The sequence below is a fragment of the Rhinopithecus roxellana genome, chromosome 2 (assembly GCF_007565055.1).
Source record: "Rhinopithecus roxellana isolate Shanxi Qingling chromosome 2, ASM756505v1, whole genome shotgun sequence".
NCBI classification, from domain to species: domain Eukaryota; kingdom Metazoa; phylum Chordata; class Mammalia; order Primates; family Cercopithecidae; genus Rhinopithecus; species Rhinopithecus roxellana.
The window spans coordinates 93,384,694-93,456,782 of record NC_044550.1 but is presented as its reverse complement, the minus strand read 5'-3'; the positions used below and the strand labels follow the sequence as shown (position 1 = coordinate 93,456,782).

At 37.8% G+C, this 72,089-nt stretch overlaps 1 protein-coding gene across 2 annotated transcripts; it reads left to right on the top strand.

The window, feature by feature from the left end:
* Positions 1-19,918: 19,918 nt before the first annotated feature.
* On the top strand, positions 19,919-60,316 carry NAF1 (nuclear assembly factor 1 ribonucleoprotein). 2 transcript variants are annotated; one of them, XM_010375947.2, is made up of 8 exons: positions 19,919-20,480; positions 22,439-22,613; positions 36,314-36,407; positions 38,854-38,936; positions 44,338-44,498; positions 47,444-47,495; positions 51,370-51,472; positions 55,568-60,316. In XM_010375947.2, exons 1-8 carry the CDS (start codon positions 20,113-20,115, stop codon positions 56,014-56,016), a joined length of 1,485 nt encoding a protein of 494 aa, XP_010374249.1. In that variant the 5' UTR covers positions 19,919-20,112; the 3' UTR covers positions 56,017-60,316. The 2 variants fall into 2 exon arrangements, with proteins under 2 accessions (XP_010374249.1, XP_010374250.1); XM_010375948.2 differs by having other exon boundaries at positions 19,926-20,480; positions 51,370-51,476; positions 57,791-60,316.
* Positions 60,317-72,089: the final 11,773 nt, after the last annotated feature.

Below are 72,089 nucleotides of genomic sequence, written 5' to 3'. Positions count from 1 at the left end.
AGCCCTTTTAACCTACAGCCCAGAGCCTCCAGGAGACTGGCTTGCCAGGAAGGACACAATCGCTCTCTTGCCCTTGCTCTCTCCACCATAATGTGACTGATCTTGAGTGTGTCTGAGGAGGGAAGCAGGCCCTTGTCATGTTCCTCAAGCCCATAATCTAGCCAGGCACTGAAGTTGTATGTCCATTACAGAACATAGGCGCTGGTATCCAAAACAGGATAACAGTGAAGAAAAACAAGGTTAACATACAAAGTAGGTGAATTTAGGCAAGAAAGTGATGAGATCAATAATACCACACATTTGGTGTAGATCATGAACGTGGTCTTCTACTGTGTAGCACTTTGTGCCTTTGCCTGAATTATCTTCTGCTCTCAGAGAGGCATGTTTTTCTGTGAGGCTTTATTGGATGCTGGGTTTTTGCCTAGAGTGTGCTGCAGCAGGGAACTTGGCAAGGTCTGACAGGAAGGTGTCTGGGAAAGCCTGGGGACTATGACTATATAATATAATATACCATATAATCTAAAAAACAGCTTTACTTTGGTCTTCTGCTGTCCTATTAAATCAGCCCAGTGGGAGTAATCCTACCCCTGTCTGTAGAAATTTAATTATTCTTACTTACTTTGGCAAGCAAAACATAATGCTGTTTTGAAAATAAAATTAAAGCCAGTGAAATATTAAAAGGAAAAGATAAATTGGTGATTTGGCCATTGGGTTTCCAATGAATCTGCCATTTTGTAAATTCACCGACTTCCACAAGACATATGCCCAAAACAGACTGACTATAAAATTTATTGTCCAACATGACATACTCTTGAGAATGAAAGGCAGAGCTATCCTTGATTGTACTGAGACCACAGACATAGTAATTGTACACCACAGAACTGTCCACAGCTGACTCTGAAGGGCACTTACCTTAATGGAAACATTTGACAGTGTTTGGATGAAACCCAGGTTTCATGACACCATCTGTCTCGTTACTCTTCTAAAAGAAAAATCTTCACATCTTTTATCTTATTTTATTTTTAAGTTTTAGCCCTTTAATTTTCTTTTCTTTTTTTCTATTTAAAAATGTGGGTCTCACAATGTTGACCAGGCTGGCCTCAAACTCCTGGGCTCACTTGATCCTCCCATCTCGGCCTCTCTAAGTGTTAAGATTACAGGCATGAGCCACTGTGCCTGGGCAGTTCTCTGACCTTTTAAAGTGGCAAACAAATTCTTAAGCCAGTCATGTAATATGCCTTAGATAATAATCTCAGCTCGAAATTTGACTTCAACATAGAATCATCTCACCTCCATCAGTGGAAGCCTTCATCTAGCTGGCTACTGACGGAGGGAAGGGGAATGTGGGCTTCCTTTTCCTTTGCCCTGTTGTTTCCTGCTTTTCCAGCTTGTTATCATTCTGCGGTTTTCAGTCTTTCCTGTGTGCAGGGGAGAGGGCAGAGAAAGAGGTAAGGGAGATTGAGGGTAGGTGTGTGGGTCACCACAATCCACCAAATTGTCTCCCAAGAACTTCTTCACAAAATCCTCTGACTCTCCATTCTTCTACTTGTTCATAACCCTGATGTGAGTGTGGGAGTTTGAGGTTTTTATAAATGAGTTTTGGCTGTTTTCTATGCAATTCTGCATATGGTCTAGAACTTCCTTCACTGTAGCACCTCATGTATTCTGTTGCTTTGTTCAAAAGTTTCCATTTAATATCCTGCTACAACCATGCCCATGAGGTGTTGGTCATATATAAATTCTGGCCCCAGAGAAAGAAATAACTCTGTAATACTCCCTGGAGGATTTGTTTTCATGGACATATTCTTCAAGGATCTGGTTCATATGATGTATCTGGTTTTTGCTCTAGTAATTGTGGGGCAGTGGAAATAAATATCTGCCCTAAAAGAGCATTGAAGACTCCCTGAAAGACTGACACCAACTAGCTGACCACTTAATTCAGACTCGATGTGGCTAGAGGCTCCTTAAAATACCTGCCATAAAAACAGATTCTACCGGTAGGAACAGAGGATGATCTAAAACAATGGATAGATCTTAATGTTTAAGGGTCAGCATAACGTACATGGAGTTTTCGGGTCATTTTAAGATAAAGTCTATGACTCTACCCCTCAAGAGCCCACAGTATTAGATAACATCCCACATATTTGTTTTTTAACAAAAGCCCATAGTATTAGATAACATCCCATATATATGCATCTTAGCATACCTGAGAACAGTATGTTGAATGTAGAAATCACAATATTTCCAGCCCCAAAAAAGACAAATTAGCCCAACATTTTCCTGTCTCTATCCTTTGGCTAAAATCTTCTCTAACACAGAGATGAGAGAGAGAAGAAAATATGAGGAAGGTCTCTGAGAAGGCACAAAAAAATGAAATCCATAGCACAGCTGAAAAATTAGATTTAGACTAGAAAAGATCCCTCAGTTTTTGAGATCAAAGTGATGGTAGTAAAAATGGGTATGAATGAGGTTTATCAATCTCTAGGAAAAAAGATGAGGGAATTCTAATCTAATGTGTATTTGATGAGAGTAAAAGGATTATCAAAAGTAGTTTGAGAAATATGATGAAGGTACAAAATGGCACTGTTCAAATATAGTAGCACTGCAGCAAAATGAACTTTTGGGTCTAGACAGACTTGTTTATCCAGTCACTGTATTAGCTGGTATCTTCAGGCCCCTTCAGGAGGAACATTCACATTTAAAGTAATTAACATTGAATTGAAGTAAAAATTAGCTTCTCAATTGCCTTAACAACATTTTATGTGCTCAGTAGCTAAACGTGGCTAGTGGCTGCTGCATTAGACAGCACAGATGTAGAACATGTCTATTACTGCAGATATTTCAATGGGACATAACTGGTTTAAAATGTCCTCTTCGGAAAGTGAAACATTTCTGTGGGTCTTTTGTTTCTGGAGGGGTGAGGTGTTGCTACTCAGCACTGAAAACTCATTTTCTATGTGTGTTGCTCTTCCTGAGCTCTGGCCTCTAAATGTTTGACTTGGGTGGTCAATAAGCCTGGCTTATTGTGGCTCTGTACTTCCGAGTATAGAACAATTTAGGCATAAGTCTCAAGAGACAATTATTTGGAAAATAACAATATTGCTTTAGTGAGTGATAAAACCGATTAGACAACATATTAATAGTTTTAGATCTACAGCAAAATGGACTTTTAAAATGAGACAGACTTGACCACCCAGTCACTATGTTAGCTAGAATCTTCAGCCCTCCCCTGAAGGAGCATTTGGAAACATTTGTCAACTGTTTGACCTCAGGGAATTCACTAAATCTCTTTGAGTCTCAGTTTTCTTATCTGTAAAATGGGAATAATTATATCTACCTCAAGGTTTTGTGGAAAGAAGTAAATTTATGTATATGGTGCTTAGAACAGTCCCAGGGACACAGTAAATTCTACTTATATGTTTGGATTTATCATTATTATTGCATAATGGAAAATAGCTCAAAGTGCATCTTCTCTGCTGATAGGTAGAGCTTAAGGAGAACTCAAATAAAATGGCTTTGTTGTCTGGGAATAAATACCAAGGTTCTTGGCCTCACAGCTGAGGAAATCAAGGAAGTGGATCCACACACATGCTGAGATTGGAGTGGGAGTTTAATAGGCAAAAGGAAAGAACAGCTATCTGTCACGAAAGAGGTCCTGAATGGGTTGCCAAGTTGTAGTAAACGAATGTGCTTATTAGGGCCCACTCTTTTTACTGGGGCCCATTGTACATATGTGAATTTTGGTGATTACCCAGAAAACCCCGCTCTGTGCCCGAATTGCTTATCTGTGTTTTATAGCCTGATCGTCTAGGCTGTTCTGTGTTAGAAGAGAAGTGATTTCTTTGAACTGCTTGAGGTTAGAAAGGGAGCTATTTCTGACCTGCTTTTTGTTAGGAGGAAAGTTTTCTGCTGGGAACTCTCTCTACCCTATCTATCTGCCTAAATCATTTCTTTCTATCTCCTATAACATATTCCCTCCCCTCAGGAATGAAATCCCTAACTGCTGTTAGGGGGAATTGGGTGATGACTTCTTCTGGCTACTTCCTGCTGGAGAGGGGCATTGTATGGCAACAGCAGCCAGGGCTCCTTCTGGGTGGATCTAAGTGTTCCCTGTAGAAGGGTGGTTTCATTTTTGGCTCCATTTGCAGCACCATCTGAAACTTGATGGTTTCTAGGCAAGAAGAGATAAACTTTACAAGGAGGTTTAGAAGATAGGGTCCGAATATGAGTATTAAGACTACCATTATCAGTGGGGGCACTATAGGACATAACCTTGACAGCAGAGTTTGTCTGATACCTGTGAGCCATTTAGATGGGTTGTACTGCTGCAAATGGGTGATAATATTGGTTGCTTCTGCTAGATGTTGCTGTACTTTACCAGAAGCATTAATATAGAAGCAATACTCTTTCTTAAGAAAAATACTTTCATCCCTGACTTGCCATTAGGAGGTCCAGTCCTCTTCAATTTTGCAAGGTGACACCTGTGAGTGAGTCTATTTTCCGTTGTTGTTTCTGAGTGGCAGCCATAATTTCAACTAGCACCTTGGTTTGCTGAGAGGTTAAATGTAGAGAGATGGACCTGAGGGTGGTTCCCAGGAGTCCAGTCACAATGGTGCTAAAGGGAGTAGAATTACATGAGCTGCCCTTTTTGCTACAGCGTGGGTATGTTTTATAAGGAATGGGAATTATGTAGAGGCATTGGCATAGGATACTTTTGGAAGTATTACTGCAACACCACAGGCTCCCTCCATTGACTTAGCAAGCTCACATATCCCACGTTTCTTCATATGAAGTATAGTTCCTGTTTCGGATCTAAGGACACTTGATATCCCCAGAAGGCCAGCTCTAATTTCCGGGGAGGTTGGGGGTGTCCCATGCACTTAGGTAGTTTTCAGTGAGGTCCTCCCATATGGAGGCAAATTCTGCCCGAATGTTGGAGATGAACACATGATTGGGGTGGAATTTTAGTAACATTCTTTGTATTCCCCAGGCTAACTGTTTGGGCTAAGGATAAAGGTGAGTTATCGATTAACACTAGTACCAAACCGTAGAAATGCAGGAAGTGTTGGTGTTACAGTAAACTGAGGTCACCTTGAAATTGGGTATATAAGGAGAAGGAACTAGTGTTGCTTTCTTACTTTAAGATATCATTTGCTTCTCTTTTTTGAAGAGCGGCATTACCTTTCCTGAGTTGTCCAACTAAGAAAGACTTCATATGAGCAGTTGGACAAGGTTCCCAGGTAAGTTCCTTTTGTTCTCAAGGACGTGAAACAAATGGGTAATGTGTGCCTCGGAAGTACAGTGCAAAAGACTCTTACAAGAGGTGCAGTTTCTGTAAAATTCAGGTCTGGGCCATCCTGTATAACTTGTGATATGATTGGGAGACATACATTTTTTACTTGCTCATCAGGATAAGTTGCATTGGACTGAGTGACTAGGGTAACTTCAGTGTTAACGTTGGCTAAATCTTCTAATGATAGTGGTAATACTTCAACTGATGGCGAATCTGAAGTACAGCTATAACATGAAGTTAGATTGACTGCTAAGGCTAGGCGCTAGATCTGTTGGGCTATCAGGTTCAGGAGATTAACCTGCACTATTAGGAGGAGGAAGAAAAGTTTGAGCAACTAGGCCCTCATATTTGTCTTTTTCCTGTAATTATTAGGCCTGCTATAAAGGTGATAATCAGGCACAATATTAGAGCAACTAGAATTATTTGTCTAGAATTCCATTGTGCAGGTGCCACAGTATATAGTCCCACTGCAAACCGTTGAGTGAGCATAGCAGTTCCTGCAATTGTAATACAGTAAATTATTTACAATTTTATTCACCAGGATATAGAATTTCCCCGTGAGTCTATGAAGCTACAAATGTAACCCCACAGATATTCTAAATCCCCCTGCAAGTATGCGTCAAAGAGGAGTTCTAATATCTGGTGGCAAATCTCAAAGGGAAAGGTGGATATAACTGAGAGTATCTGGTAGGATGAAGGTGGGACTAAGTAGAATGAGTAGTCGTCACTCATTTACTTATATTTCGTGATTCTCAGCTTGAGATTCTCTGTTTCTTCACAGTGATATTGAGGGTGTTCTGAGCTGTCAGGGACTTCTCCTTCAGTTCTCCAAACCTTGACTCGATTGTGATGTATCCAGGAGTCGATTCCTGTAACTTTTACTGCCAAGGAGGTAGAGACAAGAACAGTGTGAGGTGCCTCCCAACTTGGGCTTAAAAATGGAGAGAGGAATTAGCCTTCACCAGTACTGAATCTCCTGGGTTAAATAAAGGTGGTCCTCTTTCCTGGTGCTGGGCCACCTGCACTAGTTGATTAATTCCTGTTGGAAGTGAGCTAGGGAGGTTACATGCTTAACCAATTCAGAGGTTTTATTGGTCTAAAAGGAAGTCATTTGTAAGGAAAGGCCGTCCATACAGCATTTCAAAAGGGCTCAAGCCTAACTTTGAAGGGATATTGCTTACCTGTAGTAAAGTTATGGGAAGAAGAGTGACTCAAGGAAGGGGAATTTCCTGGGACAGTTTTCTGAGTTATCTTTTGATAATTTTTTCTCTACCTTCCCTGAGGACTGGGGCATCCAAGCACTGTACTGTATGTACCAGTATACACTGATACTGTATGCCTAGAGCCTTTGGCCCCTCTGGGTGACAGCTGTTTTAAATGAGGGGTCGTTGTCAGTTTGGAGATGCTTAGGTAGGCCAAAGCAGGGAGTTATTTCATTAACTAGACCTTTTACTAACTCAGAGGTTTTTTCTGTACAGCATGGAAATGCTTCTACCCAATTAGTGAAAGAATAATTTACCCACACCAGGAGGTATCAGATGCCCTTTGCCTTTGGCATATGGGTGAAGTCTGTTTACCAGCCCTGTCCTTGATACTTTTCTATTCTTTGGGTTTCAGGAGGGAGGACCCGTTTCTTAATGGAGTTATTTTCAAGCCACACTATTTGACTGTTTTTAGTTAGTTGTTACCCTGTCCAGAATTGGTCGGTTCTTGGTCTCACTGACTTCAAAAATGAAGCCGTGGACCCTCGCAGTGAGTGTTACAGTTCTGAAAGATGGTATGTCCAGAGTTTATTCTTTCAGATGTTCAGACACATCTGGAGTTTCTTCCTTCTGGTGGGTTTGTGGTCTGGCTGACTTGAGGAGTGAAGCTACAGACCTTCGCAGTGAGTGTTACAGCTCTCAAAGGCAGTATGTCAGGAGTTGCTCGTCTCTTCCAGTGGGTTTGTGGTCTCGCTGGCTTCACAAGTGAAGCTGCAGACCTTTGTGGTGAGTGTTACAGCTCTTAAAGGCAGCACAGACCCACAGAGTGAAAAAGATTACAAAGAATGAAAGAACAAAGCTTCCACAGCATATAAGTGCACCCAAGCTGCTTGCCACTGCTGGCTGGGGCAGCGTGCTTTTATTCCCTTATCTGACTCCACCCACATCCTGCTGGCTGGTCCATTTCACAGAGAGCTGATTGGTCCGTTTTATAGAGAGCTGATTGGTCCGTTTTGACAGAGTGCTGATTGGTGTGTTTACAATCCCTGAGCTAGACACAGAGTGCTGACTGGTGCATTAACAATCCTCTGGCTAGACATAAAAGTTCTCCAAGTCCCCTCCAGATTAGCTAGATACAGAGTGCTGATTGGTGCATCCACAAACACTGAGCTAGACACAGAGCGCTGATTGGTGCATATACAATCCTCCAGCTAGACATAAAAGTTCTCGAAGTCCCCACGGGACTCAGTAGCCCAGCTGGCTTCACCTAGTAGATCCTGCCCCAGGACTGCAGGTGGAACTGCCCATCAGTCCTGTGCTGCACCCCGGCACTTCTCAGCACTTGGACAGTTGATGGGACTGGGCGCTGCAGAGCAGGGCAAGGGGTGTTCGGGCATGGCGGGCTGGAGGTCCTGAGCCCTGCCTCGCGGGAGGCAGCTGAGGCCTGGGGAGAACTGGAGCACAGGACAGGCGGCTGGCAGTGCTGGGGGACCCAGCGCACCCTCTGCAGCTGCAGGCCTGGGTGCTAAGCCCCTCACTGCCTGGGGCTGGCGATGCTGGCTGGCCACTCCAAGTGCAGGGCTCCCCCACCAGCCCGCACCCACCTGGAACTCACACTGGCCCAGGAGCGCAGCAGGCAGCCCTGGTTCCCGCCCACACCTCTCCCTGCACACCTCCCGGCAAGCAGAGGGAGTCAGCTCCAGGTCTCGGCCAGCCCAGAGAGAGGCTCCCACAGTGCAGTGGCGGGCTGAAGGGCTCCTGAAGTGCATCCAGAGTGGACGCCAAGGCTGAGGAGGCACTGAGAGCGAGCGAGGGCTGCTAGCACGTTGTCACCTCTCATTATCTCCTGAAAGCAATCTCTGGGCACACTGATAAGTTTTATCCTTTACCAAGTGAAAAGTTTGGTGAAGAATTTTAAGGACTTTCCATTGTCTAGGAGGTGACACGTGGAGTTTGCCATTCTCTTGCTGTAGCCATCCTGAAGGCTGGAAAATGTACCTCCCAGAAGTGGCCCACTCTGTCTCTTCAGAGGAGTACTGAGGCTTAATTGCTGTTATGGAGCCTTCTCAGACTAGGGGGCTTTAAGAGTGTTGATGCACTGAGGCTTTCTTGCTGCTGACTTGGCTGCCTGATCAGCTAACTTGTTTCCTTCAGCTGTTTCATCAGTTTCCTGCTAATGGCCTTTACAATGCATCACTGCTACCTCTGGAGAAAGGAAAACCGAGGATAATAACCTGTTAACTTCCTGATTGTATTTTATAGGGTACCTATTAGCAGTTAGAAAGTGCCTGTCCTTCCAGATGGCAGCATGAGCATGGAGAACTAAGAAAGGATACTTAGAATCAGTGTAAATCTTAGTTACATTTCCCTTGTTTAATTCAAGTGTTCTTGTAAGAGCTGTCAGCTCAGCTAGTTGAGCGCTTGTGCCTGGAGAGAGAGGTACACTTTCAATAACATTATTCAGAGTGACTACTGCATTTCCTGCAAGTCTCCTTGTTCCACAAAGAAACTCTCATCCATGAAGAGGGTCCAGTCTGGATTTTCTAGGGGAGTCTCCGTGAGATCCTCACTGGCTGCATAGGTCTGTACCATAATTTGTTCACCATCATGTTCAGATTCCCCAGTTTCCTCGGGGAGGAAAATGGCTGGATTTAGGTGACAGCAGGTTCTTAGCTGAACTGCTGACCCTGCTAACAGCAGAGCCTGATATTTAAGGAGCCGGCTGTCCGTTACGCAAAGGTTTCCCCTAGAGGACAGCAATCCTTCTACAGTATGTGGGGTGTAAACTGTTAAGCCATTTCCCAGGGTTAATTTGGTGGCTTCTGCTACCAGTAGGGCCACTGCTGTGTCTGCTCAAAGACATGCTGGCCATCCCTTGGCTATCAAATCAAGCTCCTTACTCAGGTAGTCCACTGGCTATTGCGCTGGTGGTCCCGGGCTGGAGTTAAATCTCCCAGGGTCATTCCCTTCCTCTCTGATACGTAAAGATTGAGGGCCCTCCTCAGGGAAGGCTGAGGGCTGGTGCCTTAAGTAGAGCTTGCTTCAATTGGTTAAAGCCCTTTGGGGCTTCCGTTTCCAAGGTCAGGAAGTGAGTTTTAGCTGCTTGAGTTTCTTTCATGAGCTGACATAGAGGTCGGGCTATCTCACCATACCCAGGTATCCATAGTCTGCAATATCATGTAATGCCTAAAAATCCCCTTAGTTGCCTGAGGGTCTTGGGGAGGGGAAAGGAAGGAATGGGTTTAACCCTTTCTTTCTCTAATGCCCTGGTTTCCTCAGACAGCACTAAACTCAGGTACTTTACTAAAGTCTGGCAAAGCTGGGCCTTAGATTTTGAAATCTTGTATCCTCTGTCAGCTAAGAAATTAAGGAGCGCTCCAGTGCCTTCCTGGGAATCTTCCTCACTTGGGGCAGAGAGCAGAAGGCCATCTACATATTACAAGACCCTGGCCTGAGGACAGGAAAACTCAGAGAGGTGCTTTGACAGTGCTTGTCCAAACAAGTGAGGATTGTCTTGAAATTCCTGAGGCAGCACCAACCACGTTCACTGGGAAGTTTGGTCAGAGGGATCCTCAAAGGCAAACAGGTATTGAGAGTCAGGATGTAACAGTGTGCAGAAAAAGGCATCCTTTAAATCTAGGACTGTAAATCATTTTGTTCCCTCAGGTATTTGGGTTACCAAGGTGTAGGAATTAGGAATTACCAGATGAATCGGGACTATGGCTTCATTAATGAGGCAGAGGTTCTGAACTAGTCTCCATTCCCCATTGGGTTTTTGCACTCTTAGTATCGGGGAATTTCAAGGACTGTTATAGGCTTTGCCTTTTCATGTTATTATTATGATTTCTAGCCCTTTCCTAGTCTCTGGGGTTAGGGGATATTGTCTCTGGTTAGGAAAAGAAGTGGAATTTTTAAGGTGGATCTAAACTGGCCTAGCAGTTTTAGGTCGACCTAATTCTTTCTTGAGTTGCCCACACTTCTGGATTAATATTGGCTTCCATTAGGGGAAGACAAAAAGTCTGTCCTGGGGCCATGAGGATGCTGGTCCCTATGCAGGCTAAAATGTCTCTACCTAATAAAGGAGTGTGACTTTCAGGCGTGATCAAAAAGCCATGTGTAAATAACACGCTCCCCCAACTACAACTAAGGGGTTGAGAGAAAAAATCGTGTTAGAGTCTTTCCTGTAACACCCACTATGGTTGTGCTATGGGAAGGGGGAGGCCTAGATTGGAGAGGAGAACAGAAAGACTGGCTCCAGTGTCTAGGAGGAGGTCCACCCTCCTTCCTTCAATTTCCAGAGTCACCCAGGGCTTCTGAGCAGTAATGGCAGCTTCTGTAGTTTTCTTCTAATATCAGGAGCTGCCTGGGTAATAAACTTGTGCTTTAGAATGAGTTGTCCCTCAATTGAATCAGGGGACAAAGAGGTGTGTTTTACTAGTGCCTCTCTCAGCCTTTCCATGAGGGCTGAGGGATTGTCATCTGGCTTGTGGTCTATTGTGGACAACTTAGAGTAATTCAGTGGTTTGGCCCTAGTTCTTCTAATGCCCTCTAATATGCACATTAAAAGGTGTTTCATTTTCCATTAATATATGGGGTCACAGGGATTCCAATCAGGATTGTCAAGAGGTATAGCCTCTCTTCATATTGGGAATGGTTGTTCTGTTATTTCCTCCCCTTCTATATCTCCCCTTTTCCTTTTTGGGCTACTATAAGAGATATGCTGTTCATCTCCAAACTTCTCTGCTGCCTGCAGAGCTGCCTCTTTCTCAGCTGCAGTGAGGGTTTGTCTTAGAAACAGCATAACATCCTTCCATGTGAGGTCAAACACTTGAGTTAAATTTTGGAAGGCCTCTATATACCTATCAGGCTCATCAGAAAACTGGCCCAAGTCTCCCTTTATTTGCCTAACATCCTGTAATGAGAAGGGTGTTTTATTTTTCTAAGACCACCAGAGCGGGTACAAAAGAACCAGCGACTAGGCAAGGGTAGGAGCAAAACTGCAAGTTTATTTTGGTCACCTAGCTTCAAGGGAAGAAGGTGGGTAGGGAGAGGTCTGTTGGCCCCCGACAAAAGGGGCCCCCAGAGTCACCCGTACAGCTCTCGGACGGAGTTCCCACAGTCCTGACATCCCGACAGGAGTGGAGGACTGAGGAAGGCCGCGCGTGGCGTGCCTCCGGAGCGGCTTTTCTAGGAGTGGGAGGGCAATAGGCGGGGCACGGGCATGTCAGGGGGCGTTCCACAGGTGCGACCAGGTAAATCTTGGTCTCTTCAGATTGACATCACCTGGTGCATGCCTAGTTGGTCTGCACCTTCCCGGGTCGCCGGCTGGATTTTCGCGCGCGCGGGAAAAGTTGGGGGGATGAAGAACCCGGAAGTGCGCCATCTTGCCTCCGTTCATCCTAACAAAGGGAACTTGCACCCTACTGGTGCCCCTTCCATCTGGCACTTTTTTGTAGGTGTCAAAGTGCAGATGGGGTAGTGGAGAGCTTTGGAGATGGGGGAGCTGGAGGAGCCAGAGGAGCCAATGGCACAGTCACAGGGCACCCAGGATAAGGGGGACAGGAAGAACTGGTGGGGCACTTAGAAGTTGCCTCCAATGGATCCTTAAAAACTTGCTTTTTTAACTTAGGGGAACTACTTGCTACAGACTTGCCCAATATGGCTACCAAGAGGGCTTAGTCGATTATGCAATGCTTGCAAAGGTCTGAGTTGTCTCGCAGGGCAAAGAAAGCCTGTACATAGAGGAGCTTGGGCCACTTGCCCTCCCATCTACAAACAAGATCTAATTGTTGGATAAGATTAAAACCAAGGCTCCTTCAGCTGGCCAGGTCTGTTTATTTCCAAGATTTCCATCAAATGAGCCACTTTTTCTTCAAAGTCTCAAGGTCAAAGGAGTTCCAGTGCTTCAGAATGTACTCCAGAGAGGGCAGGCCAAAGATGGCTTGTTACCCATTTAGAAAAGAGACAAGAGAAGAGGCATCCCTTAGTCTCCTTGTTCTTTTCAGTGTGACCCAGGGTGGAGGGGAAAAGACAGTGGGAGCATCACCCCAACTGTTCTCCTTCCTTGGTTCCTGGGTCCTGGCACTGTATGTGCCACCCGTGGTTGCAGGTATGACCCTCAAACCATGGTACCAGAGGAGCTAAGCAATGGGGCTAGTCATGCTACTATCCCATGTGACCTTAGTCCTCTGCTTGGTGATTACCCTTTGACCTCCTAGACTTGTGTGGTCTGCCTGACTTCTCGATGGACGGGTCTTGAGGAGACTATGTAACAACTGCATTTGGGCAAAGCCCCTTAATGGAGGGAGTATACTGGATTGAGCTTTATAATCTGCTGTCAAGGACCAGATTAAAGAATTTGTTTTTAGGTAGTGGTTCCAGTTAACTTTGAGACACAAAATCCCCTTCCTATTTAGATGCCATTCTAATTGTAGGCAGAATAGGTGTCTTAAGAGAACATAAGGGTCAAATGGTGGCCCTCCTGCTAATGGAGAGAGTATTGAGATTAAAATTTGGTTTTGGAGGACATTTTTCCCCTCACTACTGAAAGCAGAGTTCTTCCGCTTGCAGAGGGGGCATAAAGTTTGGTCTCCAGCAGAGGGACACAAAACGGAGAAGAACTGGAAAATCTTCCTGTCTGTAGAAAATCACAAAACCATCAATCCCTTGATCTACGTTCCTAGTTTCTAAGGTGGTTGCTAAGCCTGCCTAATTGAATTATTTTCCAGGGCTGTAAAAACTCCTGCTGCGTTGCATACAGAGAGGGAATGGGAGACATGGTGACAGCAGAAAGGAAAGGAGGAAAGTATGATTTGCAGTAGGAAAGCTTGGAGATCCTGTGGCCGACACCTGATTGGGCACTTGGGGGCTGGGGTCAGTCCAGAAGCCTTTAGATTGCACCAGGGTATAGCCCTGACCAGAAATTTTCAGTTGCTCCAGGACCTCTCCCAGCCCCACACGATGGCCAGGTTCTCCATGAAGGGAAACTGGTTTGGAACAAGGCCAACACTCCCAGCACCCAGAGGACACTGGGAGAATGACTATCTCCTCCCCAACAAGCCTCTCCTCGGAGTCTTCAAGACCAGCAACTTGCCCTGGTGGCTCCTTAATCAGCTGTCAAATGCGTGGGGTTTTGATAGTTGAGAGGATAAAAACTGAGGATGAGAAGCCTCGGAAATCAAAGTATAGAGTCCGCTCCTATATTCACCCTTCCAATAAATTTACCTTCAAATCCCGGACGGGTCCCCAAGTATAAAACGGCCTCATTGTCTGGGGTAAATACCAAGGTTCTTGGTCTCACAGCTAAGGAAATCAAGAGCATGGATGCATACACACAGAGAGTGAGACTGGAGCAGGAGTTTATTAGGCAATAGAGAAGAACAGCTCTCTGTCACAGAGAGGGATCCCAAACGGGTTGCCAAGTTGTAGTAAAAAATGTCAGTGATTTATAAATGGGCTAGTGAGGAGGGTGTGTTTTATCTTCCTAGGGTCCGAAGAACTGGTTAGGACCAGGTGTGCTATCTGCATAGAGGAGCAGGGTCTCTAACAGCCCCCACCCCATTCTTTGATCATGTAGGTACACTCTTAGTTTGTGCTGCTTTGTGCTGTTTGTCTGTGTGTGCTACAAGGGAGGGAACAGTGTCTGTTCCCCTATTCCCAGGCACCTTCTTGCAGCTGCAGGTATCTCCCCTGTGTATACTTCTAGCTTCCCTATCCTAGTATGCCTAAAGAAAGGGAAAGAGATATGAAGGCCCACTGTTTTTACTGGGGCCCATCGTATGTATGTGAAGTTTGATGATTACCCAGGAAACTCCCCACTCTGTGCCTGAGTTGCTTATATCTGTTTTACAGCCTGATCTTCCAGGCTGCTTTGTTAGAAAGGAAGTGATTTCTTTGAACTGCTTGAGGTTAAAAAGGGAGCTATTTCTGGGCTGCTTTTTGTTAGAAGGAAAGTTTTCTGCGAGGGACTCACCCTAACTCTTTACCTAAATAATTTCTATCTCCTATAACACAAAGATACTGGACCGAGTATGCTCAGTTCCTTTTCCCAAGATCACCAGTCAGATAAGACACTCTTATCTGATAAGTCACTCTCTTACAAGCTGAGTGTGAGAGGAGACTAGGTGGCAAGAGGTGCCTGGTCTCTAGTCTATAATTTCTGTCCATACTCTCAAATGAGTCCAGTACAATGTCAGTCCATTTTGGGCTAAAATAGCACTTATACCTCTCTTTTCCCTACTACATTAGTTTGCAATGCAAACATATGACCTTGACTTAAATTAGTGCTACAATATATAAATAGGAATAGCAACTCACCTAAACAGTCACATAACCTGCTTTTAATCATTTTGTGACATATATTAGAAAAATCTCATCATTTTTATCTAGCAAGTGCATTGTAGGTTTCTTGAAATGTAAATGTGTCTATTCATGTCTTTTTAAACATTGAAATAGACTAAGATCAATCAGTGACATTTATAGAAATAATGTAAGTTTTACATGCTCCCTTTGAAATGTAATATGCCATTTAAATTGTAATTTAATTCAAGGTAAATTCTCTTATACTGTTAATAGTGATGCTGTAAGCTACACAGTCTTCCAAGGAGTTTTTTTGGATTTAGTCTTAGGTTAAAGACTTCAGGCTAAGTTTAGCAGCTGTCAAAAATAATGCAGTTGAGAGGAAGGCTGTGGAAGTAGGCAAATTCAGGACATTCTGAAACAAGCACTTAGAAAAATTACCATCTGTGAAACACTGACCTACTTCGAAGCTAGGCATAGGTACCACTATCATTATGTTGAAACACAGAAATATTTCCACCACACAAACAAAAGATTTTGATTTAAAAACAGTAGCTTTTCTTAGATATCATCAGATTAATTTAAATCGAAAGAATAACAGATATTATCTGTTAAGTCATATTCCTTACTCTGATTGTCCCATTGAGCTTTATTCTTTCTTTCTTTCATTCATCCATTCAAAAATCCTTATAGGATTTATTATGTAAATCCTATTATGTAAATCTCTAAGTGCCTATTACGTATTTAGGCACTTAGAGAAACAGCTGTGAATCAGACAAAGAAGATCCTGGGCACCTGAGACTTAATTTTATGAAAAAACAGACAATAAAGTAGTAAATAAATATAATTTCATGTCAAGATAAATACTGTTTAAATAAAACCAGTAAGCAATAGGCTAGGAAGTGATTGGTATTGAGGGGTACACTTAGATTGGGTGATCTGGAAAGCTCTCTCTTAGGTGTAGTGAGTAGAAACATAAATGAGTAAAAAGGCCACCCTAATATGAAGAGAAGAGAGAACAGAAAAGTGAAAATGTCACACGTGAAGAATTAACTTGGTGAGTTGAAGGGAGATCAAGACCAGTGATCATGTGGCACAAGGGTGGGGAAGACAGTAGGAGATAGAAACTGGAGAGGTAAGTAGTGGCCAGATCAGGTAGGGTGTTGAAAGCCAAAGCAGGGAGTCTGAATTTTATTCTAAGTGTGCTTACAAATATTTAGAGTTTTAAGCAGGAAATTACAATGATCTTATTTATTATCCCCTGTGAAGGTCTCCTATTTTCTCAGATTAACAAATTCATGGTTCTCTTTTAAAAGTCCAGCTCAAGTATCACACGCATTTTAAAGCCTTCTGTTATCGTCAGTGGGGGTTGGGTGGTCGTGTTTAATCAGCTTTCCTAGAGGTGACTTCTCCCATTCAGTTCTATTCAAGTCAAAGATGGGTCTTAGAGATTGTCTCGTGCTTTTTTTTTTTTTTTTTTTTTTTTTTTTTTTTTTGAGACGGAGTCTTGCTCTGTCGCCCAGGCTGGAGTGCAGTGGCCGGATCTCAGCTCACTGCAACCTCCGCCTCCCGGGTTCACGCCATTCTCCCGCCTCAGCCTTCTGAGTAGCTGGGACCACAGGCACCCGCCACCTCGCCCGGCTAATTTTTTGTATTTTTAGCAGAGAAGGGGTTTCACCGTGTTAGCCAGGATGGTCTCGATCTCCTGACCTCGTGATCCGCCCGTCTCGGCCTCCCAAAGTGCTGGGATTACAGGCTTGAGCCACCGCGCTCGTGCTTTTGTAGTTTATTCTGGCATCGCTCTTAAAAGATAGTGGGAAGAGTCTGGGGGCATAAACCAGACAGTCAGGGCTCAGATGATCAAGAGAGACTGCAATTAGAGACTGTTCTCAGTGTTGGGGGTTTCTTCCCCCTTTTTAAAACCTGTATTCAGCTGGTCAGTTATCAGATGTTTCTCTCATAAATGGAGTCGAAGCTATTCTTACAAGGGTAAGTTTTAAGGTTCATGAAAGTTGCATCTGTGCTGAAGAGGCCTTGTCTCCTGGAAATCACTGGAAATCTCCAGGGCCAGTTTGTATTACATTGATAAATACATTTAATATCAGCCCCTCAAGGCACCTGAGTGAGCCTTATGGCTATAATTAATCTTAAAGCCGTGATATATCTCTTATAATATATTTTCCGTAATTTTCCAAGTATCTTCTCTGTCTTTAGTTTTCCTATTTCATACATTCTTGCATTTACATGGTACATTTCTCTACTATAATACCTTCTGCTTGTTTTCAACTTGTCTTTTCTACTGAACTGTTAACTCCATAAGGGTAGGGACTGTGTTTAACTTCCTGAATGCATAGTTTATAATGCAGTGCACAGCATATGCTAATGTTAAGAAAATGATTACTGAATGAACAAATGAGTATTTCAGTTATCCCATAACTTATGCTTCTGGTCTTAACATTTCTGTCAAATTCCAGTTTCTTATTTTTAAATGCCTGCTGACATTTTTAATTGTCTAGTTTTTCTTCAGACTCAACTTCACATACCCACATCTCTTTCCAGCTTCTCCATTTTATTTATTTGTTTATTTATTTATTTGAGAGGGAGTTTCCCTCTTGTTGCCTAGGCTGGAGTGCAACAGTGCAATCTCGGCTCACTGCAGCGTTTGCCTCCTGAGTTTAAGCGATTCTCCTGCCTCAGCCTTCCAAGTAGCTGGGATTACAGGTGCCCGCCACCACGCCCAGCTAAGTTTTTGTATTTTTAGTAGAGATGGGGTTTCGCCATGTTGCCCAGACTGGTCTCAAACTCCTGGCCTCAGGTGATCTGCCCACCTCAGCCTCCCAAAGTGCTGGAAGTACAGGCGTGAGGCCCTGCACCTGGGCAACTTCTCCATTTTTATTGGTAATACCAACTTCTTTCTAATTTCCTTGACCAGAAATTTTAGAGTACTATTACTCTTCCCCTGACACTGGGGATTTCCTTTACTCTATTTCAGTTGACTATAACCCTAGTTCAGATTTTTATCACCTAATTCCTGGAAAAATGCAAAAAGTGGCTGGCTGGGGGAAATTCTGGCTCAAATGTCTTCCCTTCTCAAATCTGTACTGCATGTCTTTGCAAGATCATTGTTAACGAAATATTTTATTCATGAGTTCACGCATTGTTCCATTTTCCAAGTATTTTTGCACACTGAGTGTATGACATGCCATTCCCTTATACAAAACCTTACTTAATGCTCACATGAACTAAATGAGAGAGTATTTTTATCTCCATTTTACAGATAAGGAAATTAGGATTTAGGTTAACTGCCCAAAGTCATAGTTACACCAATCACAAAATGGTAGTTCGTATTTTTATCTGTTTTACAGAAAAGGAAATTAAGATTTAAGTTACCTGCCCAAAGTCAGTTACACCAATCACACAATGGTGGAGGTGAGACCTGAACACAGGTCTTTTTAGTTGAAAACTCTGAACTCTGCTTAATCATTATGCTAGTAAGTTAGTATACCAAGTTTAAAGTCCTTCTTCACTTTGGAGGATTTCCATGATATAGCCTATCAATCCTACTTCCCATTTCTGCTACACTTGGATTTCCTATTTCATATTTCAAATATTTTTCTAGTTATCTCCTGTGCATTGCCTTTCTCTACTTCACGTAGATTGTAAGCTTCTTAAAACCTTACTCTTATTACACTTGCCTTGCATTTCTATGAAGATCTACTGTTGTAGATGGTACACTAAATTCTCAGTGAGTAATTTATAAAATCTTTTTTTTTTTTTTTTTTTTTGAGACGGAGTCTCGCTCTGTCGCCCGGGCTGGAGTGCAGTGACCAGATCTCAGCTCACTGCAAGCTCCGCCTCCCGGGTTTACGCCATTCTCCTGCCTCAGCCTCCCGAGTAGCTGGGACTACAGGCGCCTGCCACCTCGCCCGACTAGTTTTTTGTATTTTTTAGTAGAGACGGGGTTTCACCGTGTTAGCCAGGATGGTCTCGATCTCCTGACCTCGTGATCCGCCCATCTCGGCCTCCCAAAGTGCTGGGATTACAGGCTTGAGCCACCGCGCCCGGCCTATAAAATCTTTAGCACAGTCCTTGGCATATATGCCTGTTTAACAAATGGTACCAATGATTATTATTATTACGGAGGGACTGATGCATCAAATTGAAGACCTAATAGGAAACCAGAAAATTCTGATCTCTTCCTCAGTCCTAAGAACTCTGCTGGCTCTCTCCACAATTTAGGCTAGTGGTTTCCAATATTAAGTGAGTACATTTCAGTCTCATTGTCTCATCTCTTTACCACGAAACAGTGCCAAGTATGATATAGACATCACCGTAACATGAACAACACAGCAAAATTTTGACCATTACTGCTCTCTTTGAGGGTACCTTGGAGAAAGGAAAATGGAATAGTTGTAGTTACCTTTTCGAAAAAATGGTTAATGCCCTATCTATTGACAGATGGATCTATTGATGGATAAACTTCATTTAACTTTAATGAAGTTACTAGCGTCCTGTCAAGGCTTCCTGACTCAAGTTTCTGATGTACAGAACCTAGCACTCTTCAGGCATCTCCCCTGTTGTATAATCCCTGCTTTATTTTGGCGCTTCAAGCAGAACTGGTTCACGTGCAGCAATAGGAAAATCCGACATTCAGGCCTTGAATGGTTCACATGACGCAGTGAAAACGGTCGATTTAGAACCTCCCCAGTCCTGATTTTTTCTTTTCTTTCTTTCTTTTTTTTTTTTGAGACGGAGTCTCGCTTTGTTGCCAGGCTGGAGTGCAGTGGCGCGGTCTTGGCTCACATGCAACCTCCGCCTGCTGGGTTCAAGCGATTCTCCTGCCTCACCCTCCCAAGTAGCTGGGATTACAGGCACGCGCCACCATGCCCAGCTAATTTTTGTATTTTTAGTAGAGATGGGGTTTGACCACATTGGCCAGGTTGGTCTGTGAACTCCTGACCCTGTGATCCGCCCGCCTCGGCCTCCCAAAGTGCTGGGATTACAGGCGTCAGTCACCAAGCCCCACCTCCTAGTTCTGATTTTCAAAGGTATGACGCATGTGTCCTGCTCCTGCGGAGGGGCGTCGAGCCGTTGCGCCGTCGCGCCACATACGTCACACGCTATTCGGAAAGCGTTGCTGCGTAAACGGCGGGGGCGTGTCTTTTGGCTCCTCCGCGTGTAGTTACCTGAGAAACGCGGGAAGTTGGGCCCGGGGACTGTTGCTCTGGTTGTCCAAGTTGTTTTATTATTTCTGGAGAGAGCTGTAAGCTTGTGCGGGGTCTCAGATCCTGAGGCCGACTCGGTTTCTGGCGCGGTGTGATGGAGGTAGTGGAGGCCGCCGTCGCTCAGCTGGAAACTCTGAAATTCAATGGCACCGATTTCGGAGTTGGCGAAGGTCCGGCGGCGACATCTCCGGGCGCTGCCCCTGCGCCAGGGACACAGCAGCGGCTACAGTCGTTTGAGGGGTCCCCGGACACTGGGCAGACCGTGGAGGTTAAGACTGCTGGTGAGCAGCCTCTGCAGCCCGTTCTGAACGCAGTCGCGGCCGGGACCCTAGCGTCGCAGCCGCAGCCGCCGCCGCCGCCAGCTGAATCGCCGGCCTGCGGAGACTGGGTCATCTCTCCAGGAGCCAGAGAGCGGGCCCCGAACTCCTTGGAGACCTCGGACTCGGATTCGGACTCGGACAGGTCGGGTGCCTAGGGGACCCGGAGCTGTGGGGAGAGGTCTTGTATGACGGGCGGGGTGGCCGGAGCCTAGGAGCCTAGAGGTTGCCCGTGTGGGCCCTGGAGGGTGGGCAGGTCGCTGGTGCTCCGGGCTCCTGTGTTGAAGTATTGGCTCCGACTGCCCTTTATTCGCTGCCTCTCACAGCAGGTCGCGTTGTGAATCTGAGCTTAGTACTCACTTCTTTCCTAAATTTGGTAGCCTGAAGAGTTCTATTTATAGATCGTATCATTTTTAGTTAGACTTTAGAAAACCCGAGGATCTTAGGTTGTTTCCGTAACTACTCAGTTCAGGCTGTACTTTTGTGGTTATAATTGAGTTTTGTGTCAGATCTGAATTTTTTTTCCCATTACATGTAGGCTTTGTTTTTTGAACCACATACATTGAGGATCAGGAAAAGGATTATTTTGTGTGTTTCAGAGCTGGCTCTTGACGATTACGTTAATTTGTAGAATCGTAGGGAACACGTGTTTGTGAAAGTAGCTAAACAGTGTTATTTAGTAGTATTTTATGCTTCTTACGTTTTGCGAGAGCTTTTCCCCCTTGCCCCCACTTCTGTCTTTTAAATACAAAACCTTTGGGCTGGAGAGGACTCCAGCATGTGGGATGTTACTAAACAACACTGAACATTGTCTACAAATAGTTGAGTGTGTTGAGTGGGGTACGGAACAGGTTAACAAGATAGACACTTGTTAAGTAGGTGAGTAGTTTAGTTTTTAGGGAAGTCGTCAGCAGAGTGGGAATGAAGAAGGCTGAAGGTAGGAGAGGGTATGAAATGGACTGGGAGGTGGAAGTAACAACTGTAGACAAGGTTGGATTTCTCGGCAGTACTAAGATTGCAGTATAATCATCTTGTGGGATTTCAGAGCTCATTGTACTAGCAAAGAAAAGTAAGTGGCAGATAATTCGGGAATACGGTTTGAAAGCAGAAGGGATATGGCTTCCTAATAGGCCAACTTAGTGTGAGGATACTACTTCTGACTCTTTGTGGGTGATGGCAGAGGATACCAAATATTTGAAGAAGTCAAAAGGGGTACAACTTTTTGCCAGTTAACAGCAGTGAAATCAAATGGAAACTGAAGGGGAGAAGCAGGTTCCGTTAGTATAATGCACTTTTTCTTGTTTTAACTTGCTGTGAGTGTGGGTGTATAGGCCGTTCGTACAAAGGTGGCCAATACGCTGTCAGAGATTGGACATGAAGTTTAGAGACGTCATAGCCGAAAATTTAGGCGTTAATGTCACATGGATGATGATTGAAATCATTAACATGTACGGGATTATCCATGAAAGTAGTACAGAAAGAAGAGAAAGTGAGGATGGAACCCTTAAAAATAATATATGAAAGGCTTGAAGTGAGGAGCCAACAAAACAGAATTTAAACTGAGACAGTGGTTGCTGTTAATGATAATTTCTGTGGAAGATAAGGACCAAATGAGTTTTCAGAAAGTAGAACGGTCTACATACTTTAGTAACTGAGGATTTCCCAAGTTGTCTGTAGACTGAGAAGAAACTCAAGCGATCTGGCAAGTAAGCGATCTGGTTATTGGTGTCTAAAAGAGGTGCCATGCCCAGAATTCCCTTTTTTTAGTGATTTGTCACATGCTTGCTTATACTCACGTGTATGATATGTGAGACTGTTGTAATAAGAGGATCTGGGTTATAGCAGAGGTTTGAAAATGTTACTGGTAAACTAAAGACTACTTTCCCAATACCATATCAGCTTTGAAGTGCTAGCTTTTGAATTAAAACAGCAGTAGTAAACATGTAGTAAAGTTGATATTTTTAAATTAAATAATCTTATTTTAATATTATTAGAATAAGCAATAATAAACATGTATTAAAGTTGATATTTCTTAATTGAATAATCTTAATTTAATACATAATAATACTGGACTATTTTTTTTAATTGTTTTCTTCCCTACAGTGAAACAGATTCAGATAGTTCAAGCTCATCGTCTTCTTCCTCATCCTCCTCATCGTCGTCCTCTTCCTCTTGTATATCACTTCCCCCAGTGCTGTCAGATGGAGATGATGACTTACAAGTTGAGAAGGAAAACAAGAATTTTCCTCTTAAAACAAAAGATGAATTACTTCTTAATGTAAGTACTTAGATTTATTAAGTTTAGTTGGCATGTTTTAAAACATTCTGGTACCGATATTGATCGTATCTGCTCCATAAATTTGAAGTTCATTCTCAGCCTAACCGGCATGCTTTTGGCATGCCTTGGCTTTCTTATATAAAAGACTAGTGATCTGTATAATTTCTTAGGTAACCTCTAACTCTGCTGACATTTGATAATTTTTCCAATTGTGGCATCAACTTCAGCTTTGAACTTTACATTTTTTACATTTCCTAGAAAAAGATATTTCTTATGTCGATTTGCTTTCTGGTTTTTTTTTTTTTTTTTAGGATCTGCAAGTCAGAAAATTTTGCTCAATAGCAATTGAAATTTTCTTTTTAATTGACTGCATTTAGAGAAGTAGAAGGTGAAATTTGAAGGGTTGAGCTTGTTAGGATTCCTACTGAAGTTTTTGGAGTGTTTTTATTATTATAGTTGGAGAAAACTTGTTAATTGTAAAATGGTTATTTATTGGCACTTGATAGGTTTGGTTTGCAAAGTTAACTCTTGCAAGGTTATTTCCTCTTATGCTGTAAACATCCTTGTGAGGATGATGTTAGTCTGATTGAAACCTATAACCCAAGAGGAAAGTCTTCTCAGAATTTCAGAATGTAGGCTATATTACCACATTTTTTTTCCAGCTCTGCATATACTTTTAATTATTAATGCTTTAAAAATATTTAATGGTCACTAATCATTCTTATATAACATTTACATTGATAAGATAGTTTAATGCAAGATTTGAAAATATAAAGCCTACAGGCACTCAGGAACCTTTTTCATGAATGGATTCTACCAGTCTTAATTATTTCTCTTTTTCTCTACTCATAACAAGAAATTCTCATCTCAATTCTCATTCTCATTTATACATTGAAAATCTTTGGATTTGTATGCAGCTTCATCAGTGGCTCGTATTTTCGTGCTACAGATATGTTAATATTTCTTAGTGGTCTTTGTACACAAAGGCTCCCAACATAACTATTTTCTGAAAGTAGGAGACTTGTTTCGTCTTTTTTGCTTGTCTCTTGATCACCTTTCTACATAAGTTCCTTTTAGACTATAATAACCAACAAAGAAAAGAGCACAGTACTTCTGTAAATGCATATATATCGTTGTCTTATCTTACTAGATTTGGAATTCTTACCTTGGGAATTTCTTCAAATTTAGTGCAAAGTCTTAGCGTATTTGTTTAGGTATTTTTTCTGAACAGAATGTCCCTGTTTTCATCAGGAAATCACAAAGGATTTGTGGCCACAGGGAGTCTAGGAACAAGTTATTTGAGGACTGAGTTCATATGTGATCCTTGTAACTCCCATAGTACCCAGTGGAGTGCTTTACAGATAATAAGTTCTCAGGCCAAAGTAATTTATGATTATAGAATGAGTGTGAGGCATTTTATATTTATTAATTCTTTAAGAAATTATTATGGCACACCTGCCATTTGCCGGGTGCTGGAAACAAGACCAATCCAATTTCTGCTCTTGTAGTGTCTAATGGAGGGACACAGACAGTAAATAAAGTGGAGACAAACAAATTTAATTGCTAAAAGTGCTATTGAATTGTGTGAATGTATGTTTGCCTCAAAAGACAAAATTCCATTTGAATGTTGTTAGATTTTCCAACTTGGAATGATGGGTTGGTCTGTTCCTTTCTGAGACCATTTCAATGGATCTTTGGGAATGATGAAAGAGGGAATTGTAGTCTTTATTTGGGAAACTTATTAGAAGTCCTTCAGACCACTGTGCTGCTAGAGATAGGTAGAGGAATTAATGAGTTTCCCAGTCTGCACTAAATCTCTGGCTTATAGGTCTGAAAGAAGGTACAAGGACTTCTTCAGGGTTTCAAATCTTAAGTTTGGGGAAAAGAATGGCTTTGTCCTGAGTACAAAAGCTAGTGTATAGTTACAGGTATGTAGTGTGTTTTAAGAGTCTGCCTCTTTCTCAGGGCTGGCATTTTGACCACTGACAGACTCTTGCATGAAAGTCATGGAGATGACTTTTGCTGGCCTATGGTCTGTTACACAGCCTTGAACAGATCATTGAGGCTAGTGGAATGGATTTTCAGATTGCTTGGCTGTGAGTCACGTAGTCACTCCTGTTTGTGTAGGCGAGTGTGTAGGAGAGAGTGAGGAGAGCATGTGTAGGAAAATGAATACTTGAAAGCACATGGGCTAGTGCGAGAGGGTGGGAATCTGTAAGAGCTAGTTGACAGAAAGAGAGTGTGAATGTGTATGTATTGTGAGGAGGGTGGGATGTTGGGTGTAATATCAGCCCCTATATAAACCACATGGAATGGTTTATCTTTCACAGGAAAGGGAGCTTATATCCATTCCAAAAGGGGATACTGGACAGACAGTAGTAATGGGTTATACTCTATGGAGGGCAATGGAAATACTTGGATGTGGTTATCGTGTATGATTTATGTTGGACTCATTGTTAGGAGGAACAGAGACTCATATTACCTCAGGAGAACTGGAGGTTTATTAGAAAGCAGCTGGGAACAAAGGCAGCTATGAAGGCTAGTCACACTGTTTCTTTTACATGCCTCTGGATAGTCTCACAGTTATCTGTCATTTTATTCTTTCATTATTGACTGGCTTCCTCTGTTTATCTGTAGATTTTTTTTGTGGGGGGAGGGGATGGGAGGACAGACAGAATTTTGCTCTTGTCGCCCAGGCTGGAGCCCAGTGGCTGATCTGGACTCACTGTAACCTTCACCTCCTGGGCTCAAGCGATTCTCCTGCCTCAGCCTCCCAAGTAACTAGAATTACAAGCGCCTACCACCACGTCCGGCTAATTTTTGTATTTTTAGTAGAAACAGGGTTTCACCATGTTGGCCAGGCTTGTCTTGAACTCCTGACTTCAGGTGATCCACCCACCTTGGCCTCCCAAAGTGCTGGGATTTCAGGCGTGAGCCACTGTGCCTGGCCAGATTTATCTTTTTAATTCTAGGTTATACATGAATTTCAGTATCTCTGGCTCTAAAAATGGCGTCTTTTGCTTTCAGTGTCCCATGAACTGGCTATTAGTGTTGTATTTCCTTGCTTACTTTTGGGACAATTCTGTTATTTAACTTAGTGTTTTTTTTTTTTTTTAATGATAATCCATTCTTTCTGGGAAGTGTCTCCTCTCCACAACTAGTACTAGCTGGTGTGGTATGTGCCATTTTGTTCAGGCCTCCTGATATGTCACTTAGACTTTTAGGCAGTGGAGGTTGTGTATCTTAGCTAGATGGAGCTTCAAGCTCTATGTGGTCTATTAATTTAACTAACAAAATTCTGAAGAAAATTAATGAACTTTTCTGCTAAAAGGTATACACAAATTAAAATGTGCCAAATAGTTAAAACCAATTTTAGAATTTGTGCTGGACCTTCAGGGATCTGGACATAGACATGCCCAATTTAGCCCAATTTAGCCTGATTTAACCCAATTTTACATCCAGCCACTTTCTGAAGTGTTTTCTAACAGTTTCCTGTTGTCACTTAGGCATGCTTAGCTTAATTTTTACCTCCATTTAGTCTGTGTCTCAAGCAGGAATGTCACCTCTCTGGATCTATCCCTTTAAATCTTTCCATTGTGGGTTGTTTGATCTCTGTGATCTAACTATGTACAATGCAGATCTTTAGGTATATGAGAACTACAGTGAAGTAACTTTATGATTGTTCTTAAACCTTAGAAAGATGTAATTTTTAAAATTAGGTCATAACCAAATCTCGCCATCCCAAGATGTGGTTATAACCCAGTTTTTTTTTTTTTTTTTTTTTTTTTTTAATGTGAGGGTATGGTAAGGGGGAAGAGAGTAAAAGAGGAATTAGTGAGCTAGTGAGCTATAGTGGCAGTGAAAAAGAGTCTTAAGTGGCTCTCTTCATAATGTCGCAAATAATAAGTTTAGATAAAATTATTCTTTTAGACATAAATAATTCTTTAATGCTCAGAAGGTTTATATATAACCTACACAGTCACTGTAAGCAGCGTACATATTACAGCTTTGGAACTACATTGAGCCGCATAGGATATATTTAGTGTTTCGATGAATTGGAAAATTGAGGTTCTTTTTAAACAATTTTCTCAGCCATTTATGCCCTGAATTCTTCATTCAAATGTATCAAGTGTAATTAAAAATGTAGGGTCATCAAAACGTTTGGGATTATAATTTTTAAAGTCTTAAACAGAAATGAGTTTTATAAATTAGTGCCCATTGTTTTCTGAAAACCTGAAAAGCTTCACGTAACATTTTAAAATTATAAGCACAATGTTTTTGGAGATAAGAAATGGATAATACTTCAATAGGGATAATAATGTGTATTTAGGCGTATAATGTAGCATGACCAAGAAAAAAAATTAATATTTCTTGGCAATTTTGGGGGAAATTTAGCTGTCATGCTTTGGTGACTGCTTATTTCATAAAATAAGTACATTTGGTAGTTAGGTTGAGTACACTCTACTCTCCTGATTGTGGCAGTGTGGACACATTCTAAAATGTCCTAACATGAGTGTATGGAAATATCTGGACCACCTCAAGCAGTTAGAAGTTGCAGTAGAATATTTCATGCCTGTTTGATCTCCCATCATATATGAAATTGTATTGCATCTTGGTCTACACTTAGTAATTATCAATTGAATATATTGTTTTCAAGACCTAACTTGGTTTATAAGTTTTGTCCTGAATGCAGGCCTCTTTTAACTTAGGCTTTTATTACTATATGTATATTTTGAACTATTAAATTCCATTTTGAATACACTTTGGTAGCACTTATTAACATTCCCAAAGTGCTTGTTATTTAAGCAATGGTTTATATACTTAAAGGAGATCATTTTTCATTAATATTCAATAGTGTTCTTCAAAAATAATTAATAGATTTTTTAAATTAAAGTTTTATATTTTACAGAATATTTCAGTAAAGCTTATGTGAGGCATGAATGATTCCATAAATATTAAATAAATACTGTCTCATTCAGTAGAGTATCCATTTATGTCCTGTGTATATACATATATAATTATCACATAAGAAGCTTTCAATTTTTTAGATTCCCCCATTCCTCAGTAGTTTCTAATAAGTGAATTCTACTGATTGCTTTAGAAGATAAAGACAAATGTCTGTTCAAGAACAATGAAACTAAAGAGTGAGCATACACACTTTAGCTGAAAGTAAAACGACACCAGGGAGTTAATGGCTGAATGTCAGATGAATGGTGTACTGCACATAAGAAGTGATAGGATTGAGTGGAAGGGGAGATAAGGATTTCTGAAAAATTTGGGCTGATACTCCGTGGCATTTTACAATTATTTGGCAGTCCTTTTATCTTAGTGATATATAAAATTAGTGTCTTAAAGTTGATGAACTATGGACTCAATTAACATAAAAGATAGGCTTAAAGTTATATTCATTGTTGGAGGTTTTTTCCTTGTTGAGATGGATTATAGTTTTATATTTAAACAAATTAAATTTTGAAGGTGTTCTTATGAATTTTGTTTCTCTTAACAGTAATTTTAGAGAAAAACAAGACAATAGTGTATTCGTTTAAAAAAGAAATATCTCAAGACACTTCAAAGAAATGTTGACCCTCATTTTTTAATTGACTTCTCTGTGTCTTAAGTTTAGTGTCATACACAATAGGGTAATTAATGAGGGGACTAATGCTTACTGGTGATAAATAGCTGAGTTTCATGGAAACTTGTAAAATTACTTCCACTGAATAAGTTAATGAATTAGACTACATGTTAAGTATGGTCATAGTTGACACAGAGTTTACAGACCTAATCCATTTTTTTTCCAATATGTTTTACCAGCTATAGAGAAAAAAAAATTCAGTCATGGCTCTCAGTACTCCAGTGATTGGATCCTACTTTCCAACCATATCTGAAAAGTGAAGGCTCACCTAATAGCATCAGGTAATTAATTGGCTGCCACGTGCATGTCCTGTGTTGGGTAATATGAGAAAAGTGGTTAGATAATTTCATTCCACCTTCCTCGCTTTTCTCGATTCTCCCCAAACTGACACCAAAAAGGTTTAGTTTTCATTTGGAATGTTTGATTCCTTCTCCCACCAACCTCTGCTGTCCTTTTCCCATATTTGTGAGTGAAAATCCTACTGAAGGTTCTTTATATAATTTTGCTTTAGAAAGTCATCAATTTACTGATACTGTTTTTTGCTCAATAAGCCTTCACAAATGCTAGAAAGGTCAAGAGTGTTGTAAATTATAAATGTTACCTTCTCAGAGGGCCACTTTTGACGTATTAGCTCCTTCCATTTTTGCATTGGAAGTTCTAGGCACCCATCTTTTGACTGTTATGTCTATAACTTCATTTTTAATAGGATGGATTTTTAATGTTATGTGGTACTCTTTTGAATATTTTGATTAACTGAGTAACCTTGTAGACCATACAGATGTTAGAAAATTGAAATATAATAATCTTACAACACAGACAATAATTGCTCTTTCATGGATATTCCAGAAGTGAGGTTAGGATCTTGAATTTCTTTAATGCCATCATTATGAATATCTGTTATCACAGAAGCACGGTAATTGTTTTGTTAGAATCTAGTCTATAATTTCTGTATTAATGTGTTACCTTTTTGATTACATGCAGTTGGATATTTAAATTGTTGTTAGCCATTTGTATAACTGTTTCAAACTTTTGTTCAGTTTCCTTACTATTTGTAGGTAAGAAAAATGAAACCAGAAAGAAAGAGATTTGTCTGAAGTCATATTAGTGGGGACGAACAGATTCTGAACTAGTAATAGATACATTCCAAACTTCTGTGTTTTTAGTATTTGTGGAGACCTGCATAGCAACATTGGAATCTGGTCATTTGGACTTTCGCATTATTTAGTTTCTGAATAATAATCATGTAGCATATTTTCTCAAAGTGAAGGATGAATGAATCATCTAATGTAAGCTTTTGAAAATTGCTTTTGCTTGGATTATATTGCCTCTCAGTAAAGCCTTTGACTTGGAACTGTGTAGTGTGTAGGAAATAAATGGTCGAGCTTCTTTAGTATGTTGAATTTTAGTAGTTCATTTGCCAAATGCTGTGATGTTTGGGAATGTTTATTTCCATGCAGGCTTTTCATTTGCTAATGATGTGAATGAAATAGTTTTCTTCCTTTCCTTTTCTACTCTTTGTTATGTATAGAAGTATTGAATAAATGGATCCAGAAAAACTTTTTCCTGTTCTTTGATTTTTTGTTAGTAAACATTTGTAATAATTTTATTTGTATGATAAAGTAGTTACTTCTAATCGCAGATAATGTACATCCAGAACAGGTTTTTGTTGCATTTTAATTTTGGGAAACAATAAAATTTAAATATACATTTATCACACATCTTCATTTCCCAAGTAGAGTATTCAGGTTATCATTAAGACTTCATTAGTAATATGGTGCATGCTGTTAGAATGTGGTCTTAAAATTATACCTGTGTTAATGGCCAGAAATAAATTGATATTATTAATACCTGTTTTGTAATGGAGGGCTTTTTTGATATGTGAGAATGTAAAGCAGTGCTGTGTAATAGAGCTACAGTGTTGGGGATGTCTATATTGTGCCGTCTTACTTGAAATGTGGCTAGTGTGACTGAAGACTGAATTTTAAATTTTATTTAATCTTAATTAAATTTAAATTTTTATCTAATATTGTGTAAATAAAATAAAAAGTCTTTCCTATCTACTCATCATTCTTCTAACAAGGGTTGTGGGGTATCCAGGCTGATACTTTAATCTTTCTAATCTGCAGTAAATCGCCTTCTCTTTTATTTTTAGTACCCTTGGTTGTTGCTTATGGGTGATGAAGAAGGTCTTTCTATCCCAGGCCTCTCCTATCACCTCTACCTTCAGTTTGCCTTTTACATCTGATTGTTTATACCTTTTATGCCTTTTACATCTGATTGTTTATACCTTTTGTGCACTGCCAGAATGGTCCCACAGTATGTTTTTTGGCCATATTTTCCCCTTTATTGGAGTGTGTCTGTGTTTCTCTTCTCTGTCACACATTTACACCCTTCCCTGAAATGTGGAAAAACAAAGTGATTGATTTTTATTTCCTTAAAGGAGATTTTGTATCTGAGGAGATTTATTCATTATCATAGGAGGGGCAGCAGCTGTGTTATCAGGGAGCCAAATGTTAATCTAATAATTGTAATAATGTTTGCTGCTGCAACCCAGAGGTACCTATGCATCAATCCTAGGCAGTTAAGCTTCCTTGGAAGCCTGGCTTTTAAATTTTATTTTTGAGAAGGTTAAGTTCAAGCCTTTTTCGTTCTTTGAGGATTCTATATCGGGTTATATTTTCATTATCTGATTTCTGCTCAGACTAAGACTGACTTTTGAGATTTTTGTTAAGCTTGGGCTGAAGAGGTAGGTTAGTTCATTTAATATATATATATTAATACTAAATACCTACTATGCGCTAACCATCTTTTTGGGTGCTATAGCAATGAACAAGACTGGGTCCTCGTTGTGAATGGGACTAAAAAAGTCCTTATTATGGTTGGATTTATTGTGTAGTTAGACAAATAGACATTAAGTAAATACAGAAATATTGGATGACAATGTGTTTAGAAAAAAGCAAAGCAGCAGGATAGTTTGATAAAGAATGACTAGGCTTGGTAGTGATACAGTAGATTCAATTTGCTAGTTGAGAAAGAGATGGTGACATTTGGCATTCATAGATCAAGACAAAAATCTTAGCTTTACCTTGTCTGACATGGCTGCCAAGGGAAATTGCTTTTTATACCTTGCAGGGATCTATCCCCTTCGAACCTTTTAAAGTTCTCTCTGAACCCGCCAGACATTTTCATGGAAAGCACATCTCTTGGGTGCCTTCTTGTTGGCATTTGGATTCTTTTTTCCTCTTTGTCCTCCTCTCGCTCTCTCTCTCTTTTTTTTTGAGACAGAGTCTTTCTCTCTGTCACCCAGGCTGGAGTGCAGTGGTGCGATCTCGGTGTCACCCAGGCTGGAGTGCAGTGGTGCCTCCCAGGTTCAAGTGATTCTCCTGCCTCAGCCTCCTGAGTAGCTGGTATTACAGGTGCCTACCACCATGCCCGGCTAATTTTTGTATTTTTAGTAGAGATGGGGTTTCACCATGTTGGCCAGGCTGGTCTCTGACTCCTGACCTCAGGATCCGCCTGCCTCAGCCTCCCAAAGTGCTGGGATTACAGGCGTGAGCCACCGTGCCCAGCCTGTCCTCTTCTCTTAGCGTGCTCATTTAAAAGAAACAAATAGATCTGTTTTCCCTTAATTCAGACCTCCAAATATGTGCCTTTCTCAAAATTAGTATATACTGCTTCATTTAACTGGACTTTCAAAGCAGACTCTGTAACAGGCTCTTAACCTGGAATTGTACAAGGATGGTTTCACTTATCTCTTACTGTATTTTGTATATACTATTTAGTTTTTATATACCTTTTATGTTTTGTGGAGTATTTGGGGTGAGACTTCATGTGCATCACTTTTATAGGTAGATTCGTTACTATCAAGAGGCAACTTAATGCCATCATTGGCCTTTTTAGGAATGCACATGAAACTGTACATTCCTATATTACAGAGTACTAGCATCACTGAACTGGTATTGGAAATATGGTGGTGATTTCAGATAACAGTGTCTGTGTCTGTTTTCCCCAAGTTTGGTTCTAAAATCAGAGAACCTTCACCTTTGTGGGCAAAACTTTTCATTCTTCTAGTACATAGGTTGGAAACATGGAACAGCAACAGGAACTAAGAGGGTCTGCCAGACTCTGTTTTTGACCAAAATTGTGAGTCCTTGACTGACTACAAATAATCTGACTTTATATATTTTTGCTTATCTTCCTCATACTGGATGTCTTCTGGTACTCTTTAGAGCAGAACATCAGGACTTCATCAGACCCTGTAGACTGAACTGCTCAACTTATAGAAAATTACGTTATAATAATCTCAAAATGATGAAAGAATATTTGATGAAACTCAATACTTATTTCTGATTTTAAAAATTTCATTAAAATTGGAATCGATGGATACTTTCTTAACCCATTAAAAAGAAATTCCAATAAAAATGCATCATTATGCTTAGGATTTGGAACATTCCTGTTAGCGATGTCCACTGTCATCACAATTGTTTCGTATTTGAGATTCTGGAATTGTCAACCAGTGTCATCTGAAAAATGAAAGCCGTGATGTACTAATATTGAAAAGAAGAACAACTTATTCTTTGAAAATATGGTTGTATAATAAATATACAAGAAAATTACTAAAAGTAAATTTCAGCATGATGCTTTCTTATGTTCGAGCAATACCCTATAAAGGGTCTATTTGTAATAGTAATAAAATATGTTAAATAGGAATTTATAATAGCGAGTAATATATAAAATAGCTTGGAATGAGCCTAAGCACTTATATAGGACCCTTTATGAAGGCAACTATAACTAAGTGTAATCTCAATCAATACCAATAACACTAATATGACAAAATAGTTCTGAAATGTAGCGAGATAAACATGTGAGAACAGTTAAAAAAATTCCAAGGGGAAAAATATTTATGGAGTGGGTAAAGGAACCAGCTCATCATCTCAAATATTGAATTGTTTTATGAAAACCACAGTTGTTAAAATAGTTTAGTACTGACACTGAACTAGATCAGTGAAATTGAATGGAGATTCAGTAAAAAACCCAAATATATAAGTGTACTTAGTATATGTTAAAGTTTGTTTTTCAAATCAGTGAGAGAAAAGATGGATTATTCTACAGCATGTCAGGATAACTGGCTAGTAGTTTGGATGAAGATAAAGCCAATCACTGCTGCACTTTTATACAAGAATAAAATTGTGAATGGACCAAATATGCAAATATTAAAAAAATGAAACTAGAGTAATCAAGAAAACAATAGTTAATTTTAAGTGATTTTGGGATACAGAGGACCTTTCTAAATGTGACACAAGTTTCAAAAGCCAAATATATATATACATACTTGACTACATAAAAATTAAAATGCCAAAGGTTGACTAAACAACTGAAATAGTTTAGTTTAAGTTCTTTAGCTACAAAACATGCTGTGGGGTAAGGGAGTAGATATTTGCTACATATTTGATAAAAGACAAATGTCCTTGAACATCCAAAGGTTTTTTTTTTTTTTTTTAATGAAGTAATAAAAAGATAAGCCCTCAAAAATATGTAAAGTTATACAAGAAGCAATTCATAACACACATAAAAATGGCCAGGATACATGCAAGGATGTTCACTCTTCCTTATGAAGAAATTCAAATTAAAGCAAGATACTATTTTATATTCATAAGACTGGCAAAGATTTAAAATTTACTTACTAGTAATGGCAAGGGTGTGGGGAAGTCTCTCATACATTGTGGAAATGTGAATTGATGTCACTGTTTAAGAAGAAATTTAGCAGTAACTGTCAAAATTTTAAATATGCATGTTTTAGTCTTATCAGGACCACTCAAAATAATCTATCACAGGGGTTACACAAAGATATATGTAAAAGAATGTTGTATCACTGTGTGTAGTGGCAAAAGTTTTAAAAGGGCAGATATATGTTGTGTTAAGCGGCTAGTGTTTTATAGTACCACTGATACAGTGGAATATCCTAAGTGTTTAAATAAAATTAGATATATGTTTTTGTTTGGTATAGAAAGATGTGTAGGGTATGATCGGTAAAAAGGATACCTTGTATTAAAATATGGACATTTTATTTAAGTAAAAAATATTTTGAAGTTAGAATTCAAGTTTTTATCTGCATTGTAAATGTATTTGAAAGATACATGTTAACATTCGCTATCTATGGGGCTTGGCATTGGGTGGTTGAAAGGAATAAAGTAGGGGGATTTTTGCTTTTTTACTTTGTATCCTTCCATACTGCTTGAGTTTTTCCTTTTGTAAAAATAGGAACATGTTTTACTTTTATACTTTAAACAAACAACAAAAGCAAAACAGTATCAGTTTAGATTTATATCAAAGCATAAATAATTATTACATGGACCTTTATTCCTCATAATAGAAAATATAAAACCAGGGGCCTTTCATGCTGGTTAAATAGCACTTATTTATTTGAGAATATTCAACCAGTAGGCTTTATCCCAATCCAAAAGTAATGAAATTTTTGTTTTAAATCTTATAATATGGCCAGGCAATGGGACAGATTTTATCACTGTACTTCTGAATTAGCAAATGACATTTGCCACTTACAAGAGGAGCAACTCCCAGAACCAGAGTCAATGTGAAACTCCTCTCACAGTTGTCCTCTGAAATATCATTAAAGTCCTCTTCTCTGCAATCCCCCAAAATTATTGTGAGATTTCTTTAGCTAAGAACTTCTGTAAAAAGGCTATTTAATGTCACAATTTGTTCTAACAACTAAGCTCCCTTCTCCATTCTGATACACACGTGAACCACTTTCAGACCATGGTCTTCCATAAGGCTTTCCATGTTTAATATGATGAAAGGGTAAGTGGTTATTCTCTCTTTAAAAGTACTCATAAGAATTCTGATGGATAAAACAAATAATTTCCTCTAACACCAGGCAGACTAACCATACAAAGGCACGTTGCTGACTTCCTTCTGCATCAGTTGGTTGAGACCCGTAGTGTTGCTATCCATAAGTAATCCTTTATCAGAAAATAGCATATCCCAGAAACAAAATGTATTTTACATGTCTGCTTATCAACTCTGGTTGAATGATTTTAACGACCTAGTTTAAGTTTCCATAGGGTAATATGATTACTCAAGATGCATTCATCTGCAGTATACTTCGTGTTATGTAGGTTTTCACATCTTTTCCAACATTTCTTGAAAAGTTATCCTTCTCCCAGTTGAACTCCTAAAATGCCGTTGGTAGGGTCTTTGCACTTCAAGCCATCTTGAGGAAAAGCTTCCTTCTGAGAGTTATATCATTTGGCAAGGGTCAAGAACAGAAAGCTGTGTTTTTAATCTAAAGGCTAAGGTCAGATTTATTCTTAGATTTCTCTTCAGATTCATCTGTACTTCAATATCTAGTTTCCATAGCAACTGAGATGCACTTTGCAGCTGGGTAAGAAAAGAGAAATCTTTAGGTGTAAAGAAACTTACTTTTTAAACCTGGATAGAGAAGGTATCAGGCAACACCTTCATAGTTTTTATAGGCTAAAGCCTGCGTTCTTTTTTCAGGATTTCAATATTTCACTGATAGGTGTCATTTCCTTTTTCATGAAGGCCATTCAACTCTTTTTGACACAGTCCCAGAAAAGATTGCTGCTTCTGTGTTCTATTTAATCACAGTCAAACTAATTAATTAACCAGTTTAACAAGACAGCTAAAAGAACTTCTGTGGAAAAATTATAGTTACCAGTAGAATTATTTCTTTTCAAATGGAATGTGTCTGGCTGATAATAGCCTTTTTTACAGGAAGTAGGTAGTCTCTTGTTCAAGTGTGACTGAAAGAATCTAGAATAGTACTTACGTCTATTCTTAGTCTAACTGAATTTGGGGTGTATACTTGAGACCTGTTGAGTCACTTAGGTGGAAAAATGTTGGAGGGAGGGAAGTACTATCACAAGTCTTTGCAACCACTAAAAGGATAACATTAAAGAGATGCTCTAAGCACTTAATGTTACATTTTCAGAGATGTGTAGCACTTTAAATGGAAATTTTATTTTTTTTAAGTTGTTGAAGCTGGAGGAAGTTTAATGTTTTGTTTTGTTTTGTTTTTTAATTATAGGAACTGCCTTCTGTTGAAGAACTCACTGTTATTCTGCCTGAAGATATTGAGTTAAAGCCTCTTGGGATGGTTTCAAGTATTATCGAACAACTAGGTATGTTAAGAATTTTATTAATAAAAATTATATCCAAACACACACTAATAATTGAATCAGTGACTTTTGACTAGTAAATTTTCTTAGACATACGTAATTAACACTTTATAGTCATTAAGTTTGAAGAGATAAAATTCTGTTTTCATATACTAAAATTATATATAAATACAGTTTCTTTATAAAAATTTAAATGTCTGCTTTTACTGACATACTTCCTCCGAAATTTCCTTTGATTTGGTTTATTAGTTTTCTAATGTTGCTATACCAAATGACTGCAGACCTAGTGACTTACGACAGCACAATTTTGTTATACAGTTCTCATGTGGGTCTCAGTGGGCTTAAAATCAAAGATGTTAACAGGGCTGAGTTATTTTCTGTAGGTACTAGGGGAGAATCTTATTTCCTCGCTCTTTCTGGGTTCTAGAGCCTGCCCACATTCCTTGACTTTTGGCTCTGTTTCTTCATCCTGAAGGCCAGTAATGTAACGTCTGTCTCTGAGCCTTCTTCCATTATCTCACCTCACTCTAACCATACGTGGAAAGGTTCTCTGCTTTTAAAGACTTTTTAGATTGAGTTTACCTGCATAATCCAGGATAATCTCCCCTATCTCATGGTCCTTAACTTTAATCACATCTGCAAAGGTTCTTAAAAATGTAATGTATTTACAGATTAGGGTATTAGAGTGTGGATGTCTCTGGGGGAGCACCTTTGATTTTGTCTTAAAAACACATAAGAAAGTTTTGTGATTTAATACTGTTATTGGCATGAAATATGAAGCTGCTGAGTTATAAGAGAACTTAATATTTTAGATTTCTTTAGCCCCAACGTGTGAGGTTGTTATGTGAGATTTTTGTTAATGCAGGTACTGTTAACTCATAGTAGGATATGCCGGAGAATAGAACTCAGGACTGACAAAGTAATAGGATTTTGGAACTGTGAAGAGGACCTAGATTGCCCACCAGCCTCCACAGGACCTAAGGAAACAGAAAAATTCAAGTCAGTTGCTCTTAGGACCAGTTGTATAGTTAGTCAGTGATAGAAATAGGACTTTTTCTTTTGACTTTTTTCTAACAGTGTCTATATTGATATTTTAAAAAATTAATACTTACCTGATTTTGTACTTTTTTAGTTTATTAATAGAAATGTAGATTAAAATGAATCTTCTTTTCAAAAATAATAATTAAAATTCTTTCCATGATTCTGGAATCATTACATTTACTAGTTTTAGAGTTATCTTATGGTATTTAATAATATGTATAGATAAACAGGCTAGTAATTTCTTGATTATTTAGTATGATTTAAACAAGTATTAGACTTGATGTATACAGAAAAATTTTAGGTCATAATGTTGATTCTCAAAAAAAAAAAATGTAAACTATGACATACATGGAATAATGCATGTCATTTTTGCATTTTTAACAATACTATTTTGACTAACATAGACTAAAAAAATTCTCAACCTAATGGGAATAAAGAGTAAATGGATCAAAATCAGTACATGCTACTATTGCAGATTTAACTCAGAACATGTTGCCTCTTGATCTGTTGCTTATGTGTATATTTGGAATTCGGAAGTACTGTTTTTTTTAATAGAGATGAGGTCTTGCTATGTTGCCCAGGCTGGTCTCAAACTCCTGGGCTCAAGCCATCCTTCCTTGTCAACTTCCCAAAGTACCTTCAGTACTTCATATCTGTCTGTAAATTGGTTTACTACTGATTATTCCCTTAGTGTACATGGTGTTATCTGTGTAACGTAACAAAGTGTTCTTACTTGTGGCTCTGATTTTCTGAAAATTTATTGAGAGTGTGTTTGTGTGTGTGTGTGTGTGTTCTCTTTGTTATGGTAGATCAGTTCTTTAACATTTGTGTCATTTAAAAGAACTGGAGATTTGGAGATTATGCTTTTGCTTTTTGAGGAGGGAATTTTCATGTAATGATAAAAATTACTGTGAGCTCTAGCACTTTTACTTCTTCTTTTCATAGGAAGATGCTTTTGTGAAGCCTTTTATTTAACATTTTTGTATACCATTAACTAAACAGTGCTTCGTAGAAAAGAATTTTTAAGAGTGAGAAAGAAGACTAATTTCTTTTAAAACAGTTTTACAACTAAACGTGATTACACTATTTTTGGTAAAAATTACTTGAGAATATGTGCATAGCTTGAATTTGTTGACTCTTTAATGGATGATTCAGATTTTCTGTAGGATTTGTATTTTAATTTTTTTCCCTTAGAGTTGTAGCTTTTTATGTTAAAAATAAGTATAAAACATTTCCCAGTGCTATTTGGTAATAAGTAGACTTTGTTTACTGAAGAGAAATGGTTAATGAGGTAATAATCCCACCTTCAATTTTATTTTAAATTATATTGGAATTAAAGCTTAGATTTTCATTGAAATTCTACATTCTCTTCTAAGTAAATCTTGAAGTAATCTATTTTATTTTTCAGTAATAATTGAATCTATGACTAACCTACCTCCAGTTAATGAGGAGACTGTAATTTTTAAAAGTGATCGACAAGCAGCAGGAAAGGTTTGTAAAACATTTCAAATCTTACAAATTATTCTATTTATTGTTTTTTTCTGACTTTCCCCATCAGTTCTCAGAAGAGTTTATTTAGTTTAATTGATGGACAATCTAGAGCTCTCTAGTTTCAATACATTCTTGATTTCCTTCAGTACTTCATATCTGTCTGTAAATTGGTTTACTACTGATTATTACTCTTTGCCGCATGAGTTATTAAATACACATGTATAGAATTCTTTCCTAGTGTTTGTCAGATAACTTGCTAGGCAGTGAGTCTACGTAATGCATAGCACATCGTTTCCTACCCTCCATATACCCAGCTGAGTGAAGAAGACTTCCCATAGTATAATAGCTCTTAAGCATTTTTGTCTTGTGAGCTTCTTTGAATAGTGGCTCTCAGCCTTTTCAGACTTTGACTTCCTCAGGTGGAAGCTCAGTGTGGAATCTTTTCCAAATAGAAAAATATTTCACTGACAGCAGTGAATTGTCACTGTAAGAACATCTTGGGGAATTACAAATATGTGCACTTGAGTAATTACTGTAAGATTTGGTCCCTTTTAACATCTTTCTGATATAACAACCCTGCACATCCACCTTAATATAGAAAACTGCGCACTTTACCCAGCAAGTAGGCAATTCTGACTGGTCGGCAGAAGACATAATAACTTTCTAAAATCAAGAATATAAATACTAAGTAAGTATTTCCCGGCAATAGGGACAGTTTTATTCACCTTGATATTCCCCATTGTACCTAGTACAGTTCTTTGGAAATTATTTTTGCCAAGTAAATGTGTATTGAGTTGAATACAAACAAGAAAGGAGCTATTTGTGATTTTAATGACTGTTGTCTTTTTTTCTTAGTACCTAACTTAAGACAATTTTAATCTGAAAATACTCAACACTTTGCTAAATTAAAACCTCTAAACAGGCATTTTTTTGTATTTTCCACTACATTTGAATTTCTAGACCTGTAAATGTGACTAATAATATTAATATTCAGCTGTCATTTAACTTTGAAAGGAGTCAGTTAAAATATAACATTTACACCTCTAACTTTAGTTATATGGCATAAGCCTGTTGACAAAAATTAAATCTATTTCTAATTTTACACAGAATGCCTTATAAATGCTTTTGAAAGAGTATGTGACAAGTCTTTGAAAAATACTTGATTATAAATCTAAGTGCCTTGAAATGATTCCCCAAAATAGTAGTGGAAGTAGAGATTAGAAAGTATTTGTTAAACAAACCAGTAAGCACAATATGAAACTGAGTACCTTTTAGATTGTTAGCATGTCTTATCTAAATACTAAATTAGTTTTACCTTCAATAACAAGCCATTGAACATCTTTTCCCTCTTCAGTAACACAATAGTAATCAGCTACAGTGATATTTATGTTATCTTTTTAAATTCACTGAAACCCTGCAAGGAAGTAGAATTACCTGTATTTTAAAACTTGAGAAACCTTGCTAAAAAGTCACAAAGCTGAAATGGATGAGATTACAACCCAGGTTCATTTCCCTTCCACCTCCCTTTACCTTCCCCACTGATTAAGGGAGGACAGTCTCAGATTTGTATTCTTACCTTTGCCCTTTAATCCTAATAATTGCTAGGTCTCTTGATAACTAGTGAAATCTGTTTCCTTCTCATATATCAGTGGGTAGGAAATTTTTACTGATTCCTTTTTAAAAGATTGTATTACTGTCTTGTTTGGTAGGATATGATGATTTTCTAGAGGACTATTATATTGATGGAGTGTTGTTCCCCACCCCATCAGTTCTCATGACATATTTCAAGGTAACTTGTGATACAGTAATACACACAGTGATTGAAATGATCAGTTTACCTAATAGATTAGAATACTCTATCTGTATTTTCTTCATTTTTGTTAATGGGAATTGAAAAAAGCACAAAGTGATTGATAAAAGACAATGTTGAGTAAAGGTTCATTTCCTCATTTCCTTTCTCCTTTGGCAGTTTAGCCCAAAGCTGGCTTACCTGGAGAGACATTCTTTAAAGGCTGTTCCCAGGTGGCAGCATGCAAATCTTGGCCCTTCACAGGCACAGCCTGCCAGCATTGTTCCTAGTCCTGGAGATTCCTTGATGTAGTTACTGTTACTTAGAGAAACTGGGATTTACCTAGTCCCCTCCTAGGTAATAGAAAAACTGGGAGTTACCTAGCCCCCTCTAGATAACTTATAAGTTTGTGACATGGTGTGTGTGTGTGTGGAGAGGGGGAGGAGAGTACAGCTCATTCTCCCTTTTGCAGTATTGTCTGTGCATGTCCAGCCTGCTGGCTCAAACAGGCCTTCTATGCCACTGAAACTTTTGCCATGGTGCATACAGAACATTTAAGCCCATCCTATGCTGGGATGGAATTTGGGGAACTGCATGCACTCTATATCTTCTCTGCTTGTCAGTTACTTTTCCCAGCAGACCCTACATTATAGCTGTACCACGTTGTTGTTATGGTGTATATTAACCTCTGTGTGTGATAGGAATCGTTGGAGATCTTGTAGCAAAAATATGATGCCTTTGAGTAAAAAATGGCGAGTATTATCAGCTAGAGCCAAGTGAAAGGATACCTAAGAAACCACTTCTCAATGACAGGGCAAGTATAAAGCATCAATTGGATTAAATTTGTATATGAACACCTACAGAATATATACCATTTTTAAAGATATAAAGAAAGCTGCTTACCCACCTCATAGTAAAGGTCTCAGCTGCTACTTTTCCAAATTCAATTTCTTATACTCTCCTTACAATCTTTTACTTCCTTTGCTTTTGTCTTAAATCAGGTAGTATGGAAGTTACAAAATCCCCTCAGTTGGGTGGAATGACCGAGAAGGAATATGGAGCTGTATGAGGAGAAGTGGGCTAGCCTGAGCTTTGCTGTGTCCCAAGTTACTCTTTACAGTTTAGCTCTTAGGTATTAGTCAATCTAAGCTCTACACTCAGAAGCTAATGGTGATTTAAAATATTGTTAAATTCCTATTTTCTACTCTGGATTAGCTAAATTGCTTATGTGAACTTGGTCAAATTTTCCTGTAACATACCTATTAGTATTGGCTCATGTCACATACTGTCTATTGTATGGCTTCCTGTTATCTACTGCCTGTGATGTTATGTTACTTAAAACTTTATAATGATTTCATTATAGTTGTGGCTCGTAAACACTTCAGAACCTAGGAACAGTCAACTAAAATATTATGCTTTGCTTTTGTCCAAGAATTTTGAATGTCACTTATATTTTAGTTCAAACCATACTGCACAGACCTGAAGTTTGCAAGGAATTTTTCCATTGAAATCGTTTTTCACACTTAGGAAATGGATTCGTGCTATCTAGGAAACAAATCCCTGGGAAACAGTCTATGTACCAGGTTGCACACTGATTATTTTACCTTATATTAATGGATACACAGGAAATTTAAAAGGTATTTTTTAATCTCTGCCCAAACGAAGAATTGGGTTTGCCTATATTTGAGGGAATTAAACTTGTGAATTGTTTTTAAGACAATTTTAAGTGAAAGTAAGACTACAATAATTATGTCAGTAGACTACAATAAGACTACAATAGACTACAATAAGACAATAGACTACAGTAAGACTACAATAATTATGTCAGGCCAGTAAGAGTGGTGCTGAGTACACCTCTTCCGTCCTTCACAGTTCTTACTGGAGGAGGTCTACTGGATTTATCTAAACCTTTTCAAAGCAAATGTCTTGCTATTTTCTTAAAGTTTTTTGCTTTTACACTTTTTTAAAGCTTTAAATTTGTGATGCTGTTAGTGTTATTTCATAATACATTGGCATTTTAATAGTTTTTAATGTCACTACTTCTTTTTAGAGTACACATATCTTCAGAATGGTGGTGCCCTGATAGGTGAGCTGTTTTATGCCTTAGTGAAAAGGAATAAAAGATTCAGTGCTGTACTAAAGATCATAAAATGTGCAGAGGATGTGATAAAACAACCATGTTCAAGACAGTTGGTATAAATTGATCCAAGCTATTTAGAAAGCTATTTAGTAATTTCCATTAAAACTTTTATGCCTTAGTGTTAATTATCGTACTTTCAGCTTCAATACTTCCCCTCCTTACAAATCAATTTTTAGGAAATCTGAAGTATAGAGATTTATGTATACGATGTTTCTCATGGCATCATGTATTATGTTGAACAAATTGTAAGCTGCCTAAATGTCCTACAGAAAGAAAGAAGTTAAATAAGTTGTTCTGAGTCTGTAAAGAGGTGTTTTATAATTGCTAAAATTATACTTACAAAGAATATAACATAGAACAACTTTAGGTTTTTAAAAAGGGACAGAATGCAAAACTACAGTATGGTCTTAAAGAAAAAACATATTAGAAAAAAGACTGGAAAAATCTGTACTGGCATTGGTCATGATCTTGTCTCTATAATATACATATATTATCTCGCTCTTGTCCCCCAGGCTGTAGTGTGATGGCACAATCTCAGTTCACTGCAGCCTCTGCCTCCTGGGGTGAAGCAATTCTCTTCCCTCAGCTCCCTGAGCAGCTGGTATTACAGGTGCCTGCTACCACACCCAGCTAATTTTTGTATTTTTAGTAGAGACGGGGTTTCACTATGTTGGCCAGGCTGGTCTTGAACCCCTGACCCCAGGTAATCCACCCACCTCCCCTCCTAAAGTTCTGGGATTACAGGCGTTAGCCACACCACACCCAGCCAGAAAATGTATTTTTTAATTCACGTATTTTGAGAAGAAAATACAGTTTGAAATCAAGAGGTTTCCTTTCATTATTCTTAAAGAGTTTTCAGAAATAAAATATGTGGTTCTGCTAAAAGCAGTTCTTTTAGTTAAATGTTAAAGGCTGCACCATCTTTGTGTTTTTTAAACGTAAATAACTTCTACTTTATTATTGTTAAATTAGAAAAAGTCTTTAATTTTACAAAATTCCTGACACTATGGAAACAGCAAAAGTGATTTAACACCTATTGAAGTCAGAAGCTTGCTTTTATATTTCCCATCTGATGATTCCAAATGTATACATATGTCATTTCTCAAAAGTTACCAGTTATAATCCTTTTCTTTGTACCTTACAACTTAAATGAACAATAATTTAAAAAAACATAATTTGCGTCTAGTTGGTACCACCAAAAAGATTTGAATTTGGTGAGGAACAAACTTGTTACTGTTGTTTTTACATTCATAGAAGGGAAATCTGGAATGAGCGAGTGCATTTTAATCAATACATGAAGACTGAGTATGTAAAAATGACATAAATATAAATAAAAAATTATTTTATTGCCCTAACATTGACAAAATTACCTTGTTCTAGCAATTATCAGTGGGATTTTTAAAAGAAAACACTGCTAACTTTTCAAATAGTTATTTTACATGTTAAAAGAGGACTTGGTGTTTCTATTACAGATATTTGAGATATTTGGACCTGTTGCACATCCATTTTATGTGTTACGGTTTAATTCTTCAGATCACATTGAAAGTAAAGGTATTAAAATAAAGGAGACTATGTATTTTGCTCCATCAATGAAAGATTTCACCCAATATATATTCACAGAAAAACTTAAACAGTAAGTACTTTACTGCCATGTTGTTCTTCACTTACGTAACTTATATTTTAAGAATAATTCTCAGTGATGTAATTTCTTATAGTTATATTGTGTCTCTCTTGCAAAGAATTCATTTATCTTCCTAAGAATATCTTCGAAGCCTACAATTTATTTTCAGATTTTGTACGTAGAACTCATATCTTTTGCAAAAACTGAAATGATCAGCCATTAAGAGCACATTTGAGCCTTGTATGCTGATTCTAGTTCAGTGTTTTTTCCGTTATATACTTTTTTTAATGTACTTGCTATTTTAGTATTAGTACTAATATTATTATCATTTCTTAATAACTTTTTTTTCAGTTAAGTAAAATTCTCTTTGGATTCTATTTAGAGACCTTGCTCTTCAATGAAACTTAATTTTCAAGAGGAAAAAAACATGAGTATATCTCTTTATTTTGCTTATAAATTGTAAGTTTGTAGAGAGACAACTAACACATGTCCCTGAAGAATTGTGTAGAAAGCCATGGTGTATGGAGTTGACCTAACCAACAAACCAGTGCTCTCCATTTTCTCTACAAATAATGCTAAGTGATTTCTGTGGCATGTGACCAGCAATTTTTGTATATTTTTGCTCCCATTGGTTGAATATTTTTCAAATGTTAGCTGGTGCCAGCTGTTAGTCATAGATCTGTTTGTATCAGTTGAACTTGTTATAATTATGTTGTTTAATTTTTTATATCATCAAATAGCATATGAATTTAAGTAGAATAGATTTTTTTTAATAAAAATAACTTGAATGCTTTCGAATGATGTAATGAATATGAGCCACTAAAAATATTTTCAGATTGGGAGTGGAAGAAAAGACTGCCAAAGATTGGGGGAAGGTTAAATCCAGAAAGACTTTGCACTCAGTTTGACACAGAAGTTCCTTTTAGTTCTAGCACTTCTTTTATTGGAAACTTAAAACCTAGGCGATAGATTTTTATAGATGCTGTTTTTGCAGGAAAACAAAGGAGCTTTGGTCACTGAGTAACTTTGGTATTATGTCAAAGGTACCAGCCCCAGTTGCATGGCATAAGATTACTTATGCCACTTACATATTAAATAAAGTCTCAGGTCACCAAATTTCATTTATTTCAGAGATGAAAATTTTGGTCCTGGTAATTGATTTAACTCATGTTTAAGAATCTACATAAAGATCTGGAGGAATATTTTGCCTACGTTATTCTTCAGATTGCATAAGGTTATTTTCCTAAGTAACACAAGAAAGATGAATTAAATAGACACAAAGCCTTCAAGATATTAATATGTTCTAAAATGCTTTAAATATTTAGCATTTCATCCTCTTTTGAATATAAAGATACTGCTGTGGATATGCCATATATGCAGCTTTTTAACGAATAGAGTATTTTAGCTTAAAACAGATGAAGAGGTTTTCTGAAGATGGTTTTTAAATAGATTTTAAATAATAGATTCGGTCTTTGGTTTTGATTTGCAGTTCTTCTATTAAGAAGTAGTAGTAAATCAATGAATTGGGAAATTAGGCCTATATTTCAGAAACCTCCCTCCCCCAGGAAAACTGTTGTATTCTAGACTGCATTTTGGCATCTGTCATGGGAACTCGGTGCAGTACTTTGTCTTTGAGGTAGAGAAGTTCAGTTCCTTTCAAGCTTACTGTTCTCTGATGAGGTTATTTTGATCTTAGTTTCTCATGTACTTACTGTCTTGTTAAAAGTGCCTTTTGAAATGTTGCTTGATCTTTCCTTTAGTAGATTTTGATTTTTTGTAAGAGACGCAGTAGTTGGGGAATTTTTCCCATTTATGTCTGTGATTCCAGGCTAACAGCAGTCCAGATCATGAGATGTCATGCATGCAGAAAGGAATACCGGAGCTGTATTTAAGGCTCATGTGTGAAATGACAATTGAGGAAATGCTTTTTTTCTTTTAAGTGATGGAAAAGTCATTGATAATGGCTCATATATAATGTCAAAGTTCTGAATCAAAAATTTAAAGCAACTTAACAACTTTCATGTTGTGCCAGCAAACTGACATCTGTACATTGATTTTAATGGCCTTAATTCCTGGGAATCTTATTTTTGAGATCTAGTTTAAAACAATAAGGACATCTAGTCCTAATGCTTTGTAATATTTTACTTTGTGATATTTTAACATAATGGAATAACAAAATAGTACCCGAAACTATGAAATTAACAAAATTAAAAAGATTAAAAATGAGCTTTCTCAAATTATACTGCTCATAATAGATGTCTGTACTTCTGTTGGTTGTAAAGTCTAAAACTCTCCACCAAAAATTGTTGATTTTCAGCTGCAATTACACATTTCACACATGCCAGTTGTTATATTGTCCTTCAGAATCTTTAAAGCAACTCCTCTTCCTCTTCCTCAAACTATTCATAGTTAGCCTTTATTTGACCCTCTCTGCTTTGAGAATCAGTGTTGGAATAAGCCTTGGTTACTCATAGAGGATTACTGACATTCCTCAGGTAAACTGAGGAGAAAATAATTCATATTGATATTTCTGCCATTAAACCTGTAAAATCTTTGAAAAGGGAATGTCTCATAGTCATTTTTGTATACTTCGCACATGGAACAACTTCCGATCTACGGTTGGCGTGAAATAAGCCTTTTTTTAAAAACTGAGTTTTGTGAAAACTGCAAATATCATGAAAACAAAAATCAAAAGCACTGTCCATCTGCTTTCCACTGCGCACCGTAGCCTTGGCTTCTCATTCCAATTCCCTAATCCTAATATTTATATTTGCCCAACTTTTGTGTTTTTCTTAGGAGCTTCCCACATCTTTTGAAATAAGGTAAAAGACATATAAGTGTATTGCAAAATTAAAGGTTGAACTCATGTCCTTCATTATTTTCTGTACTTTTAAGTTATAAGCACTTAACAGAATTGTGATAAATACTTTTTTGACTCCCATCCCCACCCCACCCAGGGATAAGGGATCAGATGCATCGTGGAAGAATGATCAGGAACCACCACCAGAGGTAAGTATAAGTCTTTTTATGCAACATTTTATAAAGTAGGGCAGGACTTAGTCTTATACATTTTATCATTCTTGCTGTTAGGGAAGTCATTAATACTGGCTAGCAGCCATACTGCCTTCTCCTGTCCTAGCCCATGTATTCTCTCACCCTCCTAGATGACTATTTTATACCTTTCAATGAAAGGTTTTGATTGATTGTTTAGAAAAAAACTTTTTTCAGTTACATTTAGTTGTATTTTAAAAATTATCACCTTATCATTTACAATGTAATTTGCTATTTTTGTTAACTTTGTTGATGTGTGATAAAGGCAGGCTGTCATTATTTTTAAAAAATTTAATTCAGTTTAGTAAATACACCCACTGTATGGGACATGAAGACATGGTGCTTTTAGTAGTAGTAAGCGGCCCTTTTAGAAGTACAAGATCATTGGAAGCACAAGATCATTGGAAGGTACCTAACTCTCTACTTTTTAACGATATAACTACCTTTCTAAAAAGGGACCTTGATTTTCTTTTTGTGTCCACATCAGCAAAACAATAGTTTTATGCCCCAAGGTGACTTGATAATCTAGTCTTCCTAGAAATGTGTAGTAAATTTAGGAATAATATGTAAATGAGTTAATGATTTAATAGGATTACTTGGTTAACATTCCATGAAAGTGTTTAAGCAGATTATCTTGAGGGTTTTTTTTTTTGAATTACAACAATGAATATATTCATTTCTTAAAAATAGCATGTATTTATACAGTATAAAATAAAAATGTATATCATTATTTTTATAAGTAAAAATTATACAGGAGAGTTTTAAAAACTTTCTTGGCAGTTCTTATGAAGTTTTCTCAGTATTACAGTTTGGTTTTTTTTTTAACGAATATAGACATGGGGGTCTCACTATACCCAGGCTGGTCTCAAGCTCTTGGCCTCAAGTGATCCTCCTGCCCTCAAGCGATCTTCCTGCCTCCGCCCCCCAAAGTGCTGGGATTACAGGCATGAGCCACCTTGCCCAGCCAGTATTACAGATTTTTGATAGTTAGAGATTTAACCTTGGTCATTTTAGATGTTTAAAGCAATGCTAAATCATGATCTGTGTTAGTTTCTAATTTTACTGAGGTATGAATCAGGTTTATGCCCACTTAAGAGGGTTTTGTACAGGTATTAATCACTTAACCAGTGAATGAGCCTTGCTTAGTATCTGAATTAAAATGGAATTATGTTTTCTAAGTCTGTGTATTTATGTGATTTCAGTTAAGGCTCTGAATATTCACTTAATGTTCTGAATTAAGTTTAGAGCATCTAGAGCATCTTATTACTGGAATTACATGTTTTAAAATGTTTAGAGATTCATAAACATCTCAAAACATATTTCTTGTAAAATCCAGATATTCTTTTTTTCTTTTTTTGGGTGGGGGTTGGAGTTTTGCTCTTTTTGCCCAGGCTGGAGTGCAGTGGCACAATCTCGGCTCACTCCAACCTCCGCATCCGGGTTTAAGCTATTCTCCTGCCTCAGCCTCCCGTGTAGCTGGGATTACAGGCACATGCCACCACGCCCAGCTAATTTTGTATTTTTATTAGAGACGAGGTTTCACAATGTTGGTCCAGGCTAGTCTTGAACTCCTGACCTCCAGTAATCCACCCCCCTCTGCCTCCCAAAGTGCTGAGATTATAGGCATGAGCCACCGCACCCAACCAAAATCCAGATATTCTAATGAATCCCTGTTGTTTCTGACCTAACCATTGAAGTTACCAATTACAGCAATGTGAGTTATTCGTAAAATTGGTTTGACTAGGTTAATTGCCAAATTACATCTCACCTAGTTCATGGTGTTCGTTTTTTCCAAGTAGCTAGAACTGGATCATTAAGTATATTGGGATTTAATTATGTGATATTTGTTGGTGAAACTTTGTAGTATAGAATTATTGCCTGGTGTTGATCATAGATTGAAATTAGAAATTTGTGAGGTTTAATCTTAAAAAGAGAAAAAAGAGAAACATCATGTGATGTGAAAATAGAAAGCTTACATAAAGGAAAATAAGAGAAATTATGTGCTATGAAATATTGGACTGTGTAAATAAACTAAAAATTACCTAGGGTTGTATCATATTCATCTTCATAGCCATTTTTAATATGCCACCATATACTTTATGATTGAATAAATGTATTTAACGAATGGAAACATGAATTAATTTGCATTTAAGAGACGTGAATTTTTCTCTGATTTTAGGAGTGATAGCAAAATACTACCAAAGTAATCTCTGAAATAAACTATTCCCAATTAAAATCCTTAGTTCCTCCCTCCTGCTCTTAAGATGATGTTCAATTATTTAAAATGGCACAATAAGGTTCCTTATTAGCTTCTCCAATTTTATCTTTTCTGGTTTTGCTGTGTAAGAAGAAGCAGCTTTCACTTTACCTTTCAGAACCATTTTTCTTTTCTGTGTATACTATGTTCTGTCATGCCTCTGTGTGTATTGTTTCCATTCCCTGAAAATTCTCTTTATTTTCATAGCTAACTCATTCAGGTGTTTCTATTGGGTTATCCATATCAAGAAGCCTTCCTTTTCCTTTTTTCTCTTTTTCCAGCACTATAATAACATAGCATTAAGTCGTAGCACTCGTTCATTGTACATTTAATCTGTTTTCTCAGAAAAAGGAGTCTTCTATCTCATCTCCATACTTTCTAGTGTCTGTCAGATACCAGATTTAACCTGAGTTTTTAAATCTTATCCCATTAAGCTCAGTAATAAGAAATAGTGCATTAGAAGGCATACAATTATTTCATGTTTTCAAATTAGATTTCAGAATCTGAAGTGTATGGATTCCTGTTGATGGAGGATTTGATCTAGAATGTATTCCAGTGAAGCCATACTGAAAATTACATACAAAGACTTTCATATACATTTTATTTCTTCTTTTTAAATGTGTATCCATCCATACATAGTGGGCCTGCTTTCATATATTTTTTGTATGGAATATAATAAAAGTTTTCTGGCGTTAATAGAATAATAAAATGCCTGAACTGTAGATACCATAGCAGTCAAAGGTAAATAGCTCATAAATCTTGGTTTCCTTGGTGGATTATAAGAATGAATCCTAATTCTTAGTTGCATGTGAGTTTTACCACCTTTAATTTTTAAATAATTTCCTCTTAGGAGTTGGATCATTCATGTATCTGCTTATAAAAGCCTTTGCCATGTTGGTCAGGTTGGCGTGCATCTGTAACCCCAGCTACTCAGGAGACTGAGGCAGGAGAATCGCTTGAACTTGGGAGGCAGAGGTTGCAGTGAGCTGAGATCGTGCCACTGTACCAAAAAAACAGCGTCTTTGCCTATGGTCCTGTCTAAATAGCTTCCTCATGATTTGTATACCCTTATTTTCCCCTCATTTATTTATAGCTCTTACTATATACTTAAAATTATATTTAAAAAATAAGATGGTAAACCTGTAAAGAATGAACCTGTGAAATGTTTAGAACAGTGCTTGGATGTGTATTTTGAATGAATGAATTATGGAACATTGTCTTCCATTTTTTATTGGCTCTGATAATGTATATAATTTGCTTAGTCCTTGATACTGTTACCTTTGGCACTCTTTTGCATCTGATACTATGATGAATCTTAAGTCTAAACTGGAAGTCAGACTCATATCTGAAGGTTGATTACTGACCTGTGTTAATTAAAGTGTCATTAAGCATTTATCAAAAAATACTTTATTTTTCTACCATGTCTACTTCAGATATAGAAAATATTAAGGATCAAAAAGGCAACTTTTTTTAGTCAGTGATTAATAATAGGCTTATTTTCTTCACCTCCAAGTATGTACTATTGAATTGGCAAATCCATGTAATATAAACCTATTATATACTTTTCTCTGCAAGGCCTTAGATTTCAGTGATGATGAAAAAGAAAAAGAAGCCAAACAGAGGAAAAAATCTCAGATTCAAGGCCGGAAAAAACTCAAATCTGAATTTAATGAGCCAGGTGAGTGAATACGATATATATAGTCATTTTTTATCTTCATTTACATCTATATAAGTTTATCAATAATAAAGCCAAGGGAAACATCTGGGTTTTCTCTGTTTACCTCCTAGCATCCTGCTAACATTTAGAGCCGTTACATAGCAGGAGGTGTGGTAGTTTTATGAACTTAAGCAGTAAAAATGGCTTCCTGGGGTAACAGACAGACTAAACATTGTTACTTGTGCTTGTCAGCACTTTTTTCTTAAGATACCTATTTGCTTCCGTGATCAAGTACTTGATGAACCCCTAAATCACAGTATCTTATTTATAAACATGCATTCCCTTTACCTTTTTTAAAAAGTTAAACTTTCTGAGATAACCGTAGATTCACATACAGTTGTAAAAATAATAGGAGAGGTGCTGTATGCCCTTTATTCAATTTCCCCCAGTTGCAACATCTTGCATAACTATATATGGAACACTGTCCCAGCCAGGATATTGACAGGATACAATGAAGCTATACAACATTTCCATCACCAGAGAGCTACCCAGTTGCCTTTTTATAGTCACAGCCATGTCCTTACCTCTCCGCCCCTCCTTCACTCATGGCAACCGTTAATCTGTTCTCCATTTTCATATATTTTGTCATATCCAGAAAATTATATAAGTGAAGTTATACAATATAGTATGATTAGGGAATGGCTTTTGCCACTGAGCATAATATCTGTGCGTCTGCTGGAAACCATCATTCTCAGCAAACTATCACAAGAACAGAAAACCAAATACCGCATGTTCTCACTCATAGTGAGAACAATGAGTAGGAATGGAACAATGAGATCACTTGGACACAGGAAGGGGAACATCACACACCAGGGCCTATTGTGGGGAGGGGACCAGGAGAGGGAAAGCATTAGGAGACGTACCTAATGTAAATGAGGAGTTAATGGGTGTGCAGCACACCAACATGGCACATGTATACATATGTAACAAACCTGCACGTTATGCACATGTACCCTAGAACTTAAAGTATAATAATAAAAAAAATTTAAAAAAAATCTGTGCATCCACCCACATTACTGCATGTATCAATAGGTTTGTTCATCTTCATTACAGAGTAACGTTTCATGGCATGAATTTACCAGATTACCTAACCATTCATCCACTGAAGGACATCTAGGTTGTTTCCGTTTTGGGGTTATTAGGAATAAAGCAGCTATAAATATTTATGTACATTTTTTGTGTGTGTGAAAACAGATTTTTATTTTTCTGGAATAAATGCCCAAGAGTACAATAGCTTGGTTGTATAATGGTTGCATTGTATGTTTAGTTTCCTAAGAAATTGCCGTACTGTTTTTCAGCATGGCTGTGCCATTTTACATTTTTATCAGCAATGGATGAGTGACACTTTCTTTGCATTTTCTCCAGCATTTGGTGTTATCACTCTTTTTAATTTTGGGCATTCTGCTAGGTTTGTAGTGCAAATATAATTGTGGTTTTAATTTTCATTTTCCTAATGGCTCATGGCATTGAACATCTTTCCATGTGCTCATTTACTGTCTCTATCTTCAGTGATATGTCAGTTCATTATCTTTTGCCACTTTTAAATTGTATTTCTGAATTTTTACTGTTGAGTTACGAGAATTTAAAAATGTGTATTTTAGATGCTCGCTTTCTGTCAGATATGTGGTTTGTTCATGATTTGTCTAGTCTGTAGTCTTTTCCCTCTTTTAAGAGGGCCTTTTGCAAGACCAAAGTTTTTAGTTTTGAGGAAAACTATCAATTTTGTTTATGGAATCTGATAACTTCTTGCTTAGCTTTAGATCCTAATGATTTTCTTCTGTTTTTTTCCCTGAAAGTTTTGTAGTCTTCTGTTTTAAATTGTACACTTGTGATTCATTTTGAATTAAATTTTGTATGGAATGTGAGGTTAGTCTTGAAATTGCGTAGAGTGATAACTCCTACTTTATTTTTCTTTTTCAAAATTATAATCGGTATTCTAGGTCCTTTACCTTTCAGTGTAAATTTTGGAATCTTATCTACATCAACAAATGTCTTGCTGAGGGTTTTCTTTTTCTTTTTCTTTTTTTTGGTCTGTTTTTTGATCTTGCTCTGTTGCACAGGCTAGAATGCAGTGGTACAATCATAGCTCACTGTAACCTTGAACTTCTGAGCTTTTTTTCTTTCATTCTCCTGACAGTATCTTTCATGGAGCAGAAATGTTTAAGTTAATGAAATTCAGCATATTGATCATTTCTTTCATGGATCATGCCTTTGATGTCCTATCTAAAAAGTCATTATCTAAAAAGTCATTATTGGCCGAGCACAGTGGCTCATACTTGTAATCCCAGCACGTGGGGAGGCCCAGGTGGGCAGATCAGGAAGTCAGGAGTTCAAGACCAGCCTGGCCAACATGATGAAACCCCGTCTCTACTAAAAATACAAAAATTAGCTGGGCATGGTGGCGCATTCCTACTTGGGAGGCTGAGTCTGGATAATTGCCTGAGCCGGGACCCGGGCAGTGGAGGTTGCAGTGAGCTGAGAGCATGCCACTGCACTCCAACTGGGCCTACCGAGCGAGACTCCATCTCTAAAGAAAAGTCATTATCAACCCAAGGTCATCTAAATTTTCTTCTATGTTATCTTTTAGGAATTTTACAATTCCGAATTTTACATTGAGGTCTGTGATCCATTTTGAATTAATTCTTGTGAACGGTGTAAGATTATTGTCTATATTTATTTATTTCTTTTTCCTATGGATGTCCAGGTTTTCCAGCCCCATTTGTTAAAAATGCTACTTTTACTCTGTTGTATTGCCTTTGCTCCTTTGTTAAATATCAGTTTATTATGTTTATGGGGGTCTATTTTTGTACCTTCTGTTTTGTCCCATTGATTTATTTGTCTGTTGTTTCACCAGTACCACACTGCTGTGATTACTTAAACTTTTTAATATGTCTTGAAGTTGGGTAGTTTCCGTCCTTTGTTCTTCTCCTTCAATATTGTTCCATTGAGTTTTTTATTTTGGTTATTGTAATGTTCAGTTCTAAAATTTCAATGTATTCTTTATTTTATATCCTTTTTTTGCTAAAACTTTGTAATTTTGATTTTTTTAGAGTGTTCATAATATCTTGTTGAAGCATTTTTATGACTGCTTTAATACCTTTCATAATTCTAACATCTTTGTGACACCCTTGGTTAATTTTTTTTTTTCATTGAATTTTAAATCTTCCTGGTTCTTTTTGTGATGAGCAGTTTTCTTTTATTGAAACTTGGGATATTGAGTATTATATTACAAGACCATGGATCTTATGTAAATCTTCTGATTTAGCTGGGTTTGTTGTAATTGTTTCTTTGTCTTTTTAAAAATGCTTCTCTGGCAGCAAAAAGAATGGGGTAGATTGAAGTCTAGGTATTCCTCTTAGCCTCTGTTGACACCTTTGGCCAAGGGGTGCCTTGTTACTGCTGGATGAGGGTAGAAGTTCTGACACCCCACGAGGTATTTTCTTATGCCTGGTAGGGACAGGAGTACTTTGTCACTCCTCCCCATATGGCATGCACTGACATCAGTGGAGGATGGCCTTGTTATCACTGGATGGGGACAAAAATCCTAACTCTACTCAGTCTTCTCTGACATTGTCACAGTGTAAAAGAAGGAAGAACACTGTGTTGCTGCCAGTGGAGGTGGAAGTTCCGGTTCCCCATGTGATGTTCATTGTCACTGTGGGGAGGCTTGTTACTGGCACCCTGTTCAGCCTGTTCCTGATGCTACTGCAGTGGAAGGGTTGGAGTACCTCATTACTGCCTGTCAAGGATAGAAGTCTAGGATCCATACTCAGCCTTTGAGAGTGTGTAGAGATGGTGCCACATTTTCTTCTCTGGTGTTTGGCTGGAGTAGAATGGTTATCGTCTTAAGTGTTTTCTGACTTGCTCGATTATCTTTCTTTGGCATTAAGTTTTGTCTTTTCAGTTCATTTAAAATTTACCATTTTATGTTTTACACTTTTTTTAACTGCCATAAGATATACTGGATGATAAAGAAAATTCATAATTGAAATTTCAAACAGTGCTTTTTGATATATTAAACTTACTTTTGTTGTTTTGTTTACCCTCCCCTCAAAGGTGAAGATTTTGCTGAAGTACATCAGAATTGGAATGCTCACTCTACTTCAGAGCATGCAAAAGGATATCGTAACAGAGAATTCACACGAGGATTTTCCAGGGGCAGATACCCTCGATCTTGCCATGGCAGGCCTCCACCTCAGCATTTCTATAATTCAGAACATATGGTATCTCAGGAGACTTCAGGATTTCCTTCTCAGAGACAAGATAATCCCATTATGCCACAATACCCCTTTCCTCTTCCAATGTTTGATGTGCATAATTTTCCACTCCGCTCTCCACCCCCACCACCACCCCCACCTGTAAACATGAGTTGGGCTACACCAAACATGGCAGCTCATCCATTACTTAACTTACCATACTCCCTACCCCCACCCCCTCCCCCTCCACCGCTACCTCCTCCACCCTCCTCTGGAGATAGTAATTCTCATTTTGGACCTTACTATTAGGTGACTATGCATTTCCAGAGAAATGTGGACTTTTCATATTATGTGGTAAGGATTTTTTTGTTTTTTTAAAGAGTGATTATGGAGCTAGATTTTTAGAAACACTGTAAAATACTAAATGATTCCTTCTGTTGTAAGTTGATATGTATATTTGTAACCTTTGTGAAATTGTATTCATATGAAAATGTCAGCTCAGATTCTTGGGGGAACATTAAATTATGTAATATTTAATTAAAATTTTGAATTCCTGCCTCTCCCTCCCAACCCCACCCAGTTAAACTATGTATATAGTAATGGATATGGGACAAGTTTCATCATGGGTAAAATATATGGAGCACATTGATTTTCTTGCTGTAATATGAATATAAGATGTTGAAGTCCTTTTGAGAGTCTTTAAACTATTTTTATAAATTTATACTTTGGAAATCAATTTTAATTACAAATGTAATTTCTGAGTAAATTTAAATGACCATAATTTTTCTTTTTAAAACAGTTGAAGGGTATAGAGGAGAAAATTCTTATATATTGGTAGAAGCTCTGATTATAGCTAAAGTAAAAAAATATTTATTATGCATAGGCAAGCTTCCATTATCTGTGCAAAATATTTCCTTTATTTGGGCACTATTCAGAAGACTTTACTATTTAACCTCCTAAAAGGGATGTAAGGATTATTCACAATAAGATCTATTTAGGGATTTTGTCTTCCGTATTTGTTTTCCAGATCCTCACATGCAGACTAGGTTCAGTAAATAACAAATATTTATTGAATATCTGAATTTAGAGTTTTTAATTAAATGAGTAATGACTGCTGCTTTATATTATGAAGTGTCAACGTAAGGGAAATTACAGGTTTTAGAACTAGAAGAGACCATTGAAATACTCTAGTTTTCATTTAGTAAATAAGGAGTCTAAGTGTCCCAAAGAGGTTAAAGTAATTTAAGATCACTCAGCTAGTGAGCTGATATGGAGTTGAACCTAGTTCTTCTGGTTTTCTGATTAGCAATTTCCGCTAATTAGATGTTTTCCAATCTTACATTCCTTTACACACTTAGGAGTGTTTGTATGGCACATTGGAGTAATCTGGAGACCACTTAACACAAGCCCATGCAATCTGGTTGCACTGAGGCCCCACTTTTCTTTCTCATGAGCTGAGGGGACTCTTTCAGCATTCCTTGTACACAAGTTGAGAGGCTCTGCCTTGGTATACATTAACTTTATCATGTGAATAATTTCTTCATTATTTTTTTAAATATTTTTGCAACTTCTCTTCAGGAGTTACCTTCACAGGTTATAGCACAGTCTTTTTATAATTGTTAGAATATTATTAAGAGTTTATGAGATTATATCTAAAAGCACTAAAAGAAAAACCCAAATCCTTTTCCACAAGAATGGGAACAGTAGCATGTTATTTTTAGTCATCAAGCTGTTCTGATCATCATGGCATTTAAAAACCTGTCCATATCGGCTGGGTGCAGTGGCTCATGCCTGTAATCCCAGCACTTTGGGAGTCCGAGGTGGGCGGATCACCTGAGGTCAGGAGTTCAAGACCAGCCTGGCCAACATGGTAAAACCACGCCTCTACTAAAAATACAAAAATCAGCCAGGCATGGTGGCACGTGCCTGTAATCCCAGTACTCGGGAGGCTGAGACAGAAGAATTGTTTGAACCTGGGAGGCAGAGGTTGCAGTGAGCCGAGATCACACCATTGCACTCCAGGCTGGGTGGCAGAGCAAGACTCCATCTCAAAGTAAAAATCTGTCCATTTCTTTACCTCAAGTACAGGTATATCTCACAGATACTGTGGCCTCAGATCCAGACCACTGCGGTCAAATAAGTCACACAAAGTTTTTGGTTTCCAAATGCATGTAAAGGTTATGTTTACACGCTACTGTAGTTTATTAAGTATGCAATAGCATTGTGCCTAAAAAAACCAATGTGCATATCTCAATTTAAGAATACTTTACTGCTCAAAAAATAATAATGACCCTCTGAGCCTGCAGCGAGTCATAATCTTTTAGCTGGTGGAGGGTCTGGCCTCAAGTGTTGTTGGCCGCTGACCGATCAGGGTAGTGGTTGCTAAAGGTGGCAGTTTCTCCTAATAGACAGCAGTGAAGTTTGCTATGTTAATTAGCTCTTCCTTTCACCAAAGATTTCTGTGTAGCATGTGATGCTACTTGATAGCATTTTATTCTCTGTAAAACTTTCAAATTTGGGATCAAGTCCTCTCAAACTCTGCTACTGCCTTATCAACTAAGAAGGTTACATAGCATTCTAAGTCCTTTGTTATCATTTCAACAGTGTTCATAGCATCTTCACCATGAGTAGCTTTTACTTGAGAAACCTCATTTTTACTCATGCATAAGAAGTAACACCTCATCGGTTCAAGTTTTTTCATGAGATTGCAGCAATTCAGTCACGTCTTTAGGTTCCACTTCTCATTCTAGTTCTCTTCCTATTTCTACCACATCTTCAGTTACTTCCTCCCATGAAGTCTTAAACACCTCAAAATTATTCATGAGGGTTGGAATCAACTTCTCCCACACTCCTGTTAATATTGGTATTTTGACCCCCTCTCATGAATCATCAGTGTAGTTAATGACATCTTAAATGGTGAATCCTTTCCAGAAGATTTCCAGTTTACTTTGCCCAAATCCATCAGAGGAATCACTATGACAGCTATAGCCTTACAAAAAATATGCTTATATAATAAGACTTGAAAGTCAAAACTATTCCTTGATCCATGGGCTATGGAATGGATGTGTTAGCAGGCATTAAAAAAATTCAACTCCTTGTACATCTCCATTGGAGTTCTTGGGTGACCAGGTGCATTGTTAATGATCAGCAACATTTCGAAAGTAATCTTTTACTGAATGGTGGACTTAAAATCTTTAGTAAACCATGATATTAAAAGATGTGCTGTCATCCAGGCATAGTTTTTCTATCTGTAGAGCACAGGCAGAGTAGATGTAGCAAAATTCTTAAGGACCCTAGGATTTTTGGAATTGTAAATGAGCACTGGCTTCAACTTAAAGTCACCAGCTGCAGTACCCCTAACAAGATAGCCTGTCCTTTGAAGTTTGGAAGCCAGGCATTGATTCCCGCTCTGCAGCTATGAAAATCCTAGATGGCATCTTCTTTGAATATAAGGCTATTTTATGTACACTGAAAATCTGTTGTTTGGTGTTTAGTGTATCCACCTTATCTAGATCTTCTGGATAACTTGCAGCTCCATTTTGCACTTTTATGTTATGGAGATGGCTTATTTCCTTAAACCTCATGAGCCAACCCCTGCTGGCTTCCCAGTGGGAGAGAAACTGCAGTTTTTCTCAGCTTTCATAGAACTGAAGAGAGTTAGGGCCCGCTCTGGATTAGGCTTTGGCTTAAGGGAATGTTGTAACTGATTTGATCTTTTATCCAGACCACTTAAACTTATTCCATATTTGCTGTAAAGCTGTTTTGCTTTTTTCTTCCTGTGTTCACTGGAGTAGTACTTTTAGTTTCTTTCAAGAACTTTTTCTTCGCATTCACAATTTGGCTGTTTGGCACAAGAGGCCTAGCTTTTAGTCTGCCTCAGCTTTCAACATGCTGTCCTCAGTAAGCTTAATCATTTCTAACTTTTGTTTTAAAGTGAGAGACATACAACTCTTCCTTTCACTTGAACACTTAGAGGTCATTATATGGCCAATAATTGGTTTTATTCCGGTGTTGTTTCACAGAATAGGAAGGCCTGAGGAGAGAGAAAAGGAAACAGCAGATGTGTGGAGCAGTCAGAACATACACATGTATCCATTAAGTTCGCTATATTATATGGGCATAGTTTGTGGTGCCTCCAAAACAATAGTAACATCAAAGATCACTGATTGAGATCACTATAACACAAATAACAATTATGAAAAAGTTCAGAATATTGGGAGAATTACCAGAATGCGACAGTATACATGAAGTGAGCATATGCTGTTGGGAAAATGGAGTTGATTTACTTGCTAGTTATGGGATTGCTACAAACCTTCGATTTGTAAAAAATGCAATGTATATGAAGTATAGTACAATGAAGTACAATAAAACAGTATATGCCTATAGTATTACCTGACAGTGGATATTTACTATCTACAGAAACATCTGAATTGTACCATTTGATCTTTGCTTTAAATTAGGTTGATATCTTAACCACTTAGGTCCAATTGCCTTTCTCTCTATACAAATCGGCCCTCTATGTCTGTGAGTTCTGCATCTGTGGGTTCAACCAATTGTGAATCAAAAATATATAGAAAAAAATAAAATGTATGGTTGCAACTGTACTGAACATGGTAGATTTTTTTTCTTGTGATTATTCCCTAAACAATAGAGTATAACTATTTATATAAAGTTTTTACATTGTATTAGGCATTATAAAATAATCTAGAGAAATTGTTTAAAGTATTGGGAAATGATTAAGTCATGAGGGCTTTGCACTTATGTATGGATTAGTGCCTTATAAAAGGCACTTATGCACTAAGGTATGGATTCGTGCCTTATAAAAAGGGCTGGAAGGAACTGGCTTAGATCCGTTTTGCTCTCCAGTCTCATCCACCATGTGAAGAAGATTCAGTATTCCTCCTTCCGGAGAATGTGGCAACAGGGTGCCCGTCTTGTAAGCAGAGAGCAACCCTCACCAGACACCAAACCTACTAATGCCTTCATCTTTACTTCCCCAGCATCCAGAACTGTAAGGCATACTTATTTATTTATTTTAGAGACAGGGTCTTGCTATGTTGTCTTAGCTGGTCTCGAACACCTGGCCTCAAGCAATCCCTTTGTCTCAACCTTTTGAGTAGCTGAGATTACAGGTGCAAGCCACCATGCCCAGCGTAAATTTCTGTTGTTTTTATAAGTTACTCAGCCTGTGGTATTTTGTTACAGCAGCACAAAAGGACTAAGTCACCAACTGTCTCTTATTTGGAAGAGAGAAATAATGCAGTTGTCATTATCCTCACCTTAATCTTACAGCGCATCTCTAAAATTGTGTCCCTAGATCTTTAAACTGATGTATATGCAAAGACTTAAGATGTTCTACTCACAGTTTCTCACTTTCTATGGAGAATTCTTTGTATTAACTTTTTACTATGTAATAAGGTAGGCTGACATTCACATGATTGTGTATGGATAACCCCTTTGCATGTCTACAGTTGCAAATATAGAATGAAATTAAAATCATTGCCTAAGCTAATATATTTGTTTTATTAAGGTGAGTAGCTGTAGGCTGGGTAGGGTGGCTCACACTTGTAATCCCAACACTTTGGGATGCTGAGGCAGGAAGACTGCTAGAGCCCAGGAGTTCAAGACCACCAACCTGGGCAACATGGTGAAACCTCATCTACAAAAAATACAAAAATTAGCTGGGCATGGTTCTGCATGCCTGTAGTTTCAACTACTCAAGTGGCTGAGGCAGAAAGATCACTTGAACCCAGGAGGTTGAGGCTCCGATGAGCTGTGATCACACCATGGAAATTGGATGACTTGTTTACTTATTAGAAATAGACAATTGAAATAACTGAGTTGAGACTATGATATAGTTTGGACCTTTGTCCCCTCCAAATCTTGTGTTGAAATGTGGTCCTGGTGGAGGTGTTTCGGTCATGGGATGGAACCCTCATGAATGGTTTGGTGCTGTCTCCATGGTAATATGTGAGTTCTCTATTAGTTCACACAAGAGCTGGTGTTTAAAAGAGCATGGCACCTCTCTTGCTCACACTCACCATGTGACATAAGTGCTGCCAGTTCAACTTCCCTGTGATTGAAAGCTTCCTGAGGCTCTAATCAGAAACAGATGTTGGTGTCTTGTTTCTTTTACAATCTGTAGAACTGTGAGCTAAATAAACCTCTTTTCTTAATAAAGTACTCAGCTTCAGGCATTTCTTTATAGCAATACAAAACAGACTGTTCCAGACTGGCTAGGGGAAACCTGGAATAGAGTGCAGTTTCATAACTTACCAAAGGACATGTTCTGTTTTGTGCTGGTATAACAGAAGATCACAAACTGGGTAATGTTTAATGAACAGAAATTTATTGGCTCACAGTTCTGGAGTCTGGGAAGTCCAATATCAAGGCATGGCATCTTGTGAGGGCCTTCTTGCTGTGTCATCACATGGTAAAGGTAAGAGGGTAAGAGAGGACAAGAGTGACTGAACTCACCCTTATAATACAAGTCCCCAGTGAGGGTGGAGCCCTCATAGTCTACTCACCTGTTAAAGGTCCCTTCCCTTAATACTATTACAGTGACAGCTAAATTGCAACATGAGTTTTGGAGGGGACTGTCAAACCATAGTAGGATACTTCTTAAAAGCCATGTAGCTAAGTCATATAAATTCCTAAATGTATCAATTTCTTCGTGTAGGTAAGTGACTAGTAATAGAAACTAAATTATTAGTATGTACTAGTGGGACACAGGGAAGATGTAAGTAATTACCATGGTGCCTGTGTACAGTTCTCCATTGTTTTGGGGCAATGAATATTGAATGCTTTCTCATTCTCTTCCTCTTTTCCCACTGAATTGTGATTTGTCAGTCCCTTCCACCTCTTTTTGTTCTACATTTTTTGTTGATTGTTTAGAGCTGGTGAACAGCAACTATATTTTAAAAAAATTGAGGCCAATTTGATAAAGAAAAAATGAGAATCTGAATTCCAGTTTGCTATAATTTTAAGCTATTTATTAAATATAAAGCAGTGGTATTTAAAATTCTCAAGTATTGAAACTCTTACTGTATGTTTTAAGGAACAGTTTCCTAAGGTACCAGTCATTGAACTGGGGACACATAGAGTCTCAAATATAATGTGTCATTTGTATGTATTTTCTTTCACCGATAATGTTTGGCATTTGGATTTGATTTTATTAACTTATAAATGTTTAGGCAGTATGTTAAACTGGTTCAATGCTTCGTACTAGTTCTTTTACACAACTTGCCATTACTGAGTTATTTTCTGTTGCAGAAAAGGCAGTCTCTTTCACCCCGGGATGACTCAAATCAGGAAATATAAGCAAAAGAAGATAATTTTTTCTGTGTATTTACTTCTCAGTCTTTCCGAATCTGGCTGAGGCACATAAAGAAGACTTGAGGAAAGTCTTTACTTAGGACACTATCTTAAGCTGCTCAGGGTATTTAGAATTTTTTGAAATAAGTAATCATGTACTTCTATAATTAAGTGCTAAGGAAAGTAAATTAGTGTATTATTAAATATTAGATCTTTAAAAAAATTAAAAACTAATTTGTAGAGTGAATTCATGTTCACACAATATGCATTCATAAGATATTCAGTCTGACGTTTCATGTTTAACACCAATAATCTGAGGTCTAAATGTTTAAAAAATAAATAATTTTAGTAATGCAAACTGGAAAATATAAAAAATAACAGTATCATTCACAAGGATTCATTTTCAGGTAATGTTGCAGCTACACTGTTTATGATTTAGTGCATTCAGGATACAAAAGAAAAAAACGCATGTATTTGTGTCCTTTTCTGCAGATAAATTGCCAATATTTCAAAAGTTTTTTTTTTTTTTTACTTCTCATTTTGTGACCCAGTCCAATCCTAAATTTATATGGATATAAATTAGGATATGGATAATATCCTCTATGGAAATGGATTACATGCAATTCTGTTCCAGAAAACCAAGGCACTATTTTCTATAGTGTAGCTGAAATTAAACTTGAGAAATATTCCCTTAATATTATCTATCAGGCTGGGCAGGCTGGCTCTCGCCTGTAATCCCAACACTTTGGGAGGCTGAGGCGGGCAGATCACTTGAGGTCAGTAGTTCGAGACTAGCCTGGCCAACATAGTGAAACTCCGTCTCTACTAAAACACAAAAATTACCTGGGTGTGGTGGTGCATCCCTGTAATTCCAGCTCCTCGGGAGTCTGATGCAGGAGAATTGCTTGAACCCAAGAGGCGGAGGTTGCAGTGAGCCTAGATCACTCCACTACACTTCAGCCGGTTGACAAAGTGAGACTCCGTCTCAAAAATAAATAAATAAATAAATTAGACCAAAGTACTTGTTTTGAGCTACTAGCAGCAATAAAATTACATCTCAATTTTGACTCTGTGCAATGATGAATTGCTGTCATTGGCAGACTAGATATATGCAATTACCTGAAAACAAAGTACAAATTCATGTATCAAATGGTAAAATACTTAATAATGAAAATAAGCCATGAAGAAAAACATCAAATATTTTCTTCTGTGCATTCTATAGAAAGCATACATTTACACTATTATCTGTATAAATACATACGTATTTATTTGAAGGCTAGTACAGAAAGCCTAATTGTTATGCATATTTTGTTTGAATATCTTTCATTTCTACTCATATAAAGGTGAAATGGGAATAAATTTTACATTGCATATCTTACAGTTAGTTCCATTACTCCATCTTTCTAACAGAACAAATTGACCTTGTTTATGTGGTAAAAGCTTTTTATTTATATTGAGGATAGATGGGTCAAACATTGTTTCTAACAAGAGATATGACTCAAATAGTAAAACACAGCAGATGCAAAGGGATAAAATGTTAGCATAGAATTCCTATTAAAACGTAATAAATCGATTATGGTGGTGTGTAGTGTTTAGATGATAGAGATGAACTTCTAAAATGTTCTCAGTATCAGTAGCCACTACAGTGTGCAAAACCTATTATTGCAGCTCTTTAAACCTTTTATTATTGCAGTTCTTCAAGTGTTTTATTGTGTGCTCCTGTGACATACAGGAGTGCTGGGAAACATTTGCACTCTCCCCCAACCCACAGCTCTTGCAAATATCTGTTTGATTATGTATCTTGCAGCGTTTCATCTCAGACATGATTTGGCACTGTCAGACTCAATTATGTAAGCTTTCTTAATAGCTGATTTATTCAAAGCAAATGATTAATTTTCTTGAACATCAGTTTGGTTTTTGTTTTTGATTAGGTATAATTGTTCGTATATTTGTTGGCAACAACATAAGTTCAGATGAATTCTGTTTAGCAAGATTATGGGCAGAAAAATATTTGCCGGCAGAAGAAAATAGCTGTGAGCATTAATTTTATTCATTCAAATCCTATTAAACTACAGCACATTGCTGTTGTGTAGGCAATCTAATATATGGACTGTGGAATGTATTACTTTCCATACATATTTTCCTTCATAGAACATCACCCTGTACCATTATTCCACAGAACGCACTGGGAAATGCTGTCATAGAAGATAGCTGGAAGACATTCATGGTAGTGCACATTTCTTGGAGCTGTGTCTAGTCTTGCTAAGAAGACAATTATTAGAAGATCATGGGACCCAGAAGAAGTCTTAAGTCTCTCGCATTAGGTTAGGAAACTGCTGTTCATTAGTGTGGACTCTAGGTTCCTGGTGTTCCAGAACTCCCTGAAAGTCTGTAAGATGTACATTTTTCTCGGAGATTCCATGGCTTTCATCTTGTTTTCAAAGTAGTATCTGAAGACAGAAAAAGAGTCTGGAGACAGAAAGTCTGTCATTTAGGACATAAATAGAAAATCATTCTTACATTAAAAGAAGGGGCACTATATTCAGCTGAACACCTGTCGTGGTTGGTCTCTATTTTATAAAGCTCATTCCAGGTATATTGTGATCAGCAGTGAAATCTGAGCAAGTCCACACAAATTCTAAGGACATTCTATAAACACTTTAAAAATGCCCATATGCAACAACAGAAAAGGAAAAGATCCAAATGGAACATAGAAAACCATTCAGAAAAGTTTCTAGAAGGAGAGAAATTAAGACCAGAATGAGACCATTCTCATAGGCCTAATAGGCTAAGGTGTCTCTCCATTTACTTAGAGGACCTGAAAGTTTGTATGTAAGTCTTAGAGTTGCATAATTTATTTTTTGTTATAGAAAAGCAAGATGTATAAATTGCCCTTACAAAAAAGTAGATTCAATCATGCTAATTAATATTTTGTTAGTTCTCATAGAGTTCTAGTCAAAGGACCCATCCAGGTACTTTTTCACATAGCTGGCTGGACTGGATAGATATGTCATGACAGTTCCTAATGTGATCAAGTAGCAATGACCCTTACAAATGCTCATTTAAAATAAGTTGTATTTACTTATTTATTTTATTATTATTATTATTATTATTATTATTATTATTATTATTATTTGAGACAGCGTCTCTCTCTGTCGCCCAGCCTGGAGTGCAGTGGCGCGATACTGGCTCGCTGTAGCCTCTACCTCCTGGGTTTAAGTGATTCTTGTGCCTCAGTCTCCCAAGTAGCTGGGACTACAGGCATGTGCCACCACACCCGACTAATTTTTGTGTTTTTAGTAGAGACAGGGTTTCGCCATGTTGGCTAGGCTAGTCGCAAACTCCTGACCTCAGGTGATCTACCTGCCTTGGCCTCCCAAAGTGCTGGGATTACAGGCATGAGCCACCGCTCCTGGCCAAAAATGTTTTATTTCTGTCTGTGAATGTAACATGAGATGTGAGAATAGACTTCAGTTCTCATACAGTGCTCTACTTCCATTGTCATATCCTCATGACTTTTTATTGTAATTGATTGCTCAAATCATCTTTTCTGTTAGAGTATTATCTGAGGACCAGCGCTGTTTTATCACACCTATCCCTACTCTAGTACAGAGAAGCTACTTGAGAGACAGTAACTGAAACCTTGTTTCTAGATGCCACTTTCTGATTCATCACCCCTGGAATTCTTTGTGTTTCTAGAGTATAGTGGTTTATGTGTGTGGATTCAAGATTATCGCGACAAGCGTTAGTGAGGATTATTTTTATTTAATGACTTGAAAGTATTTCACAAGGTATCATAAACCTATTTTAGCACAGATTTCCAGGTCAGTTGTTCATCAAAAATGGCTCCAAAAGATAAATGGAACATGAATTCTCTTTTTCTTGGAACTGGTTTTGAGAGGACCCTATCATCTCTAATTTGGAAATCACAGTATTTTAGAAAAATTATTTTTTTCCCTAGGATAATAAAATTTGCTTAAAAAAATTGAACTTTAGATGATACTAAAATTTGGCTACCAAATGATTAAAGATAATCAATCTGCTGCAAGGTTTTTGGGTTGATCTCTATGATCATTCAGTAAGAGTGTATCCATGCTGTTCTATCCATAAATATACCAGAGTGCTGACCTTTACAGATAGCAACGAATAATGCATGATGTGTGCGTGTGTGTGTATATATATATACACACACATATAATATATATACATATACACATATAAAATATATATCATATACACATATAAAATATATATCATATACACATATAAAATATATATCATATATACATATATAATATATATCATATATACATATATAATATATCACATATAATATATATACATATATATCATATATACGTATATAATATATACATATATACATATATAATATATACATATATAATATATAATATATACACATATATACATATATTATATATATCCAAACACACACATATATATAATGCTTCTAGGGAGTTTAAAAATAATAAAGAGAAGACTCAGTATCCTAGGAGACATTTGCTTTCCCTTTCTAGTTTTCTCTACTTTGTAAAATAGCTTCAGGATGAGAAAGCCATCTGAGGTCATTAGATTTACTTGAAAACATGAAAAAAAAAATAGAAGCACAAACCTGTAAATCTCTTGGAGCAACAAGTGGGGAAGTACATATAAGTTGCTGTTAATTTTTCCGTTGATGAACCAACCTAGTGAAATTAGGTTTAGAAAGCCATTGAAATTTAATATATTTGTTCATTCAATGAACATTTGTGCTTATTATTGGTCAGTCATTTGATGCTGGGAATGCAATCCTGAGTGCAATAGTAGAAAATTGATAAATAAGGACACTAGGTGCTCTAATACCAGTATATGTTTTTACAGGGTATAGTGGGAACACAGAAGTGAGAAAACTCTGTTCCACCTTGGGTACAGATGGGAAGAGGAGGAAGGTAGGGAATAATTCACAGAGAACATGATCTTAGGGCTGAATCTTATAAAATAAAAGATAAACCTGAGAAAAGCCGTAGAACCGTGAAACAGCTCAGCATGTTTTGAAACCAGCAGATAGATAGGTATGACGGTATGAAGACTGTACAAGGATGGAACAGAAGAAAACAATTCCTAGAGCTAGAAAGTAATTGGAAGTCAGGTGACAGGAGACCTTTGGGGCCTTTCTAAGGAGTTTGGATTTTATCCTGGAAGTAATGGGACATGAATTGACAGGACTTGTAATGTTAGGGATTGTGCTGCAAAAGGTGTCTGGAATGACTCTCGGCTTTATTTATGGTTTGAGTGGCTAGGTAGGGTGGTAGTCCCTGAAAAAAGGAATATATTTTGCATCTTTTGGGTGTTTACATCTTCACAACAATTTTATGAGGTAGTAAACATTATCATTTTATAAGGAAGAAAAGTGAAGACTTGTATAGGTTAAAGATTTTGTTTGATTTCTTGCAGCTAGTACTTGATGAAATCATATGGAACACAAGAGTTGTCTGATCCCAGGATCTGAGCTTGTAGCCACCATTATAGGCTTCCTCAAAGGCACTAGTAAACCACAGGATTTTCAAAAGTTGGAACTGACGAAGAGAAGAAGAAATATTATAACAAAGACTAAGGAAAAAATCCTGTTATACTTAAGGAGACATTAGTGCTAAGAAATTCTGCTAGAAACTAATCAGCACATATTTAATACCCACATACGCCGTAATACAGATCTCTCTCTCACACACACACACATACACACACATGCACGAACAAAAATAATTCAGTGTTAACTCAGTGATATACTTTTCTATTCATCCAATTATAATTTTCTCAAAATTCCATAATAAGGACACTTGTGATAGCAGTTACATAATTAAACTACACATTTTCAAGGGTTTCACTTATGTATACAGCACTGGGTTAAAACTTCATAACATGTTTGAACCTATTAATTAGTTGGAAACTGGATTGTTGTTTATTAACATTAACTCAATATCAATCAAAAACTGATGATGCATCATTAGATTGCCATATTGTGTCAATTTTAGGAATTTATTTAGAATAAGTTTAGCAAGAACTTAGACTTTATTGGTTTACTAAATAAATCAATTTTGCTTCACAAGGCAATTTAGTGTCATATTGATGTTATTAGTATACATGATAATTTGGCAAACATGTAGTTTTTTGTTTTACTTTGAAAATTATGCATAGAAATAGATCTCTACAAATAAAGCTGATAGGGAAGAATTATGCAAAATAGCTGCAAGATTTTGTTGCATTTGCACACATTATAAAGGGTACAACTTGTATTTTCAGTAGTGATTTCCTATTAGTAACACTCGTCAGTGGTCATATTGAAAGAACTTGACTTTTTTTCTGTTTGTAGATTTTGCCTGTTTAATCATTTAAATCAAAATGTAACCCACAGGATGTGTCAGCCAAGTCACACAAAAAAAATACCAATAAAAATTTGCAAAAATATTGCCCAACCTTCCAAATAAACTTAAAGAAATAAAAATAAAATTAAGAATACTATTTTGAGTGTATCAAATTGACAAAAAGTAAATAGAAACATGATTATCATACTGAGTATGGCAAAGACTTCAAAAAAATTATTGTCCTATACCACCGATAGTAACAAACTTTATTGACAGTAACTTAGAAAAAGATGTACAGAGTCTTTCATGCCCATAGTCCTAATGATCCTACCTTTTGAATTTATTTATGATGACATTATGAGGAAAGTCTAGTTGACTGTTACATTTTTATAGTTAAGATAACCGTCATAGGAAATAGGACAATATTATGAATAACTTTATGCCAATTACATGTAAAAATGTAAGTGATACAGACAAATTTCTAGAAAAACAAACTTACAAAAATGGATTCAAAAAGGAATAAATTATCAGAGTAGTCCTCTATTAAGTAGAAGCCATATGGAAAAAAAAAAAAAAACTTCCCACAGCAAATACCCCAGGTCCAGATATCTTTACCAGTGAATTTTACTTTGCATCATTTGATTTCTACTAAGTGTACTGCAGGATGTGGAGGAAGGAAAAGATGAGTTCATGGCTTTAAATCCTAATCCACAACATGAGTAGGGATCCAGGAAACTTCTGCAATTGTCCTGGAAAACACAGACACACACAGAAATATCTCCTGTAGCTGCAGGGTTAAAATTTCTGAAAACCAAGCTTCAAGTCTGATCCTGTGGGCAGCTGAACTTACAAACGCAACGATGTGGATGCATCTCAAAAACACGATAGAGAGCAAAACTGCCAGACACAAAAAGGATATACGGTCTAATTGCATTTCTGAAAAGATGAAAAAATAAAACTAACAAACCTTTCAAGTTTTGCTGGCATATTAAAAACAAACAAACAAACAAGAAAGGGATTACCATAAATGTTAGGAGAGGAATTATCAAAATGGAGAAAGGAATAATAATTGGGAGAGGACCAGAGGGGACCGTCTCTGTGCTGGCCATACTCTCTTCCTTGGCTTGACTAAGGTAACAAGGGTGATCGCTTTGTGATAGTTTTTTGAGCTATACATTTATGTTCTGTGGAACTATCTATATATATGTTTTACTTCTCAAAACCAAAAGGATTAAAAGGAACCCTGACGTGTTTGCCATCTAACTGGGAAACAAAAGACAAGATCCTTAAATGACTGACAAGTCTCTAAATAATCTGGCCTCCTACTAATGGTTTGATGTCTCAGTTTTTCTTCCTCTCTCTCCCTCTGCTCCTGAATCTACACATATAGAGTTGAACGTGATCAGAGAAAACCCAACACTCATGCTGTCTGGTATCACTTGAGATTCATAGCTACCAAACCTAAAAGGGAGCTTTAAAGCTGCAGTATTTTTTTCCTAGTCCATTCACTTGTCACTCACCAAGGTGACAATTTCATAACTCCTGTACAACCTTCAAGCCCTCCATTCCCTGATTTCACTGTCCCTCCTCACTCCGCAGTAGCAGTTTTGTTTCCTCTTTGTACTGAGAAAATGGAAACAATTCCACTGGGTGGACACAGAGCTGTATTATCCACATCCCTTTTCACAAAAACAGCCTTATACCGTAGCTGCTGGGATCAGCAGATGTCTTCCAGCATTCAGCAACTATAAAGTCCATCTCACTTTTGGAAAGCCCAGAGTGCACCCTTCTAGGGGAAGCCCAAATCCAGTGTCCATTTCCAGGAGTGGTTGAGGGCAACATAAAGGCTGGAACAGATCCAGAGCTGTCTTTGGGTTGGTTAAGCTTTGCCGGGCATGTACTGTAGTTTGAATTTCTCCTCCATCCATTTGTTTCCTCTCTCTCCCTTCCCTAGGTGTTGATCCCTAACACATATTCAGTATTCCAAACTCCATCTCAGTATTTGCTTCCAGTGAATCCAACCTGTGATACCTCAAACACATTCAGATTTCCATCCATGTTCACCTACCAACTTGCTTTTTTCCTTAATATCTTATGATTGCCTTCTTTACAGAGTGTTTTTACTTAAAGCTAATCACTTCATTTGTGCACTGCCTTTGCTTACTGAGAGAGATAACTCTAGCAATTCTTTCTCCCCCCGCCATCATTTTTTCCTTTTTGTAAAATTGCTATTATCTCTCCTTTATTATTATTTTTTTAATCTTTGCCTTGGTCCATTTCACCAGCTACTGAGCTGTTCTGCTTTCTTTTGCAAAATTATTAATAATCTCAGACTCCCAATTCCTCTTCTCTCATTTCCTCTGTAGCTTATTCTAATCAGGCTTCCCCCTCCATTAGTAGAAACTGCCCTTTTCAAAGTCATCAATGGCTTTTGCAATGCAAACTATGATGGTCTGATCTCAGTCTTCATCATACTTAACTGCGTGATTGATAAAATTTTCTGCTCCTTAAAATGTTTCCCACTTGGCTTCCAGGACATCGAACTCTTTTACTTTTTTCTCCTCCTAGTTCACGGCTCACTCTCAGATGAGCCACCTAGTGCACAATTCCAAGAAATGCCATTTACCTAGAACAAAACACCAGCAGTGGCTCTACTTCTCAGTCCTCTTTTCTAATTGATTCTCTTTTCCCTGTCTCTTAAGGTAG

Coding starts and splice junctions, on each gene's coding strand:
- NAF1 (XM_010375947.2), top strand. CDS start 20,113: ATGGAGGTAGTGGAGGCCGCCGTCGCTCAGCTGGAAACTCTGAAATTC. Junction 20,481..22,438: donor TCGGATTCGGACTCGGACAG/GTCGGGTGCCTA, acceptor TCTTCCCTACAG/TGAAACAGATTCAGATAGTT. Junction 22,614..36,313: donor AAGATGAATTACTTCTTAAT/GTAAGTACTTAG, acceptor TTTTAATTATAG/GAACTGCCTTCTGTTGAAGA.